The sequence below is a fragment of the Haemaphysalis longicornis genome, unplaced genomic scaffold (assembly GCF_048455015.1).
Source record: "Haemaphysalis longicornis isolate Haplotype H1 unplaced genomic scaffold, Haemaphysalis longicornis Haplotype H1 scaffold_214, whole genome shotgun sequence".
Lineage (NCBI taxonomy): Eukaryota > Metazoa > Arthropoda > Arachnida > Ixodida > Ixodidae > Haemaphysalis > Haemaphysalis longicornis.
Genome location: NW_027526300.1, coordinates 22412 through 94500, shown reverse-complemented (window position 1 = coordinate 94500; position 72089 = coordinate 22412). Strand labels below are relative to the sequence as shown.

Here is a 72089-nt window from a genome sequence, read left to right as displayed (position 1 = left end):
CTCGAATTTTTCATCGCTTTAGGAAAAACACCTGTCTCCATAGCCACATTAAATATGTGTATAAATACAGGGGCGATAGATCCTAAGACATGTTTTATTGGTGAAATTTGTAAGTTATCAATGTCGAGAGACTTACTATTGTTTAGCGATATGAATGTCCTGTTAATTTTCATTTCATCGGTTGGTGATAGAAAGAAACCTTCCGCACAACGAATCTGGTCATCTTGGAATGAAAGATCACTATATGGCACAGGAATATTAATAAAATACCTATTTAAATGGTTAGCTAGCTGTGCCCCAGAAAGACACTGGTTATCATGTACAATTTGTTCTGGTAAGAAATTTTGTTTTCTGCGGCTTAATACGTTGTTGAGGACTTTCCAAACAGCATCTGGGCGATTCAGCGTGATCCTCGAAAATCGTTGTTCGAAATAACCTTTCTTTGCTCGGCGAAGTTCAGAGCTAATTTTGTTTCGTGCAGTTTTGAATTCTTTGATCGTCTGCGTTTCACGCGTGCGTAGAAAGACGTGATAAAGCTTATTCTTTTTCTTTATCATTTTCATATGCACTGACGTGACCCAAGGTTTCCTTATTCGTTTAGATGGCTTGAATGTTTTAAAGGGAAAGTGTATGGCATATATATTCGAAAAATCTCTCGAGGAACGCTTCATAGGCTTCGTTGGCACCATTTAGTTGAAATATACAGGACCAGTCATATGGATTGATGTCATGTTTAAAGGCTTCTAGGGCTTCGTCAGACACGTGCTGGATAGTGATGGCGCCAATGGTCATATTTGCTTTCTTTTGAAGTGTACAGTAAGAAGATGGGGCAAGGATCACTAATGTCGGAGGCAATGGTTCCTGCATCGGAGGTAACAGTTTCAATGTTTGTAATGAAAAAGTCTACTGCAGAAATTGATGAAGCTGTAATGCGAGTGGGGGTTGAAATTACATTTGTGCAACCATAAGAACTGAGCACCGAAGCAAAATTACGGGCATTAGGCGTATCGTCCAAGGTGTTTATATTATAATCACCACCACAAATAAGTCGGAAACGGTTCACACGGGCATACTCAAGAAATTGTTCGTAGAAGTCAATGAAGTGCTTAAAATTGCCGTTTGGGGGTCGGTACACAACACTGACTATGTTCATGCTCTCTTTCAAGGTTAAGATCTCGTAATCGTTACAAATACAGCAAAAATCAATCACTTTTTTATAATTCTGTATTTTATTTACAAAAACGGCCCCGCCGCCCCCTTTTCAGTCACGCCGATTTAGAAAGAAGCTTGCGTAACCGTCTATACTAAGCATATAACCACCGTCCTGATACCACGTTTCTGTAAGCATCAGTGTGGTTACTTTGGAAGGAAACTGACCTAGTAAATTGATAATATCATCGTGCTAACTACATGCGGAGCGAGTATTCACGTGTAAAACGAAGTTCGACGGCGCAGACGGGGCGTGAACAGTTTGCGGCAAGATAAATTCATAATAATTCATACTGGTTGTGTTCTTTTAAGTCGGGATGATGAACCTAGCTCAGTTTATCTTTAATAGGTCATTGGCTTTAATATCTTTAATAGGTCATTATCTTTAATAGGTATTTTGGACCCTATCGAATTCTACAACGTGTTAGGTCAACTTAACTACGAGGTGATTCCCGATGGTGATTCCGGAACATCACGACGACACACGCGACCCGAAGTCGTCCACTTGGTTCGCGTGAAAACTTACTACGCACGACGACGATCTTCTTTTGCTGTTTATCCGGAGTGTTTTTAAATTTAGCTTGGGTCGATACCATCTTTTAGGGGGGTAACGCCACGAACCATCTTTTGGGGTTTGGCATATGTTTTGTTTTAGCCGACGGGCTGCGCCCGGCAATGTTATCTGTTATCGGAAATGTTAATAGCAATGTTATCCGGGCAAAGTGGGCCAAGTGAAGCGCATGTTCTATTCTTTACACCGCACGCTTTATCTCCTTGGAAGGAGAGAGTGTCGCGAACTAACTCCACCAGTCAAGAATAATCTTTTATGATCTCCAGTGTTCTGGAAGAAATTCGACTGTGCAAAAGCCCTCGCGTCTAGAGATAAATGACCGCAGAGCACACGCCACGACATTCGATTCGCCGACACCAGTCTGCGCACGTCACTTTGTTCACGGCTGTTTCGCCGCCTGTTTATTGTTTGAGTTGTTTGGGGAGCACAATTTCGCTCCAATAAACCAATTTTTTCTTGAAGACAGCCACATCGTCTATGGCTACATGACAATATGTTGTGTGATACGAGCTAATATGATATGCTCGAGCACTCTGACAGCACAGAATGTAATAAAATTGGTGCAAGGTTTTTAAGGAGATGGGCTTGCCTGGGTTTAGGATAAAAGAAATTTTTGTGGGCTTTCATTCCTTAGGTAGTTGGCACTTACACCAATAGTAATTGTAGCAGCTGTTAAATCTACAATAGATGAATAATCCAGATTGCGCTGCATATTCTTGGTAATGAAATCCGGTTCCGGCATTGAGTCAAGTCTGACGTTTTGGATAGCATTCCGAACTTCTGCCTCGGTAATGTCTTCATCTAGCGATATTCTGGGGGAGTTGTTTGCTTGCGCTGCGTAATAACATTTTACGAAACTGAGTAAGGACATTTGGCTTGGAGCCGGGAGTTTTGTGAAGGAGCTGCTGGACGTGACGAAATTGATCTGTCCTGTATTGTGGGGGATTAAGAAGGGGTCAAAGAGCTCATGTTTTATTCACAGTGGGTGCTCCTTTTAGTTTATCACACATATCATGGCACTTCTTTAACTAGTTGTTTCGTGTAGTGCTGTATCGGGATTTGTAAATCCGCAATCTTTCGGAGAAGGGTTCTGTTGTGCGTGTTTCTCCTCCACCGTTTTTACATGATGCGGTACGCTTGCCAGAGCTGCTGGAGTCGTGAATCAAACCGGCAGGATGGTATTTCTTGGTCTACTCTGTTGCTGGCGGCATGTGTGCTTGGATCATCTTTTGAGTACAAGGCTCCATGTTTAGCGTTTTGGACGCATCACCATCAGCTTGCGGCGTTCTAATTTTGGGGAATGGAGTGGTGTTTTTGGTTGCTGCGTGGTAGTAATCTTGGTCTGATTCATGAAGTTATCACTACATGGTGTGTGCTCTGTGCATACCCAGTGTGTCCTTGTGGGATCTCGGCTGCAAGAGTGAGATCCGATGTAGTGACACGCTGAACACTAGTGCCTATTGTAGTGGCCGTGAATGGGTCAGATTCAGTAGTGAGGTTGCACTTTGAATGGGTTCCCACAACAGTCTGCTATTTTTTGTAGTGAGCGGGTAGTGTACAGGCGGTATTGGGGGCTTTGAAGACACGTACTACGATTATTTCATGGCTCTTTTAGATGCAAAGCATCTCTTTCTCGGGGCAACGCCCGGCGTCCATCCGTTGTCCGCACCTCTCCCCCTAGACTATAAAAAAAAACAAATAGCTAGCGGCACCCGGTTTCGATCCCACGACTCTCTGGCCGCAACGGCAGGTACGCGGCGCTCGTCTCACTGCGCTACAAACCGAGACAGGAGCAAGTGCTACGAACGCGCCTTATGTCCTTGACTCATTCAAACTACGTCAAGATGCTACTGATGCAACGAAGGCACGCGAAGCTCAAGGTCAACGGAAACGACTAACTGAAAACTTTAGAGGAGGATGTTGAATTTCCTGTGGGAAAGCTGTGGCGTGAAGTGCCACGTGCCTTGCAGCTCAACCAGAGAAGAGGACGAAGAGATATATAGAGAGAAAAACACTTTTATTGAGCCCTGTGGTCAGCAGTGCGTGGTGGCCGCCGGTTGAAGTCTGGCGGGAATGGTGGCAGCTCTTCTGACCAGGTGTGTTTGCAAGTCCAGGTCCGAGCTGCCCAGCGCACGCTCCCAGAGGGTGGGCATCGGGGTAGGAGCGTGAGCACGCAGTAAAGAAAAACGAGGACCAGGAGGTGTTCGATCAGGTAACGCCGCTGTCGGTCTCTTAGCTGTATCTACATTTCTCTGTCTCTACATGGGGATTCACACCACGTTCCCATTCGTGCTCCGATAAATGAAACAACATAACGGCAACACAATTGAACCTACAGGGAACAAGCTACGGTTGGGAAAAAAGAGATTTTTTTAGATGCAAGGCATCTCTTAGTCGACCCTCCGTCGTCCGCCGGCGTCCGGCGTCCGCACGTCTCCCTCCCGTACCCCTCTCCACGCCAACTGTGATAACACCGCTCTCCTCCTCGCCGCTCGGCTCGTCTCGTGCCGGCTGAGGAAGACACCGGCAACACTGTCGCTTCAGGAGCCCTAACCAGCTGTGATAACGCCGCTTTCCTCCTTGCCGCTCCTCCTCGCCGCTCGGCTCGTCTCGTGCTGGCTCAGGAAGACACCGGCCACACTCTCGCTCCAGGAGCCCTTAATAGGACACTGAATGGAATTTGTCAAGCTCCCGGTTTAAATGCAGAGCATTTCAATAACTCACGATGTCACCCACGTTGTCCCGCCGTAGTCCGCACCGTCGTTGTCCGCACCCCTCCCCCTACACTATATAAAAGAAAATACTATCCGGCGCCAGGTTTCGATCCCTCGACCCTGCGGGCGGAACGCAATGTACACGGTGCTTTACCCACTGCGCCACAAAGCCGACACAGAATGGGACGCTACGAACGCGCCTTATATCATTGACTCATTCAAATTACTGCTGACGAGCGCTCTCTCGTCAGCAGTTGCCACAAGTGCAACAACATTAACGTAACGCAAACTACTTAACGTCGTGCTCCCCCGGAAACGCTTTGCATTTGATCGTGCCCCTCGCGAGGGGAATGTTTCACTGCGTCGCCATGCGAACAGTTTGCCACGCTTAAGTTTCAGTTCGTTCTTTGCTGGGGTGCCGACGAGCGGCGCCACCTCCTCGCACTTCGCCGCGGGAGGATCCGCGGCGGGGGCGAGAGATGGCGCTGGCGTCTCCGCGGCCGCGTCGGCGGCCTCCGCGGGCACCGGCGCCGGCACGGGGTCATCTTTTTTTAATAGGCGTGCTCTATTAATTCATATACTAATTGCTCCTATGCTTTATTTGCCGCTACCCATTCGCATCACGTTTAAAGAATATTTTCTTGCACTGCGTATACTGGCTCAAATTAGCACACTTTTCATCGTTTATCCGGGTGACAAATCGGTAATTATTTTACAAAGCGCGAAAGAAGAAAAACTAGCATGCGCGGTTTGCGGCGGCCGCACCAACTAAGCTGTGACGTTGGGAGGAGGGGGCACCGGGATTGGACGATGCCCAAGGTTAGCAATCAAACAAGTTTCGGTTTCGGTTTCGGTTCTGTAAAACAAAATGTTTGACATCCGATGGCGTCGTTGGATGGGCATTCTCAATATCGCAGTAATCGTATTACCGCGCTTCTGCCATGTTGTCGGCTGTAAAATGCATAAAATAAGCCTCCCAGGACGGCTTGGAATCGTAGCATTCACTAGCTGAGGCCTACGCAGTGCATGAACGGCCTCCGCGTCCCCGCAGACGCTAAAATGCATGCGCCTTTCCCCCATATGTGTAGCTTGCCTCACTCATGCCTGTATCGTAAAAAGCGTGTTCGCACCAGGCCAAGGGTCTGTTGATTCTGGCCTGTGCCCACTGCACGCAAGCAGTTGGTGCTTATGCCAACAGCACGCCCACGAGAAGTCGCTAGCGCGCCAGTGCCAGCCTGCGCGAGTTCTGTGGACTAGTTCACGGAGCAATGGACGTTGCGGCTCAAAAAAAGGTGAACTGAGTATAGAAAACATCGGCGAAAGCCAAAAATGTAGGTTCCCGCGGGATTTCGAACTTGTGACTGGCAAAACACCTCCGATGACATACCTAGCGCTCCAGACCACTAGGCTACGGGCGGGCGGTGCCGATGGTGGAAATATAAGGCATATATTGTATAACTAGTTTACACTTTTATTTAGTTTGAGTATTTAAAGCAGATTAGGTGACTATTTGTTGTTTTGCGCTCGTGCAGTAAGCGTACACCGAGTTTCCACAATAGCTCACGTCTAGCAATTGCATTTCGTAGACGGAAAAGCGTTCGCAGATGCGTAGTCATGGTGCTGACCGCTGTACTTGTTCGCCCAGCGCAAAAAAGTGCTTCCCGCACCCTAGGTTTACGCTGTACGGTAAAAATATCAGTTGATTTTATATCCTTAGTACCTATATTGATTTCGCTCACTCTTCTCCCCCTTCAAGAGGCCTTATATTTTCCTACTGGCGTACCAGTCAGCGAAGCATCGCATGTGCGCTTGTGCAGCGCTTGTGTGAGGCGACCTTGACGTGGACCTAGATACAGTGTACAAACTAACGAAGTAAAGAAAGGCTCATTCTTATATTCCCAAACGTGTTGTGGCTTAGTTTCAACTGATCGAGCGAATTGGGACGACCCGTCGGCGGCCGGCGGACTAAACGCTGGGCCGACTGACTGGGTCGCGGAAGGTCGGCGAACCGTGCAGTAGGGCAACCAATTGCCAGCTCCTCTCCTGCTGACGTCACACGAAAACGCCACAGAAAATGGGCGATAGTGCGGAGAGGAGGGCAGTATTTTTGAATTGATTTTTTTACTAAATAAATTCGCGTAAACGCGCTCAGAGTGGTCGAAACAGGGCCTAGGGATTCCGGACTACAATTGGCGCTCCTAATCCCGCATTGTTTACAAATGACTTTAGTGTCCCTTTAAAGGGGAAGCGAGCTCGTCCCGTGCCGGCCGAGTAAGACAACGGCGACACTGTCACTCCAGGAGCCTTCTCATGGTCGGGGCTATGTCCCTCCCTTGTTGTTGCGCTGTCCACACCCCCACTGGGCATGCGCGTCTCTCCTCCATTCTCCTCTCCTCCAGCTGTATAAAAGCAGGTGCGCGCGCTGCGCGGCGTTCAGTCTGCTCCGAGACAACGCCTGGGCCGGTTCTGCTCTGGTGTGGAACCTACACGGAACCCCCATGCTTTGCATCACTACATAGTTCCCTTCGGGAAAATGGTATAATTTTTTTTCCTTTTAACTGCTGCAAAAAGAAAACCCAATCTGTGATGATGAGCTCGCGGGCTGCTGTAGATATTTAGAATGAAATAACTGGGATCTGTGTCCCGGCGGGGAAATGATCTAACCAGATCGTGTGGGATCTCAAGTTCATTGAGCTGGATAAGCTCTCATGTAAGATTCCGTTGCACGAGAATGGCTGTAGGGGAATATTTAGAACCCTGAAGGCCTTTATAGGAAGGCGTTATATAGGACAATTTAACTTCTGTCCCCGCTTCTTGTATGGAAATTATGCGGGTAGCTCGCGTTCTCTTTTACGCTACACCTCGCTGGTTTCCGAACAAACACCCTTTCTCTGCCCGCCAGATGCTACCTTCCTAGAGGAGCACTCCACCAGTCCTATGACTGACAGAGCATGCTGCTTCCACAACCTTCCCCAAACACCCAACTTATATCGTCACAGATTCGTAATCCACTATCCCAAACTATTTACGCTATACATATTCATCATCATCATCACCAGCCTATCTACGCCCACTGCAGAGCAAAAGCCTCTCCCATTATTCTCCAATCACCGCGGTCCTGTGCCAACTGTGACCAATTTATCCCCTCCCCACAAACGTCTTGATCTCATCTGCCCATCTAACATTCTGCCGCCCCTTGCAACGCTTGCCTACTCTAGGGATCCATTCTGTTACCCTTAATGACCAATGGTTCTCTTACGTTCGCATTACATGCCCTGCCCACGTTCATTTCTTCTTCTCAATTTCTACTAATATGTCCTTAACACGCGTTTGTTCCCTGACCCACTCCGCTCTCTTCTTGTCCCTTAATGTTACATCTATCCTTTTCCGCTCCATTGCCCGCTGAGTCGTTTTTAATTTAAGTTGAACCCTCTAGTGAGCCTCCAAGTTTCTGCCCCGTAGGTGAGTACCGGAAAGATGCAGCTGTCATACACTTTCTTCTTCAGGGAAAACGGTAGGCTGCTACTCAAAATTTGAGACTGTCTGTCGTATGCACTCCACCCCATTTAGATCCTTCTAATTATCTCTGCCTCATGGCTGGGATCCGGGGTCGCAACTTGGCCTAAGTAGATATCTTCGCTTACCACTTCTACTGCCTCGCACCCTATCCCGAACGTCTGTGCTGTCCCGAGGTTATTGATCATTACTTTGGTGGCAGCGGTGGCGTAGAGGTAGAGCATCCGCCTCTCGTGCAGAAGGAACGTGGTTCGAATCCCGGTGCCGGACAATTCCCACCAGATTAAAAGAAACGCGTATTGATAGAATCGCAGAATGGGGCTTGGGGTGGAGCCTGACCCTGGCGACCATTGCCGGTAACACACTCCCTCACCATAGCAGAATTGTCCACCCTGGTGTAGCAACGGCCACAACCTCCGATGAATACGACAATTCTTCTTCTTCTAACATGGTTACGGACAACTGCAAACAGCCATCCCTCTCACCTCTTTGTCGTGTTATGGGCACCTAGGCACGCTAACATGGGCAGCAGCGCAACAGTAAACGCGCTTTCCCGAGATTTATGCCCGGGTTCTTGTCTGCTCTGGCCAACCTCATACCACCCTCCTTCCACTTCTTGCTCGCACGACCCATAAACTGACTTTGCTCTCCTATCGCCTCACCTGCCAAGCCTATCCTTCTTCAGACCCGCGCCTCACTCGCGCCAAAACCTGTCTTATCTTCCAGGATTATACCCGCCCCTTCCCATCTCATCACCTGCTACATCGCATACGTGAGTGCTCCAGTGCCCCAACCTTCTCTTCTTGGGGCGCATGCCCGTTATTCTACACTCCAACTGGGACTGCCACTCCCCGAACCTTCCCCCTCCCTCTGCCGCGTCACCTCATGGGACACCTGGCTGGCTCTCCTGCCAAGAAGAGACGTTCGGGCTCCCGAGGGGACTCTGCCCTCATGTGCAGATGATCTCGATGGACATTCTGGACTACTGTGAATACAGTGATGCCTCAGCCTATATCGCTTAGCTGAGCTATGCTTGGATCGGTGACTGGGAAATAAATGTTCTCTCTCCCTCAGTACTATACTTGACTTTTCTACCTCTGGCAATATCTTTTGGTGGTCTACCTGGGACCATTCTTCAGGTAGTGACCACGTTCCCATTGTACTTGAGATAGTGTGCCCCACTAGTTCCCCACGTGCTGGTATGTATCGACACATCAAGTTACACCTGATGCAAAACAAAGTAAAAGTAGCACGTCAGTCAACTCCATCCAGCAATAAGGAACGCAGGGCAGTTGAAGCTACATCCATTCTCTCCGATGCTGTTTAGACATCTCAATTCATTATCTCTTCCCAAAAAGATAGCAATAGCCCGTGGTGGAGCGAATATTGCGCGCTGTCGTGTAATCAAAGGCTGGAAGCGTGGAAGTGGGCTTCTGAGAAACCAATGGCAGTCTAACATGACCAATTCAGAATTTGCGACCGCCATATTGGAACGGACAGTGTCTAAAGCGAAAGAAGTCCACATCACCCGGAAGCTTGCTGCTCTCTCAAAGCCAAAGAATAGGCGATTGCTATATTCTTTGGATTGGCAAGAGAAAATTTCTCCTAGAAAATGGTTGCTACAAAATAGGCCAGGTAAATGCAGGCGAACTTGTACGGTGATCGCGATTTGGATCAAAAGGAGCCAGATCCTGCTGTGGCACAGATACAAATGATCCAAATCCACTTTCCCGGTGGCAGTGTGTCTTTGGTTTGAGGTCTTGTACCCAAAGTGGCAGCCTCCTTCTGATGTCCCGCCTTAGTGGTCGAACTGTCAGGCGTGATGAAATATTATTTATAATATCTGTAAATACTTAAAAAGTACCAATTAATAAATAAATAACGTTTTCTTGTGGCCATAAACGTTTCTCTTGCTGACATGCAAAAGAAAGCACATAATAGCTTTGACACCATGGTGTTTATGTTTTATAACAAAGTTTGACTGTATCCTGAAATCCGGTGCAAGGAAATTCGGCTCGTTTCAAACAAAAAAAATTTCTATTTTAGCAGCGGCTTCTTTTTCATTATCCATTTTATTGGGTGCAGTGTATTCTTCCCGGATCAGGTGCAACCCACTTTGGGAGGAAGGGCCTCGTGATCCTAAAGCCTCTTGCCCTCCTCCTGGGGTGTTAATGTCTTTTGAGTCCTCCGTAGAAAAAAAACATAAAAATAAATAAAAAATCTGGACGCGCAAGAATACAGGACGGAGCGCTTACTAACAGCTGAAAGTTTTATTCCTAAACACAACCCGCCATGGTGTATCTGTGGACATGACGTTGTGCTTCTGAGCATGAGGACGCGGGTTCGATTCCCTGCCACGGCGACCACTTTTCTGATGAAGGCGAAGAGCAAACTCGTTCGTGTGTTCTATATTTCGGCGCACCTTAAAGAACCCCAGATGTTCAAAAATATTCCGGAGTCCTCCAGTACGGCGCGCCTCATCACATACATGTGGAGCGTCGGTGCGTTAAACTCTACAATCAAAGCCATATCCGTGATCCCCCATACATACCGACATTCAATGGAAGCAAAAGTCATCCCATGCCTACATTAAAACCTACCACCAGGCAAGGTGGCTTCGTTACAACACAACACCACTGCATACAATCACACCCCACGTGTACAAACCCAGGAAAAACGACACAGCACCTTTTATTACACTTTATCCAGAAAAGCAAACTCATCCTTTTATAACATCAGGGACGGTTGGCTAACACACGTATTTTTGTCTCTCTTGATACTAAAAGCTTCAAACATCGCTTGTGTTGCCCGCTAATGGTGTTTCTAAAGAATCAGCGTGTCTTGGCACCTCCGTACGACAGGAGCACTCGTGTTAGCGTTTCGGTTTGTCAACAGTGATCGTGTGTGCAGTAATCGTGTGAACAGGGCCTGTGCACTCCTTGCAATGCATGCGTATATATGAGCACGGTAGCTGTGTGAATGAGCTCTGATGTTTGAGGGAGCAAATGTTAACGCAACAGCCATTCTGAGATATGTATATCTTTTTCACACTTGAAATATATACTCTAAATATTGCACCCCATGAATATTACACCGCGTTTTACTCCACAAACTGCAATCATGTTCGCGGAGTTTGTATACAACGCGGCGGTTCTTGTCAAATTGCTTTTGAAATGAGCGCGTGACCTGCACCTCAGTTCTTGATGGCAGTTTCTTCAGGCAATGTTCCGTACCATGTAGGTATAAATGACCGCTATTTGGTTGTCTTAAATTTTACATCTTTCCCCTTGCCCTGAGCCACGCTTCCGGCTTTCTTAATCTATTGACTCCCATTTTCACACGCCAAACAAACAAATTCGGCTGGGGTTCCGGTATTCTCTTAACCTTTGTACATTGGCGACTACACTTCACTTCGTCGAAATATCCGCAGGGTTTCTGCAACTCCGATTTTGTGCACGAAAAGGACACAGCGTTGTCCACCAGCTTCGAATGGGCCAATTCATAGGTAACCTATCCCTTTGTGGAAATACGTTGGAAGATACAGCAGATGTGGGTAGGCCGGAACCTGCATAATATATACACAAAATGTGGATCTCACGTTGCTTGCGAGTTTGGAACGTGTACTTGAGGTGAAACCTTTTTTTTCTTGAACTTATTCATAATGTCTACTAGCGTACTGCACCATTAAGTGTATCTTACTAAAACAAGATGGTGATATTTATACCTAAATGACTGCATAAAAACTTAATCGAGGTAGTCATATGCATACCTAAACAACTCTGCAAAGAAATATTCTGAAATGGCTGCAATTGTGACACAACACCCTTGAGAGTGTGCACACGAAGAGGAAAATATCGGTCACAACTTCAAAAAATAACGGAATTCTTTCTATCGTCTGGGATTGAGGTTATGCAAGTAAACAGCCCTGAGGTAGTTTTTGACAGTGTTTATGCGGTCTGTGCTGCACGTCAGTTGGAGCCACAAATATAGATAATTTACAGCTGCAAAATACAGCCTTATGAACAACAACAAATTACAGATATCAAAGAATATTTTGTTTCTGTTGTTGCAGCAAAAATGAATTTAAATATCGAGTTTAGGAAACTTATTTTGTTTCACTTACGGGCGTATGTTCCAAGTTTTAGAAACAAAATTGTTGAAAATAAATAGCAAGCTTTCACCGCGTACAGAAGACATTCCATTGAGCGGCTGCTTCACAGCAGTATATTGGTTTCATCCAACCACGTTACTTGTTCTACTCGCTAAATATAGTCGAAAAATTAGTGCCACTATGCTCTGTGAAGGAGGGCATAGGAAAATGTACACAGTTGACGCAGTGCACTGCGTGCAGATTCGTATTATGCCTAGGAAGTACGCCTCCAGCACACTTCTCAGCCAATTATTTGAATGACACTTTGAAGAACTCGTCCTTTAATACAGCAGGCAAAGAATAGGTTGTCTGGTTTCCTTCTGCGCTGTAAGCTTTTTACTCTCTGTGTATCACACCAACCCAATCAGCTCGACCACTGAGAATTCCCGATAGGTCACATTTGGCCGTTTGACGTCCACGCTTATACCTCCCGCCAGAACAATGGACATGCCATCAGTGAAGGCATCGAATGCACGCCTCCCGCATCCATTCATTACACCGCCCGCCCCCCTCCCCCCACACACACAAACCAGCCGTCGTTTATGAGCGTGTTTTCGACGTGAAAGACCCCTGACGGCAATGCGCTCTTATACCCCTCTTAGCTGAACAAGACATATTCACTCACGTCGGTGTTCCTAGCGGGTACGTTACGCGTTTATACGGAACTGATTCGTACCTACTGTAAGAGCTGGAACTCAAGGGGAAACGGCGGCTGCAGCGGCTTTTTGTTGTTTTTGTGCTAATTTGCGCTCCAAAGCTCCTTCAATTACCGCTATACTTCCTCTAGGTGAACGGCCTGCGCACGTCCCATAACAAGATAAACCTACACGGATACCAGCTTTATTTTATCGGGCAAACAGGCGGCTGTACGTTTCGCTCCCGCATCACAGGTATCTTACTCTGTAAAACAGAGGAAGGAAAGCCCGAATCTCTCACCCACGGTGAACAGCTGAAAGGACGCGTAAACCCAGTAATGAGTCAATAAATGAGAACAAAGGCTCGCAAAGAGTGGTCAATTACTTTCCGCGAGCGACCCGCAGCTTTATTACAAAGACTCGGAGTTACCCATCGTTATCAGTATTGCAGCTCGTAAAAACCACCACCAAATGACGACAAACAATTTTGAATCACATGTTTGCCGGGGAGAAGAGCGTAACGTACAGTGGAGGGGAGAAGCGTAGTCTATCAAAACCATAAAAAGGTTTGCCCGTGGTTGATATGGTCAAGATGGACGCAGTACTTTCACTCACCTTATAAAACATAAAACACGACTCCATTAAAGGGGTGATGTACAACTTCTATTGAAAGAGCCTCAATCTCGTGTCCAAGCTGCCCGTGCGTGGAGTAAAAGTGTTCGTCTCTGTTCGGCACAATTGGTGTGATGGCAGCTTGAAGAGTTGATGGTCACAGACGTTTATTCGTGAGGTCGAGTCTATTTCATTTGCAAATCGTGGTGCTTCTTCAAACACCCCCCGGATCTCTTGTCATCTAATTTATGATAAGGCCTGCCACGCTATTCTAATTCTGGTTTCATTGCCCGTATCTGATACATCGGGCAGAAACCGTTCCAGATGCAGGCTGAAGCTGACATAGCACTACGATGTCTCATTACCTTTCGTCCTCGTACTGTCTGCCCAGTAAAAGTAGGCACTTCCATGTAAAGGTGCTGTAAGGGTCACCCCAAACAACTTGACTAGATGTGACTAGCATCGCCACCCACAGCCTTTGTTTGGCGCCAGTACATTGAGGAAGAGCTGTGAAGCAACACACGTGATCACCTGCATGCTGTCATCGCACACCTTTTCCACGTGCTCACAGACCAATAATGTCGCTGTTGTCATATAAGTGAATGCAGCACTCCGGTAGTATCGTAGACGTCTATACCTAATGTTCTACCATCAGTCACATAAAACAGCTTTTCATCTTTAATCTTACATACCTCAAGATGCCAGAAACGTGGGGAGACAAAACTTTGTGCACATTGTTTATTGATTCCATCGTTGTATGGCTGATGTGCAGGAGACACACAAACATCCAATTAAAACTACTTCGCACAGCTCCAGATCACACAAAGTCGAAATAAAATGACACAGAAGAAATCTCGTACAGTGTGTACGTGAGCTTTCAGATGCAAAAGAATAAACTTGCGGTGTGAAACATGCAATAAGCAATAAAAGAGTTCCACCTGCGCCCTTGGCAAAGCCCAGCTGCGAATTGTTATCATGGTACGCAAATCTCGGCGCGTTCATCTGCCGTACCAAACCGGCTTCACCTTGATATATCCCTACCATGAGAGTGACATGGGGGATCACTATCGGCGGCTCCGATACTGGAGTCCTCCAGCGGGTTTAATCATCATGCGGACGTGGTTGTAGGAGTACCTGCTCCAATCAACCCCATCGAAAAAACCATTAAACCACTGGATACCGGTTCCTGGGTACAAATGTTCGCCGTCGAAGTTCACGCCATTCAGGTTGGGCCCTTCGCAGTTGCTGGTGAACCACCACCCTCCACGGCGTGCATACGCACAGTTCTGGCGTTCTTCGCGGTCGATGGTTTGGAACGGCCGGCCGTTTGCTGGTGTCAAAGTGTCCCAACCTGTTTGTTGGCAAAAAAAGAGAAATCAGCAAAAGGCACGTGTAGTCATCTTTCGGCAGAGCTATTTCAGAGAACGCTCTTTCAATTATTTTAGGCGTTTTGTGTGACTTTGAGTACGAAAAAAGCTTACACATGAGAAGAGTGCATAACAAACGGATGGGGATCAGCCATATGTTTATTACGCACTATTGCTGCCCAAAAAAACCTCCTCACTTGTAACCCCGGAAATCAACAAGTCAGCATCAGTTGCTCGTAACCTTTTGATTGGATGTTGCCACGTAGTTAACAAGGGCATACGATTTTTATAGTGATCAAGTTTAGTGCCGAGAACCTGTGGCCTGAAATTATTCGCCTGCGCCGAATAATTCGGCGCCTGCACTAGCGCCGAAGAAGCAGTAAAGGAAATATATGTGCACAGTCGAGCGTGAGCAAAGGAATTGAGCGTTGTGTACGCATCAATTTATCTCGTACTGCAGTTTTTGTCAGAGACAACCCAGCAACTAGAGAACAGCGTCTATAAAGAAAATTACACCATCTTCCCGTGGGGAACCCTGATGAGGATGGGAAGCATCATGGGGGTTTTATGTGGTTCCACTGTGGTGCCGTTATGTTGAGCGATTTGGTGTTTAGTAGCGCCAGAGGGAATTCCGCGTCCGGGTCAACACGGGTGACAAAGGCACGCAAATACTGTTGTGTTACGGTGAGTAGGCGATGGTTCTCGAGGTGCCGAAACTCGTCCATCATGTTATTGTCGATGTCTTCGTCTCTGTGGCCGAATCGGTAGTCTCCGTCAGCGTTGGTGAGGTAAAGGTTGCTGACGTTGGTGCACCGGCTGCGAGCAACGTACACGCCCTCCTCCTCGCAGCTTTGTCTTCTTCTCCTTTTTCTTCTTCAGCGGTTCCTCTACGGGGAGATGACGGCGGTGGTTGAACGCGAAGCTATCTCGTGATGGATTCTTTGGTTCTCCAATCCCTAGGGGCATCCTGCCACAATCATCATCAGAGGCGCTGCGGACGGGACACCGACGCGGGACATCCCCCCGAGCAAAAGATGCTTCGCAACTAAACCAATCCTGACTAGGGACGGACGGTGCCATGAGAAACCCCCCGAAGGTGTACGTGCCACCTTCCTCATCCGAAGGGGTTTGTGCAAAAACCCCCCGGAGGAGTATTTGCCACACAGAAAATAGAAAGGTATAAAATGTGCCACCATTGAAGGTAACAGGGAGACGAGAGGAAGAGTAAGAGAGAGGGCAGGTGCCTGGAAGAAAAGGAAGACGAGAAGACCAGGCTGTGCTCCTGGAAGCGACTCCAGCGTCATCGGGGCATGAAGACGCCTCAGGCCGATCGATAAAAGTTCCAGCCCATGATCCTGGAGAGAGACCTTGCGGGAACGCAACGTCGGCGGTTCCCGGCATGAGATCCAGTTGGTCTACGGGCGGCGACGCTCGCGTTCTGCACCTCATCGGTTCAAGAACGCACCCGGGCATGCGTACCCCTGACTACTGGCGGTTATAGCTGGGCTCACCGCATTGACAAGTTTCAACCATGTGGATACCTATGCAGCACCAACAGATACAACAATGACTGTTGACTGAGAGATCACTAGTTCTGTGAACTCTTTTCCGCGCGTTATAAACATAAGGACACTTTAGCTCGGTGTACTTTTAAAGGAGCCATGAAGAGAAAATGCAAGTTGGTCTTATTCGAAAGATTTCGTGTTTTATAGTGCCCCCAGCGCTTGTCCGGATACAAACGGTGCTTTATTCACTGAGAAATTAAACAATTTAGGTTAAAATTTGGATTTTCCCGCTCAATCGTGCGTTTTCGTGGTCCCAAGTGACATCACAGGAACCGACCGCTCTGCAGCCTAGAGTACCTTCATTCACGCATCCGCCGTACAGGGTAGAGACACGTAACGCTGGCGCCGCCATGTTCGGTTGCTCGCTCGCCACCGAAGCAAGTCATTGTGGCAAAACCGCGCTAAAATTATCGCCGCAACGCGGTTTACTGAAGAAGTTTGAATCATATTGTCTGTTTCGCGTTGCTAGGTCTCGTGGGAAACGAAAAGAATAACGCGTTGAGCCCGTTGGCCCAATTGCGGCGGCACGGGACCGTTCAAAAATTGTCTCCACCCTGTACAACGGTGTTGGTTTGTTCCCGCGTTTCTTTACGTTCCGTAACCTAGATGGCGCCACCATACCGTGGCAAGCGTTTGGTTTGTTTTTCCCCGCATTTAAACCTGGCTTGTTTTTGTTCTGGGAGAAAATATTCGTTCCCTGAAACAGTGCTCGCTCGACAAATGGGGTCACGTAAGACACCGTTGCTTGCGTCAATCGGCCAGTGTCGTCTGCGACAACCCCAAGCCCCGTAGTGCTGTGCAGCTAAACCAAAGCATGCTGTGCGCAGTACGAACAGCAGAACGCATCAGTACTTCTATGTTTACATGTGCTTTCGTAACTTCCACTGTTTGTCCCATCATTCTTATTGCTTTGTAAAGAATGTGCCCTAAATTTAAGCGCAAATCGCTCGTTCGTCTAGTTTGTAAGCTCTACCTAATTTGCGTCTGCTTCTGCCAGCCTCCGCCAATCGCAGAGCTTAGCACATGTGACATCACAGGTTCTGTTGCGGGAAATGAGCTGGTGGGTCGCATGACCATTCCCGTTTTTCCTAATTATGTAGCTTATTTGAGCGAAGTTTACGTTAAAAGTGGTGTCAGTATGATTCTAATGAGACAATCTTTTGAATGAACCAAACTTGTGTTTTCTCTTCATGGCTCCTTTAATTATGTCCTTCTGTAAAATTCTGTCAGCGTTCACAAAATGTTTTCCTGTGTGTCCAATCTTCTTGATAAATTGACGTGGCAAATGAGTTATACTCTTTTCTCTCTCAAATATCTCGCCGCTGGTTGCTGCAGAATGGAAAATCAAGCGCTTCGCTTGATGCACGGTATACCAAAGCACGGCATGGCCCGCGCTCCTGACGAAAATTAAAAAAAGCCCCTTAAAGGAACACGTACTGAGGTGAGTTCTCGAACGAGTTTTTGGTTGCAATGTATAGTCTCGCTAAAATACACACTCTTCTTACCTTTTACCTTATCTATAAAGTCGAATCGATCAACGAAGTATTTGCGGTGGCCGCAACAACCAACAGCAGTGACTCGCATTTCAATTGAGTTGTGATTGTACCTGCCCAACTGTGGAATTTGCAACCAGTTTTTGTTTCGGTTCTAAGAAACAACATGGTTGGAATCCCTTGGTATGGTCGGTTGAGCTTTCTCGATATCTGAGAAGTTAACATAACGCACTTCTGCACAATTGTCAGCTGTACAATGTGTGAGAGAGGCCTGTAAGCACTGCTTAGAATCGTAACGTTCACTAGGTGAGGTGTGTGCAGTGATGCAAAACCCTCCGCATCATCGAAAAGGGTCAGGCTTGTCCTTCTGTCGTAAGAGGCGTGTTTGCACCAGGCCGCATGTCGGCTACTACGTCACCGTGCCCGCAAGAGGTTCGTCTGATGTCAACACCATGCCCAGAATTCGCCATTGCGTCAGTCAGTGTGCGCACAGTCTGGCAACTCGCTCATAGAGCAATCAGGGTTGCAGCGCATGATGGTGAATTTGGCACATAAAACATTACCTAATTTCAAAAGTCAACTAAAAAAAGCCAATCAAAGTTTTGAAGTTACAAATTGCGAGACACTGGCTGCACCTAGTGCTTCAAACCTTTCGGACAAAGCCACCCCGATATGACGCATGCAACTATGAATTATATGTCGTATATCTCTTCGATTTCTATGTACCTTTCTATGTACACATACATACATATAAATACATATATATATATATATATATATATATATATATATAACAGAAAATAAGGGTTAGCAGTCAAGAAAACCTCGGAAAGCAAAGGGGAGGTTGTGGTGGGTCATAGAAAGAGATGAATTTTTTGAGTCGAAAAGAAAGTGGTGAAAAAATGCCCGCCGGGTGGGATCCGAACCCACGACCTCCAGAATACCGGTCTGGTGCGATAACCACTACGCTACCGACGGGGCTGTTTCCCCAGCACTTTCTCGGGTATTTATGTTAAGTAATTTTTGTTTCCTGCACTTGGGGGTGGTAGCCAGCGCCACTCGGACCACTCGAGTGGTCCGAGTTCGGATCCTGTGCTTGGGGGTGGTAGCCAGGAAACAAACATAGACAGGAAACAAACATACCTAACATAAATACCCCAGAAAGTGAATGGGAAAATCGCCCCGCCGGTAGCGTAGTGGTTATCGCACCAGACCGGTATTCTGGAGGTCGTGGGTTCGGATCCCACCTGGCGGGCATTTTTTCTTCACTTTCTTTCTTTCTTTCCAAATTCTTAATCTGTTTCATGATCTACCACATCCTCCCCTTTGCTTTCCGAGGTTTTCTCGACTGCCAACCCTTATTTCTGTGTTATTTTCAACGAGCCCCTCATTTCCTATTCTGATTCGCTACATGCATAGCGAGGGCCTCGGTTCTGGCAGTCTTGTTGCCAAAGGGAGCTTAAGAGGGTTCAAAGCTGGTCGACCACTCTGGACATGTCGTAGACACTCGAGTCACGACCCGGGGGTTAAAAAGAAGGTCCCCTTCACCCCGATTAGTCCGAATGGCGCTGGCTACCACCCCCAAGCACAGGAAACAAACATACCTAACATAAATACCCCAGAAAGTGAATGGGAAAATCACCCCGCCGGTAGCGTAGTGGTTATCGCACCAGACCGGTATTCTGTAGGTCGTGGGTTCGGATCCCACCTGGCGGGCATTTTTTCTTCACTTTCTTTCTTTCTTTCCAAATTCTTAATCTGTTTCATGATCTACCACATCCTCCCCTTTGCTTTCCGAGGTTTTCTCGACTGCCAACCCTTATTTCTGTGTTATTTTCAACGAGCCCCTCATTTCCTATTCTGATTCGCTACATGCATAGCGAGGGCCTCGGTTCTGGCAGTCTTGTTGCCAAAGGGAGCTTAAGAGGGTTCAAAGCTGGTCGACCACTCTGGACATGTCGTAGACACTCGAGTCACGACCCGGGGGTTAAAAAGAAGGTCCCCTTCACCCCGATTAGTCCGAATGGCGCTGGCTACCACCCCCAAGCACAGGAAACAAACATACCTAACATAAATACCCCAGAAAGTGAATGGGAAAATCGCCCCGCCGGTAGCGTAGTGGTTATCGCACCAGACCGGTATTCTGGAGGTCGTGGGTTCGGATCCCACCTGGCGGGCATTTTTTCTTCACTTTCTTTCTTTCTTTCCAAATTCTTAATCTGTTTCATGATCTACCACATCCTCCCCTTTGCTTTCCGAGGTTTTCTCGACTGCCAACCCTTATTTCTGTGTTATTTTCAACGAGCCCCTCATTTCCTATTCTGATTCGCTACATGCATAGCGAGGGCCTCGGTTCTGGCAGTCTTGTTGCCAAAGGGAGCTTAAGAGGGTTCAAAGCTGGTCGACCACTCTGGACATGTCGTAGACACTCGAGTCACGACCCGGGGGTTAAAAAGAAGGTCCCCTTCACCCCGATTAGTCCGAATGGCGCTGGCTACCACCCCCAAGCACAGGAAACAAACATACCTAACATAAATACCCCAGAAAGTGAATGGGAAAATCGCCCCGCCGGTAGCGTAGTGGTTATCGCACCAGACCGGTATTCTGGAGGTCGTGGGTTCGGATCCCACCTGGCGGGCATTTTTTCTTCACTTTCTTTCTTTCTTTCCAAATTCTTAATCTGTTTCATGATCTACCACATCCTCCCCTTTGCTTTCCGAGGTTTTCTCGACTGCCAACCCTTATTTCTGTGTTATTTTCAACGAGCCCCTCATTTCCTATATATATATATATATATATATATATATATATATATATATATATATATATATATATATATATTTATATATATACATAGAAATAAAGTTTTGCAGTCAAGAAAACCTCGGAAAGCAGAAGGGGAGGATATGTCAGGTCATTGAAACAGATAAAGGTTTTGGAAATAAAGAAAGTGGAGAAAAATGCCGGCCAGGTGGGATCCGAAACCCCGACCATCCAGAATACCGGTCTGGTGCGATAACCACTACGCTACCCGCGGGGCTGTTTCCCCAGCACTTTCTCGGGTATTTATGTTAAGGTATTTTTGTTTCCTGAACTTGGGGGTGGTAGCCAGCGCCACTCGGACTACTCGTGGTGAAGGGGACCTTCTTTTTACCCCCGGGCCGTGATTCGAGTGTCTACGACATGTCGAGAGTGGTCGACCAGCGTTGAACCCTCTTAAGCTTCCTACGGCACCAAGACTGCCAGAACAGAGGCCCTCGCTACGCATGTAGTGAATCAGAATAGGAAATGAGGGCTAGTTGAAAATAAGACAGAAATAAAGTTTGGCAGTCACGAAAACCTCGGAAAGCAATGGGGAGGATATGGTAGGTGATTGAAACAGATAAAGAATGTGGAAAGAAAGAAAGTGGAGAAAAAATGCCCGCCAGGTGGGAACCGACCTCACAGCCCCCAGAATACCCACAGCCTCCAGAATATATATATATATATATATATATATATATATATATATATATATACATAAACTGCCGCTTGTAATTCTCATCTTTTTATATGTATCATCATGTGGTCTTTTTTCGAAAGGTTCGGAGTGGATGGCCTTACAAACGAGGTCTCCCTGACCCTGGCTGTCGCATTATATTGTGTAAGCAAGCGCTGAAGCCGAGGAGTGACTTGAACGCTGTAGCATTTCAGGTACCCTTAGTTTAAGAAATTTCTTTTATTTCCTTTTATCCGCGTTTGAACGGTAGTTTTCCCGCAGCAAATATTTTGCGATGTGATTAACGACCGTACTGCTTTTTTCACCGTTCGGATGTGACAATAACTTCACTAACCCTACACTCTACTCCTAGAACTACAGCCAAAAATGGACTACCAGTACGGAAACATATGAACTGCAAATGTAAGCGAAATAATGCTTGGAGCGCTGTTGTGTGCTTCAGAAGTACGCACCCTCTGGTCCCTTGTAGTCGCCGACACTGATTCTGAAATGATCATCTTCTGAGGATACCTTGAAACGTCCGTAGTCAATGGTGACGTTATTTGTGATGTTGGACAGCTCCACGCGGAGGGTCATCGGTTCTTCACCGGATGTCAGTGCGTGGATTGCGCGATTTCCTGCAGAAAAGTGGAAAAGAAAATTTACTAACCTTTCAGAGTGTATTTAACATGTAGTTACGGCTACTGTCTATGGGTCTACTCCACGCAGGGAATGGGATTGCTTTGCATGCTCCTAAGTAACATGAACCTGAGAGGTCAGTGGTAAGCCCAAGAAATTTAGAGTAGTCTTCAATGGTTCCTGTGTTGATGCAAAGGATGTACTAAATTCGTCATGTCATGAGACGGCTACACTTCTCAAAAAACGAATCTGTTTAATATGACGAGTGCAAGTTTACTACCACCAGTCCCACTCTACTTCCATGTGTTAACAAAGAACTTCTGGCGTACGGGTAATTTAAAGAACTACCATTCTTGCACCATATTTCTTTGCATGAATAATCGGGAGCTATGGAGGATGTACGGAATGAAGGCTCCATTCCACCAAAATTATTTGCATCCTGCGTGTCAGGAAGAGTAATTAGGAAGCTTTATAAAGAACAGTAAAGACATTGAGCAAACGAACCACACTGGTGCCTTGTGAGAAAGGCGGATTACACGGTGGTGTTCATTAACTTAGGAGATCCTCGGCAAAGGATGCTGCAAGAATAGTGGTCTGAAACCTGGCACGTTAAGTGAAAGCAAACATGTAGACACCGAGATAAATGATAAAGAAATGTCGAAAAAGCCTTCCCTTTCGATAAGAAATGCGACGTCGTGAAGAAGGTGTGTGAATATACCATGCTCCTATACATTTGCCAAACTAATCGCAGCAACTTGACAGATATACGGCGTTAAATTTCTGTCTCGCAGGGGGAGGGGGATTAATTCGGCAAGCACTCCAAATTAGCGATTAGCGAAATACCTGTGCCCTTCTACATATTTATAAATAGGTGTTCATTCATGGCCCGTAGTCCCACTGCTAGACAGAAAGACATTGCCCGTAGACTTTGCTAGACAACGTTGGCACCTTACAGAGAACCTTTAAATAAGTCTCAGTTCAGCATAACCAGCCGTGAATGCGTCTGAGAAGAGCCTAATGGCATTCATTCAAAGCCTTTTGAAGATGTTTTGAGACCAGAGAAAGAAGGTTTATTTTGAAATTTTAATTTTAGGATTGTTGTATACATCTACATATAACACAACAAAAGAAGCCTGCCACGGGTTAAACCCGCATACTGTGGGCCTCATTTAGTGATAGAAAATAAAGTGAAGTAATATAGACTGGTGTCATATGCACTCTGACCATTTATTATCCGCAAAATTATCAGATATTGTTCTTCACTAAGATTTATTATCCGTGAAATAGTTAAACATGGGTTTGAACTAAAACTTAGAACCATATGATAAAAAGAGCGAAAAGTGCGTTGGACGTCGATTTTTTTATGATACCGTGTTTTCAATGTCCAACAATTTCTCTGAAGGACTGACAGGGACCCCAAAATCAATGAGAGTGTGCTATATTTGTATCTGAATGAAGGTAGAAGTCCGCATATATGCCTGGCAATTAGCAAGCAGCAGAAATATCTGCATAAACTCTACAGCATTAAGACGGAGCAGAGCGAATAGTAAAATACACGGCTACTGACTAACAACTGCTTATTATATGAAAGAAGGACTACGTATTGCAGAGAAATAAAGGCACGGTTATCTGCGAGCATGACCACAGCGACACGCATGAGAAGAGACTAAAATAACATAGCGCAAGCACATAAAACTAACCTGTACAACTTCTTGACTTGCAATGTGGGGTCATTTTATCCAGAAAAATATTCAAATTCTTTTGTACAAGGCACTGAACGGCTTTGGTCATGACGGATGATCGTATGCTGTGCAAGAAAAGCGTCTCGCAAATCTTATGCCGGCGTTGGTCTGTGTATCTCTTCAAGATACTGCAGGCTTCGAAATTGAACCTGTGCTTGCAGCGGTTCATATAGCAGATAATCGTGCTGCCTAAGCACCCAATCCTTTCCCTTACTGGAAAAAGGAACGGAATATTTCATAAGATAGGTCAAGCCCGCGTTCTAAGTGTAGATTGTGTATATGTTTCTTTTTTCTGCAGGCTTTCTTAGCTTTGCTTGTTCTGTTTTCACGAAAGCGGCACTACCCATGCGTACAGGCGTCCACTCCTTTTTATCTTACATAAAACCAGTCTCTCTCTCAAAATAATAAACTGTTATTTGTCGTTCGCCACGTTTGTGTACTTTATATGCTGCTTTAGCGCGGTTGAAAATATAAAATCTACCGACCCGCCGAGCTGCCAACTGTCCACCATAGATTAGCGCTACTTCTGTGGAAAATGTATGGACCAGGAGGCGTTCTACTTGGTGTTTGTTTCGACGCAATTAATTATCTCTGCCCTCGTCCATGTGTAGCTGGCAGCGGTCATGCAGCTTCCATTCACGTGAGGTTTCAGATTTTCATACGGAGTTTCGGTTCGTGTATGCTATTTGCTTCGCTCCTGAAGGCGGAATTATTGCCCGAAATGCCACAATGAAGAGAATCTCAGCATACCATGGCAGCGTCTTTATGTAAAATATAAGGTTGGTTTTCGGGGAGGTTTGAGAAATGCCAGTTTCAATCATCAGGGATCCGTTATACAAAAATCAAATCATTCTCTGGCGGTTGTAAACTCAGAAGGGACACTTCTCACCTCCCTCACAACTCTCTCGACATCAACCACCAATGCCGAATAAATTGTCACAGCCATCCCCGCTACAAGATAACAGATTTCCAGCAAGCCTGCTGTAACATTCCACCTGGACGCATCTCACTTCCCGCATTACGCATACTCGCATCGAGCAATCCCCTTCCAGAGTTGTGGATCGTCTGGAACCCTGGCCACTCGTCCCTCGAGGGAAATGAGTGGCTCACGCCGCTGCCCGCGCCCTTCCAAACAGGGCCTTTCTCCCAGGAACAGAACCCACGGTCCAGCCTTCTCCACCTACCGCTGTTCCATCACGCTACCACGACATCCTGCACCATTATCGCATCCTGCATCCTCTACTAACCCAGGAGGAAACAATCATCTGGCGTCGAAGGAGCGGCATCCCTTAGTCTGTGAGGGGATTAGCGACGACTCCCTCATTGTCCCGGCGCGCGCGCAGACCAGGGCCAAGGCGAGGACGCGGGAAGAGGTTAGCCACGCGAAGACGCTCTAAGCCTTCAGCTTGGCTTTTGAGCAGATGCCGCCCGTTCAACGAAATGGTGTGCCCACTCCGCGCGGTCAGTGACTTTAGGTTGTACTTGCTGGTCGGTTGCAAAAACGTGCGCGGGAAACGTACTATGAGTGCATGAGAGAGAGTGTTGTGTGACGTGAGCGCGGGTGGGGAAATGTCTGGGATTTGTTGGCTGTTGCGGCCAATCACTGCTTCATATTAATTCTTTTGAAAGGGGTTTTCGCTCTTTCTTGAACGCCCCCTTTGGAGGCGTGGTTTTTGGATCAAAACCGGAGGGTTGGGTTTTGTCGGGGGCCGGTCGAAAGAGGTCGAGTTCAGTATAGATCTTGGCCGAACAGGCTGCTGCGGGCAGAGGGACATTGTAACCGTCACTCTGTCTTGATGTAGATACTTGGAGTAATGTAAATAATGTAAATAAACCTAATATACAGCAAGAAGGGCAGTCCTCCTCCCTCGCCCGCTTCAAGCATTGGACGTCGGTCATCGGAGCGAGTCGAGATCGTCCTCTCGGCTCGAGCATCAAAAGAACCTCATTATATTGTCTTCATCAGTCACCGAGCAGATGGAGAGGCGAAATCTAACTAAACGGCTTTAATTTTTTTCATTATACCGTTACACTGAGTTTTGTGAAACGCCGGAAACAACGAATATCTAAACAGCTTCGCTGTTAAAATGTCCATTTCGCATACTTTTCACTAGTGACGTAGGTGCACGTGCGAGGGCTCTGACCAACGGCGTGCGGAGATACCGACGCCTCGCATTGCTTGTGCTACGTCACACCTCACCGTCTGCTTTCAGCCAATGGAGACTTTTTTGAAACAGTCACTTTGAAACAGGCATGAAAATGACAAAACCTAGAATTCCGCCCCAAGTGTTGCCTAGCTGCACTGTTATTTTTTTCCGGAATCTCCTCAAAGGCGCAAGCCCGCGCGCGAGCATAGACGGCGCCGAGAACTTCTGAGAAGTCGCACGCTTACAGGAGCTCGTTTTTTCTCCTGGAAACATTGTCCAAATGCAACCGGACAATGCTCTTGCCTAAACAGCTCTGCTGGTAAAAAGTGTGACGGTAGAACAAAAAGCGTAATGGACTACTGACAACCAAGCTATGCGGCAAGACGTAGACGTGCTGGGCAAGATTCGGGGCAGTGATCACACAATGGTTAGGTGCAAATTAAGTCACGGATCTTAAAAGAAAAAGACGGAAACTCGTGAAAGGTAAGCAAGCAGCATGGAGTCAGGGACAGCACGGGAGCCAAAGTTTATAAAGACCCCTCAAAACAAATTCTTCCTCGCCAAGCACAAGAACGACGATAGTGTATACAAGATAAAGGACAACCTAAGAGCAGCAATCACAGAATCAGCATCAGCTGTGGGAAAAGTAGCATGTAGACAACAAATTGAAAAACTAAGAAAACGAAGGAATAATTCCGAAACGTAGGAACACGAAAGTAACAAATATGGCCGATCGAGTTTAATTAGCCGAGTAATTGAAATTGCCACCACAAGCAAAAACAAACGCCATTTGGATATATAACGTGACCATGATCACAGAAACGCTGCAAATATGAAGAAGTGTAAAAAAAACTAAGAGGAGGCAAAACATGGGCGCAAGCAGAATGTGCGCAGTGAACGAACGAGGTAACATTACACACAGCATGGACGAGGTAGTGAGGGTAGCAAAAGAATGCTTACCCTTACTACATTGTTAGACCTGGGGAAACTACTCAGCGTACAGGATTAGCTTGCGATGTTGCCATAGTAACTTAAGGAGAAGTGCGAAACGCTGTAAAGTTCCTGAAAACTAGAAAAGCTCCAGTGGCGACGGCATAACAGTGAACTCCTGAAGAAGAAAGCGATTTTGTGCTAGACAAGCTGCTGCACTATTTGTTGAATACGTATGCACCCAAAAAGCGCCTATATCTCGGAAAAACCATAACATTTTGCTGATCGCTAACAAGGCAGACAACAGAGACCTTAAAAAATACAGAACCACGAGGCTACTTTCAGTCGTTTACAAGCTGTGGACCAAAGTGATACTTAGTCCTATAAATGACAGCCTATATACCGAACAACCCCGAGAGCATGCTCGGTTTAGGAGAAAGGTACTCAAGCGTATCTTACATCCATGCCGTCAACCAAGTTGTAAAAATTCCGCATAGTACGCTAAACTTCTTTTCATGGCAGATGTAAACTATTAACTGTCCCCAACCTTGCCGCGTTTGAGTATTATTAGAATTAATTTCTATTCTTTCGGGATCAGCTCCCATGTACCCTAAGGCAGGCGTGAATTGTCACCAACTAGCCCGCGTTTTAGATTTATCGCAATTTATTTATAAGAAAGCATTTAACTCAGTACACACCACAGCCGTACTAGAAGGTTTGAGAGACCGAAGAATAGAGGATAAATACCTTATTCCTAGATGACATACATAACGGCTGTACTGGTAAGGTAATCTTTCACAGGCACGGCGACCAATTTCTGATCCGAAGGAAGTAAGACAGGGAGATACCATCTCGCTAAATCAGTTCACAGCATGTCTGGAGGGGGTATTCCGAAAGCATTTCTGGCTAAACGCGGGAATAATGATAAACTGGGAATACTCGAGCCATTACAGGTTTGCAGACGATATACTCTTTGTAAGTGAGACTGCTGACAACCTGCAAAAAATGCCTGAGGAACTAAAATAGAAAGCACGGCCATGTGTCAAAACATCAATGTGAATAATTTTGAAGTATTGTAGAAAAATCATGCCGAAAGCTCCCTCTTCATACTAGCAAATACAACGCCAGAAGGAGCACAACAATATAACTACCTCCGAAAGATGGTTATTTCTCACCATAACAACGAAATATAAATCCGGGGCACAATAGGTATGCGCTGGGCTGCACTCCGCAAGCGATCCAGAATAATTCAAAGTACTCTAATTGTACCACAGCAAAAAAATATATATAAACGATGCATCCCGCTGGTGATGACTTCCCAGCGACGCTTAGCTCCTCATGGAACCCCGGGAAAGCAAACTAAGGTCGGCTCAATGGGCCATGGAAGGAATATTGCTAACACTAATTCTGAGGGCCAAGAAATGGGCTTCCCGGATGAGAGGAAAACACCAGTGTATGATACATTGTTCAGGTAGAGAACAATAAATGGACTTGAGTTGGCCATGTGATGAGAAGATCTGACCACCAGTGCACCACTGGCGTAACAGGGTGGATAGCAAGAGACGTGACGACAACGGGTAGTCCAATAGCACGGTGGAGGGATGCAATAAGAAAACTCGGGGGCAGAGAGTGCACTCCAACTGTTCCGGACAGGTGCTGCCCATGGTTCATTGGAGCTGCAATCGCCCTTCAGTAAATCTAAAGCGGTTGTTTGTGATGGTGATGATTATTGTGATGATTTTGTATGACCAATGTGAGTGGATCCAGGAGTTTGGAATGGTTTTGCCTACATCAACTCTTTTCAACTCTTTTCTTTTTACTCGTAGCACGAGAGCTGAATTGACGTACAGACACACAGGACAAACTTTTCGGGTTTAATTAGCCCAAGAAAGTTTACCGTATAAAAGTGGCCAGAGAAGGTGGTGTACGGAGTGTCTAGTTTGTAACTCCGTGGTACACATCTAGCAGTGTATTGTAGATTCACGCTGACTTCGTACACTCGGTAAGGCAACGGATGCCTGTCGAAGATTACCCGTACATAAGTAATTTTAATTATATAAAATTTTATAGCATCCTAGAGCTTAGCGAATTTATTAACCACAAATCAAATACTCGAAAATCTTTTAGGTCTTTTCCATCAATAGTCACGCAAAAAAATGTTGGCTGTATATTTACGCGACGTCTTTTAGAAAGGGCGTGGTTTCGCCCTCCTCTCGTGGTGCGCCGAGCAATTTAAAGCTCTTTTACGGCCAGTCTCTTGATTTCGCTTTAGTCTTCTTCTTATTCTAGAAACATTGTTCTAATTCTGTGGTTGCAAAAAGGCAAAATGTTTTTTTACCGATCCAGTATTCATTGTGGGGATGAGCGATGCCAGAAGCATACTCGGTCCAGTTTTTGTAGAAGAGGAACCTTTGGGTTGGAATCAAGAGCCGCCGCTGGATCACCTGGGTATTTATAATAAAAAAAATAGAAAAGTTCCCAAAATGGCAATAATATATTTCATATATTTTGTTCAGAGTTCGCTTGAGAGATTCGTATAAAAATCCATCTTGCACTAGGGTTATAGGAATTCCTTTTTCTTTTTCAAACTCTTATGCTTCCGTATCAAGATTAGCGAGAGAGAGAATAAACGTTTATTTAAATCAACAGGGGGGATTGTACTGAAGCTTGAAGGAGGCCTCCTCAGTCCTGGAAGCCTTGAGCGTGGGCAGCATCGACAGCTTTTTGAGCCAGATGAAGCTGGTCGTCCAGGCCGGTACTGGCCAAGGTGCTCTCCCAAAGCTCGGCAGTAAGCCGTATGATATAAAGCCAACCTATGCCAATGGAGAATATTCCGTCCTTCTTAATGACGTAAACACTACAGCTAGTGCACGCAAGCATTATCTCCCTCGCGAAACAGAAGGCCTGTGATTGGAATAGCCGCACAGGCACCCAATACAAACACTTGCCGTCGCCTCCTTTCATTCTAGAAAAAACATTTTTTATTGATTCTCGTGGGGCACGCGGAAGTTTGCTGTCAAAGTGGGTGGCCCCAACAGAAGTACGGGCCCTTCAAGATTACCGTCAGACCCACTGAGGGGAAGTCATGTGGAGAGCTCTACGTGCTTCACGAATACGCAACAACTTTGGTCATCAACAGATTCGCCAACGTTCCCAGTGATCCGCTATGTTCACTGCGGCTCCCATTCCTCTCCTGCCCATTAGTACAATACCTAGTTATACGGTAGCAGTGGACATAATTTTCTGCGCCGGCTTCAAAAACCATAAAAAATCAAGAAATCCCGACCCGACCATTGTAAACAAGTATATTCAATATATGCAGTTGGGATGCACTTAGTTCTTCCCGCCTAATGCACTTTTGAGCGGAAATTGTGCCATCTTACAACGTACGTGCGTACTTTGCAAGATGGCACAACGTACGTTGTAAGTGTTACGTACAACTGACACCACTGGCTCGGATACATAACTCGGCTATACAACCCCTGCCTCCCATGAGCTGTGGGATGCACTGTTGGCCATCTGCCGACTCGAGGACAATACTTTCCCGGACACCCAGGCAATGAAATAAACATTCACTAAAAAGAGCGAGCTATGGTTTGACTTCCCGTTTTGATCTCATTTAAATGTGTTCTCTCTCTGTCTCTGCATGCACGCCAAGTTTTGGTGGCTGTGGTGAGGCAGTGGTTGAGAGGTAAGGCCGCTCTGTGCACTGCAACGCCGACGCAAGCAGGGACTCAGAGTTGAGGTGGCGGTTAGTTACGGACGTCCCTTGCTATGCTTAGACCCGCCTGGGTAGTCAACACCTGGCGAACAAAGCAGAATTTAACGTGAACCTGTAGAAAACGTCGCTCTCAAAATTGGGCCATACGGAATCTCCAACTGGCATCACAGAGATTTTATTCATGTTAAAAGATGTCAGTTGTATCCGCCGTGCTTCTGTGAAGGGCGGGACAGACCACAGTCTTATTTACATTGCATGCACCAATTTTCTCTTACCTCGCTGCAGTTCCACACGCGGCCTGTTGCTGACGCTCGGCGAAATGCGTTTTTTTGCAGCGGGCATATTGATTTTTTCATAATTAATAGGGTACACATTCTGGATGTAAAATTTATCTTTTCAGTAAAGATTAGGGCTTACTTAACAATTACTGAAAGACAGCGGTACCTTTAATGTTACGTTAGCCGACCCATCTGCTTTCGAAGCACCCCATGAACAAAGTAATTCGTAATTTCCGTTTGAGCATGCAGCATTGAGCTGTCCCACACCATACGCGCGCTAAGGTGAGCGCCGCAAGATTTCAGCTGGTATTTGTAATTTTTGCATCGCTGCTAATAAGGCAGATTTCAACCGGAAGAAATCAGTACTTGTACGAGTGAACTCAAGCAAACTCTGTTTGCCGCAAACAAGACCGGAAATTTACACTATAATCTTATGGCGGGGTAGGAAACATTGACAGATTGGAAGTGATAGTCACCTATGCCGAGACACTAATAGGAAAGAACATCGCACGCACACGAGGTACTTTCTTTGTCTTTGCCTAAACCCTAATTGGGTCGGCTGACAATGGGCCAAACAGAAATGCTTACGAGGTAATCGTTGGGTGTCTGCATATCAAGCCCGACGCCATTACATTTATTGTCATCATCATCGCGATTCTATCTACGCCCACTGCAGGGGAGATACTCTCCCATTAATCTCCATTTATTCTGGTCCTGGGATAACTGCGACCAACTTATCCCCGCGAACTATGTTTATTACAGTTGGCCGTTATTTGATAACTTAAAATTGTACTCGTGCTTTGGTGAGTCTGGCCTTGACTACCCCATGTATCTTGATTGATTGTAGGGTTTAACGCGCCGACGCAACGCAGGCGATGAGGCGCGCCGTAGTGGAGGGCTGCGGATTAATTTTGACCACCTGGGGATCTTTAACGTGCGCCGAAATCTCGCACACACGGGCGTTTTTGTTTTTCGCCTCCATCAGAAAAGTGGCCGCCGCGGCCGGGAATCGAACCCGCAACCTCGTGCTCAGCAGCGCAACGCCTTAGCCACTGAGCCACCGCAGCGGGTTCCCCCATGTATCTAATTGTGGTCTGAAAAAGCGATGGAACAAAGGAACTTGTGCTGAGGCAGCCAAATAATTGGGTACATAACGTCGATGCTGGATTTAGTTGATTGTTTATTGGGTTAACACGCCTGAGCTAAATATGGCCAATAAGGCGCGCCGTAGTGGAGCACTACGGAATCTTATTGCCCACGTCAGCATCTTCAACGTCGGGCAAAATCTCGACACACAGCCGTTTTCGCTTTTGCATACATCTCAAATAGAACGGACAATTGGGCTAGTTGGTAGCCGTTCATCTTGAAGGTGGAAGCGCTCACAAAACAGGGACGAAAGTAGAAAAAACATAGACGACACGGCGCTAACTCGAAACTATTTGTTTATTGAAAAGAAACACATATACTTTCAACTTCTCACGTGGTGCGTTCATCTCGCCACAGAGAAAACCACGAAATTCACTTCTTAACAGTATTAAATACTTACGGGTGTACACGCGACAAACAAAGGGAAAGGGCATTCAAACAGCGAAGCCATAACAATCCAAGAAACTGCTACGATCGCAATGAGTTGCACAGATTAAAGTATTCTTTGTCAGTTATAAAAATTGATGGGGTACTAACACATCGATCTCCTGACCTTTTGATGTGAAATGCTTCAATCAGCTCTCGAGTGGTTTAATCTCGATGCCGTGACAAAACTCTGGTATCGCAGAATACGGGCTAACAGCCGTGCGTGGTGCAGTGCTCCCATAGTTGAGAGCCCTGCTTTGATTTTTCACCGTTTTGTTTAAACATCGCCCAGTTTGTCCTACATAACTGTGGCCACCCGTCATCGGTATAAAATAGACAACACACATTGCACAACGCGCAAAGGGGGAGTATGTTTCACTTGGCATGCTTGTCTTCTTTGCGGCTTCTAACTGGGTGATAACATTCTGTCTATTTTGCCGCATAACCTGGCCACTTTGTTTGGGGCCGAGAAAACCACCTCGACGTCATACCGGTTAGTAACCTTTTTTAACCCGTGCGACATCTTGTGCATATACGGAATGACTACAGGTATTTTACCCGTGTTTTCTTTTTCTTGTTCCCCCAGTCTGATTTAGCACCGTTAATTAACTGAAAGACTATCTTGCGAATGATAGATTGCGAAAAACCAGCCTTATTTAGTCTTTCTAACTGGCTTGTGAAACTACTAGAAATTGTTTGTGTGTAGGATTTTGTGAGGGATGCTCGCAGACAGGAAACACCGATCCCCATTTTTACGATCTTTGAGTGGCCAGAACTGAAGTTTAGTATGGGCTTCTCTGAACGCGGGCAGTAGAACCAGCATACATGTTTTTCTTCTCGATACAGCCTCAGATCCAAGAACAGTAATTCATGTTCCTTTGGTAACTCAACTGTGAAGCTCAGTCCACAGCCGTACCGTTTAAAAAAGTTTCAAAACCTGAGTCACCATTTCGTCGTGCTATCAGGCTTTGCAAATACAAGAAAATCATCGACGTATCTGACAATTTTACTGGCCATCCCTCCCAAGTTATTCTCAATTTTTCTGTCTTATTAGCAACAGCAAATTAGCAACATATTTCTAGGAAGGAGTGACAGAAAAAGTGACAATAACTTGGGAGGGATGGCCAGTAAAATTGTCAGATACGTCGATGATTTTCTTGTATTTGCAAAGCCTGATAGCACGACGAAATGGTGACTCAGGTTTTGAACCTTTTTTAAACAGTACGGCTGTGGACTCAGCTTCACAGTTGAGTGACCAAAGGAACATGAATTACTGTTCTTGGATCTGAGGCTGTATCGAGAAGAAAAACATGTATGCTGGTCGTACAGCCCGCGTTCAAAGAAGCCCATGTTTAAACACACGTCTGTTTAAACACATGGCGATGTTTAAACACACGTCTGCAAGAACACAAAAACGGTGAAAAATCAAAGCAGGGCTCTCAACTATGGAAACACTGTACCACGCACGGCTGTTCGCCGATATTCTGCGATACCAGAGTTTTGTCACGGAATCGAGATAAAACCACTTGAGAGCTGATTGAAGCATTTCATATTAAAAGGTCAGGAGATAGATGTGTTAGTACTTCATCAACTTTTATAACTGACAAAGAATACTTTTATCTGTGCAACTCATTGCGATCGCAGTGGTTTCTTGGATTGTTATGGCTTCGCTGTGTTATTGCCCTTACCCTTTGCTTGTCACGTGTACACCCGTATGTATTTAATCCTGTTAAGAAGTGAATTTCATCGTTTTATCTTGGGCGAGATGAACGCACCACGTGAGATGTTGAAAGTATGTATTTGTGTTTCTTTTCAATAAACAAATAGTTTCGAGTTAGCGCCGTGTCGTCTATGTTCTTTCTACTTTCGTCCCTGTTTTGTGAGCGCTTCCACCTTCAAGATATACATCTGAAAAGCAGCCACCGCTGCAAAAATGATACCACACCCTAACGCTGGAATTGAGTTCAGGTAATAGTCCGCCTACACACACAAAAAAAACCTTCAACATGCGAAATTGCGGGAGGTCAAGCGCTGCAGATGTATATTGAACGACCTTGGCAGCTCAGGGGATGTTGTTTTAGCTGCCGAATGATTGCTGTTGGTCGTCCCGTATCTAATAGCGTTCAGCTTAGGTTATGTCTGCTGCCTTGAGGGGAACCCGTTTTAAGGAATTCGTCGTACTAGCGAACCTTATTAGAGGGACAGCGCTAAAGAGAACACGTAACGCACGCTAGAATTTAAACTCAGTTTATGCCACAAAAACAAGAAAACATCAAGAAATACAGGATATCTGAAGGGGTTATTATAAAAACGCAGCGAATACAAAAAAAAACAGTGTCCCTCTTATTACAGGCCCCCTTGCAGCGCCGGGCCATATCCCATGGCTCAAATTAAACCCACACGTGCGAACAGCCGTCATCCATCGCGAATGCGCAAACACCTTCCTCTGTTCCCAAAATTGAATTTTTTTGAGAACAGCGCCAAGGACGGTGCCCTGATGAACCTTTCTTGATTTCTGCCTATCAAGAAAGGGATAGGATGCCACGTGGGTGGTAGTGGGAGAGCGGAGCGGTGTAGTAGTCACGTGAAAAACACCATAGGAGTCTAGCGTTACATTAACTGGGCCCCATACGTTGTCTGACGAGGAGAGTGGCTTTGTTGTCATGACAAAAGACCTGTTCAAGGAATAGGCTGACAACGCTCTAAAAAGAATTTTGTGTTCACTCCAGCTAATCATGTTAAGCTTAAAAGAGAAGCGCTACGCCACCGAGAATATCTTAACCTACTTAACCTAAGAAAAGAGATTCCGGGTGGAAAAACGGATGCCCTCGATGTTGTTTACACTGCAAAAACATGCAAAGATTTCGTACGTTTTCATGCGATTGTGACGAAAAAATGATCTTGGCCAGGTGCGGTGTCCAAGTCTCTACAAAGGGAGTTGAATGGCTTAAAGCTTGGGGACCCGTTTCTGGTACCTAACTCGGAAGAAGTTATTAGCTTTTTGTCGGAGTGCAAAACGACGTGGGGGCCAGCCTCTTTGCCGTTTCCCTTGATGCAGCGGAAGAGCTGTTTTACTCCATTCCAAAACGTGGAAGGCTAAGCGCTGTTCAGGAAAGCATTGACGTGAGTGGTGTTGTATCCTTCCGAAATTCCGTGGGAATGTCGGCTAGTAGCTTCATAGCTTTGTTAGACTTTTATCTGTTATTCACTTTGATCAGGTTTGAAGATAGCTGGTGGTGTAAAAAGGGAGTGTTTGCATAGGTTCGTATATCACCCCCGTCCGGAGCAACTTGTTTTCGGCCAAGTGTGACCGGCAGACTGCTCGTCGCCTTGAGGGCAGCTTGATTGTGAAGATTTGCCAGTATGTCGATGGTTACCATGTGGTGTTGGATCAAGTTGTGCCCAGGGGTAGAAATAACAATGTTGCCCATGTGCTACGCATTTTGATTGAGTGTGCACGCGTTTTGAAGTTAACAAATGAGTTGCCTGAGATAGGTGTTTTGCAGTTTTTGGATTTGTGCCTACTCCTGGGGGGTGCAGGCAGTCTTGTTGGCCGTATGCTCCGCCCAATAAAAAGGGAATCCTACCCTACCAAACAGCCGATTCAGAGCTTTTGAAGCGAGGCATGGCAAAGAACATTCTAAGAACAGTGCTGACCAGGTCTTGCCAGCAGATAATGCGGGATAGCTTGCTTGCAAAAGCGGAAAGACTGAACGGGGTGGGTTTTCTAGCTGAAATGGCGGCTTCTGTGACCGAGAGCCTTGCGGTGGATGTCAAAACAGACCCCGTGCCCGGTTCGGAGTGCGAAAGACAGAAAGTTCCTGTGGCAGCTTTGTCTTACGTACACCAAGTGTCCCACCGCCTGAAAAAGGTTGGTGGAAAGTGTGGTGTGCCGGTGGTGTTCTCGGCACCTGACAGGCAGTCAAAGATGGTGCGTACGGCGAAGAACCCCTGAACCAAGCCCAGCATATCGGCAAAGTTCAAGAGGTGGTTTGTGGATCCTGTCATGGGGGTGCTCTACAGGGTCCTCCTGTCGTGCAAAAAGTGCTACATTGGCATAGAGCACCATGCGGCTGTGAATGGGCAGATGGGAGCTGACCACCTCGCTGATCATTTCCGTAGGTGCGTCGGTTGCACTTCATATTTCTGCCAGACACGCATCGTGTACAGGTTGTCCTCCCAAACAGACCGAGAAATTGTTGAAGCTTTCTTGATAGGCAGAGAAGGGGAAAGGTGCGTCAGTAAACCGTCCTTGCTGCTGTCCGTAAAGGAATTGAGTTTGCTGCAGACGGAAAGGTGGTTGCGCATGTGCGATGAATGAAGGCTGTTCTGACGTGTGGGTTTAATTTACACCATGTGATATTTGCACGCGCTGTAATGCGGCATGTGATATTAGCGATACTGTTCTGTTTGTTTCCGCTGCGTTTATATGATAACCCGTTAAAATATCACATACTACTTCGTGTTTCACTGCTTATGTGGCATAAACTGAGTGGAGGTTCTAGCGTGCGTTTCGTCTCCTCTATAGCTCTGTCCCTGTAATAATGCTAGCTAGTACAAAAAATTCCTTGGTAACCAACTGGCCCAACTTAACGCTCTAGAACCCGTTCTGATGATAGGCCATTTGCGATGAAGTGTGAAATGCAGGTGTGGGTCGCAAAAGTCCCCTGAGCGTACAATGCATGTTACTGCTAAGGACTGGCAAAGACGTTCTGGTGTTTCTGGGACATAACCAACCCTCCTTTTTCCAACTTGCTTAGACCTGATAGCTCTAAAGGTTTGACTGCGTCATGCACACCCAGAATAGCCCCCCAATACCAGTACCTTCAGGTTATTGCTCCATTAGCTCATTTCCTTTTATGCAATCAGTCATCGTGTGTCGAATTCAGCGGTTTATACATATAGGTGTTTAGCGTGGTAGTTCAGACAATATTGCCGCGAACCATACATTGGGTTTGTTTATTTGTGTTTTGCTTTTACCGCCCGACTGCGCCGGTCTGTGTTATCTCTGCGCCAAGGGAAGCGCGTGTTCCATTCTTTCTTTCTGTGCCGCATGTGTTATCTGTTGTGATAGGGAGAGCATTCCGATCTAACGTGAACAGCCCAGAATAATCTTCTTGGATCTACTATGTTCTCGATGCGAATCGACGTTTCGAGAACCACGCGCGCCAAAAGATAAAAAGCCTGCAGAGCAGACGCCGGGGCATTCGATTCGACGCCACTCACCTGTGCAAGTCACTTTGTTGACCGCTGCTTCGCCGCCTCTGTATTCTTTTGAGTTGTTAGGGGAGCACAAGTTCGCTCCAATAAACTTGTTTCTCCTGCAAGACAACTGCGTCGTCCTTGTCTTCGTGACATCTGGTGGAGGTGCGGGGTACGCACCCTTCATGCCCACTACAACCTCTGGAAGCCGCCAAGCCAGTCCAACAAGAGCCAGCCTCCGCGTGCAAGATTTACCACCCGAGGTCGGTCTACTACCGGAGAAAGCGAAGAAGAAAGACGTCGCAACCAGCACCATGCCCAACCAAGCCAATCCTCCCGTCGTTCTGCAGCAGCCACGGGAACCGCCATCATTCCGAGGAGCCCCCGCAGAAGACCCAGAAGAATGGTTGGAGAAACTGGAGCGCGTCCGGAAATTCAACAGGTGGGACGACGCAGAAACGTTCCGGCATGTTTTCTTTTACTTGGAAGATTCGGCTCGCACTTGGTTCGAGAACCACGAGAGCTCCTTGACAAACTGGGCTCAGTTCAAAAGCGAATTCACTAAGACCTTTACTACCGTCGTGCGGAAAGAAAGAGCCGCCCTTTTGTTGGAAACGCGCACGCAACACCCCAATGAAGGAGTCATGATCTTCGTTGAGGAGATGAAGCAGCTATTTCGCCGCGCGGACCCCGAAATGATGGAAGAAAAGAAGTTGCGCTTCTTAATGCGCGGAGTGAAGGAGGAACTGTTTGCTGGACTTGTCCGAAATCCGCCCAAAACCGTCGCCGAATTCGTGACCGAAGCCAGCACCATTGAGAAAGCCCTCGAAATGCGTGCTAAGCAGTATGACCGCAACTTTGTTGGCGCGGCCAATGCGAACGACTTTGGCAGCACGCGGATCCCGGCCGACAGCCTACGCGAGACTATCCGCGCAATAGTGAGAGAGGAGCTGCGGAAACTTCTCCCAACGCCGCCGCAGCCCCAAGTCGCTTCCCTCACCGACGTGATTAGAGAAGAAGTGCAACAAGCGTTGGGAACTTCTACGCCATCCGAGGTACCCCGAGAGCCACAAGCTATGACATACTCTGCGGCTGTTCGTCGACCCCGCCCTGCTCCAACACGCCGTCAAGAGGCCCCACCGTACCGCCGCCCACTGTCACCCGCCCGACCCCCGGTAGCCCGAAACCAGACGCCGAGGAAGACGGACGTATGGCGAACTCCCGATAACCGTCCTCTGTGCTACCACTGCGGAGAGGCCGACCACATTTACCGTCGCTGCCCATACAAAAGACTCGGACTGCGTGGTTTCTCCGTCGACGCACCTCGCCCTCTCCCTGGCCAACGACCACGTGAGATCGACGAGTATCTATCTGAAACCAGCCGTGGCCCAGCGAGTTTCAACCGTTCGCCGTCGCCCTACCCCTACCAATCGCCGAACCGCCGTGGCAACGCTGACTTCGCCCGTGGAAGGCCCCCAGCCCACGCGGGGGAAACTAAAGGCGGCAACTTCTGGAGGTGAAGTTGCTCTACGGCGAAAAACTAGAAACCCTCCAACGACGCAAGGACGCGCTGAAGACAGTGACTCACGATATGCCCTCATCCCGACGACCCCACCTAACCCTGACGAGACTCCCGAACACGACGACAGCTACACGGCGCGACGCGTACCCGACCTGACCGAGACGTCCGTTGAGAAGACGACGACAACGACAATGCACAGTGCCCGACCATCAACACGTACAAGCAGAGATACGACGCCCCGACGAACCCAGAACTCGAGGACGACTGCATCTGACGTCAAGGTGTCCATCGACGGCTTTGACGTAGTCGCCCTCGTAGACACGGGAGCTGACTATTCGGTAATGAGCGGACCATTTGCGTCTAAACTGAAGAAAGTTATGACCAGATGGGACGGTCCGCACATACGCACAGCAGGAGGCCACCTCGTGACGCCAAGTGGAACGTGCACATCGCGCGTCACCATAGACGGCACAACGTACCCTGCGGCGTTCGTCGTTCTGCCTAACTGCTCCCGCGACGTGATTCTCGGAATGGACTTTTTGACGGACAACGGCGCAATAATTGATCTGCAGACCAAGTCGATAACATTTTCCTCCAATCACTCCACGACGCCGCAGCCGAACCCCGATCACCGTGCTGCTGTCAGGATCGCCGACGATCACATCACCCTGCCACCCCGCGCAAGCTTGATGATCGCCGTCTACTGTGAGGATGCTGCTTCTGACATCGACGCTATCGTAGAGAGTGATCGAAGGTTGCTTCTCGACCGCGGTGTCTCCGTCGCAAGAGGCATTGCGCACTTTAAGCAACGCCAATCTCACGTTTTGGTCACTAATTTCACCGAAGAGTACCAGCATTTAAACAAGGGAGCTGCAATTGCGTTCCTCGAAGAAACGCAAGAAGCAAGTGATGTGATCGCAGTCGCCGACTTTGAACGCACACCCGTAGAAACATTCAAGCTCCCGCAGCCATTCGACGTGAATCCGGCGCTACCGCAAGAACAACGGAAAAAATTATTTGCTTTGCTGCGTCGCTATAGCGAATGTTTTTCGTCGAGCGCAAAACTACGTCAGACCCCTCTAGCGAAGCACCGAATAATAATCGAAGATGGAGCCCGACCTACCCGACAGTCACCGTACCGCGTCTCTTCACACGAACGGGAAGCCATCCGGACTCAAGTCGACGACATGCTCAGCGACGACATAATACAGCCATCGAAAAGCCCCTGGGCTGCGCCCGTCGTACTCGTAAAGAAAAAAGACGGCACATTAAGGTTTTGTGTTGACTACCGGCGACTGAACAAAATCACGAAAAAGGACGTGTACCCCCTCCCCCGAATCGACGACGCCCTCGACCACCTCTGCCACGCGAAGTACTTCTCATCGATGGACCTGAAGACCGGCTACTGGCAAATTGAAGTGGACGAGAGAGACCGAGAGAAGACTGCATTTATAACCCCAGACGGCCTATACGAGTTCAAGGTGATGCCGTTTGGGCTTTGCACAGCACCAGCGACGTTTCAAAGAGTCATGGACACTGTGCTAGCTGGCCTTAAGTGGCACACCTGCCTCGTATACCTCGACGACGTAGTGGTATTCGCCCGGACTTTCGACGAACACCTTGCAAGGTTGGAGTCTGTACTCGAGGCCATTCGTACGTCGGGGTTGACGCTGAAGCCTGAAAAGTGCCGTTTCGCATACGGGGAACTCAAGTTCTTGGGCCACGTCGTCAACGCCGCGGGAGTCCTACCTGACCCGGCAAAAACTTCAGCCATTGCGAACTTCCCAAGGCCAAAAGACAAGAAGGGCGTGCGGAGATTTCTCGGGCTGTGCGCATACTACCGGCGCTTCGTCGCAAACTTCGCACGCATTGCAGAGCCACTCACGCGCTTGACGAAAGATAGCACCCCTTTCAGCTGGGAAAACGACCAAGAAAAAGCATTCGGCGAGCTGCAAAAACGCCTGCAAAGCCCGCCCGTGCTCGCTCATTTCGACGGAAATGCCGAGACGGAAATGCATACGGACGCCAGTGATATAGGCTTGGGTGCCGTCCTTGTCCAAAAGCAAAGCGGCTGCGAAAGGGTAATCGCCTATGCTAGCCGTGGTCTGTCGAAGGAGGAGAAAAACTATTCTGCCTCTGAGAAAGAGTGCCTGGCTATTATATGGGAGATTTCAAAATTTCGCCCATACGTGTATGGAAGGCCATTCAAGGTTGTAACAGACCACCATGCGCTGTGTTGGCTCGCCAATTTGAAGGACCCGTCTGGCCGTCTTGGGCGGTGGAGCTTGCGCCTGCATGAGTTCGACGTTACAGTCGTTTATAAATCCGGCAGGAAACACTCCGACGCCGACTGCCTGTCCCGCGCCCCCGTCGACCCACCACCACAAGACTCTGATGAAGACAGCCCGTTCTTCGGGATCGTGACGGAGAGCGACCTAGCCGCCCAGCAGCGTGCCGACCCCGACTTACGCGTCATAATCGAGTACCTCAAGGGATGCAACGTTGCCGTTCCTAGGACCCTCAAACGCAGCTTACCAGCATTCAGCCTGAGAAACTCCGTCCTTGTGAAGAAGAATTTCAGCCCCGGAACAAGAGCGAATTACCTTCTCGTCATCCCCGCGGACCTTCGTGGCGAAATTTTGGAAGCGTGCCACGACGACCCGTCTTCCGGACATCTGGGCAGAGCCCGCACTATTGGAAAAATCAAGGCGAGGTACTACTGGCCCGGCCTTACCTCTGACGTCACCCACTACCTCCGGAGCTGCCGTGACTGCCAGCGACGAAAAACGCCGCCGACAAGACCCGCCGGACTTCTGCAACCGATCGCCGTCCCATCGAGACCATTTCAAGAGATTGGAATGGACCTTTTAGGCCCGTTCCCTACGTCACGATCACAGAACAAGTGGATTGTCGTAGCGACAGACTACATGACGCGCTACGCAGAGACCGCCGCTCTTCCGAGGGGGACTGCACAAGAAGTGGCGAAGTTCTTTATAAGCCAAGTTGTGCTGCGACATGGAGCCCCGGAAGTCCTAATCACAGACCGCGGAACGGCATTTACTGCGGAGCTGATGCAAGGAGTATTACGCTACAGCAACACGGATCACCGAAGAACGACGGCGTACCACCCCCAAACGAACGGACTAACAGAACGTCTGAACAAGACAATCGCAGATATGCTGTCAATGTACGTCGACGTTGAACATAAGACTTGGGACGAAGTGCTCCCGTATGTCACGTTTGCGTACAACACGGCTATCCAGGAGACGACACAGGTGACGCCGTTCGAGCTTGTCTACGGTAGAAGGCCGACTACGATGCTCGACGCCATGCTTCCGCACGTAGAAGACGACGACCTCAACGCCGACGTCCACGGATATCTTCAACGTGCGGAGGAGGCCCGCCAGCTCGCTCGAGTTCGTATAACGGACCAGCAGCTGGTGGATGCGGGCCGCTACAACCTCCGACGCCGAGACGCCGAGTACCAACCAGGGGATCGTGTGTGGGTTTGGACTCCCATCCGACGACGCGGACTCAGTGAGAAGCTCCTGCGACGGTATTTCGGACCCTACCAGATTCTACGACGTGTTGGCCAACTTACCTACGAAGTGATCCCCGATGGTGACTCCGGCACATCACGACGACGCACGCGGCCTGAAGTCGTCCACGTGGTTCGCTTAAAACCTTTCTACGGACGATGACGAACTTTTATTCGGACTGTCGCTTATGCTAGCATCGGGTCGATGCACTCTTAGAGGGGGGGTAATGCCGCGAACCATACATTGGGTTTGTTTATTTGTGTTTTGCTTTTACCGCCCGACTGCGCCGGTCTGTGTTATCTCTGCGCCAAGGGAAGCGCGTGTTCCATTCTTTCTTTCTGTGCCGCATGTGTTATCTGTTGTGATAGGGAGAGCATTCCGATCTAACGTGAACAGCCCAGAATAATCTTCTTGCATCTACTATGTTCTCGATGCGAATCGACGTTTCGAGAACCACGCGCGCCAAAAGATAAAAAGTCTGCAGTGCGGACGCCGGGGCATTCGATTCGACGCCACTCGCCTGTGCAAGTCACTTTGGTGACCGCTGCTTCGCCGCCTCTGTATTCTTTTGAGTTGTTAGGGGAGCACAAGTTCGCTCCAATAAACTTGTTTCTCCTGCAAGACAACTGCGTCGTCCTTGTCTTCGTGACAATATAGTGGACCACAATAATCACAAATTTACGGGGGTCCCAAATTACTGTGATTGTTTCACAAAACGCAGCAGCCGTGCTCCAATTGTGCTAGCAAGAATGTATAAGCAGGTTACAGTATGGGACTTGGCAGGGGATATTTGGTGATAGCTCATCTGCAGCCTCATCTTGTACACACCATTCCGCTCAGTTTGGGGTCGTACCGACACGCACGATGAGATCAAGCAGTCGAATTCCATCCGGCACAAATCTCGATTGAACCTTCCGCATAACGGAAGCACGGGAACACAAAATGGTGAATGTGGGCTTCATCAACCTCGGATAGTGTGATGTACGAACTGTTTGAATACGGTTGTTTGCCTTGTGGTTCACCACTCGGATTGGGCTACCAACGCAAGGCTGCTTTCAACGTAAACTATACAGATACAGAGTACTTAGGAAATAATGTACTCTTGCAGGACGTCCGAAACATAGTATACTTGGTGAACGAAATGACCGCCGCAAAAACGGACGTGTTATCATTGACAGTTATCTCGCTCTCCCCCCCCCATATGTTCCACTTGGTGGTTCCAACCAGAATGCGATTGCTCCTTTAGTTTTGACGGAGACATTATAAGTCATAAAGAAACATCGGAGTGTGTCTTAGGTTGATGCTTGCTGCTGACCTTTATTTCAGCCTCGCAAAATTTGTGGTGTCCTCCTCGGTACACGCTCGTACCTTTTTCCATCCTCAGTACACAAATTATGGCATCATACTTACACAATACGTTGTAGCGCAGCACAACTCTTTTCAGATACTGCTCCCAAAAGTTACAAACGAGAGGAGGAATTTGAGAAGTAAGAAAAAATTAAGTTGGTGATGCTCAAATATTCCCTTGCGACATCGTTTAAGTCATACTAGGCATTGAGTCATATACCATAGGCAAATTCAGGCGGAGAAATGTCAAAGCCTCGTGGTCTTCTGGTTGAGACAGCAACTGCAAATGTGCCGTTTTTTTGGCCAATAACATACGGTACAGACAGAAACTTGGAGGCTCACTAAAAGGGTTCAACTTGCATTCAGGATGACCCAGCAGGCAATGAAACGGAAGATGATAGGTGTAACGTTGAGGGACAAGAAGAGAGCAGAGTGGGTGAGGGAACAAACGCGTGTGAAGGAAATATAAGTAGAAGTTAAGATGAAGAAATGGGTGTGGGCAGGGTATGTAATGCGAAGGCAAGATAAACGTTGCTAAGCAAGGGTAACAGAGTGGATTCCTAAAGAAGGCAAGCGTAGCAGGGGGCGGCAGAACGCTAGGTGGGCAGATGATATATTTTCATGACACCTTCACCTCCATTTGCTGTAGCTAGTCGGGCACCTAGCCTAGCTTACCTCACTTGCATATCAAAGATGTTTCTTTCTCTCTATGTCTCTATACAGCATTCTTGTTTTCTGAATAAGCTGCCTACTTCTGTCATACAGTTTGAGTAAAACACGTTGTTCGCGGAGTAGGATTTATTGTTGCCACAAATGGTGCCTTGCAATCTTTTGATTCGTGCTTAACCGGAGGCAAGCGAGGAGCCTGAATGTTGCCATCCACTGATTGCGGCCAGGTGTCGCCAAAGATTGTGAATTGGTATTTCTCGCAGAACTTGTCTCTATCTGCACAGCTCTTGCGTAAACACCCAAAAGCCATGAGAACCGTGGTCGATGAGCTAGATGATGCAAAACGTCCCACCATCGTCACACAGGCTGCATTGAAACATAAGAGCGCCATCTGCACGGATACTGGCATGCCCGCTTCAGCTGACTCCCACATCCTGCACGCCGCGGCCTGTTGGACTTCCCGGACTTCCAGGTTGTCGTTACCACGTTTTTGAGACCCCTGCCTACAGCTCACAGGCTCAAATGCAGGTCATCTCCGCATATTTTGAATCGGGTGTCAAGGAAAGCCTAGTGAGCTGATTGATTGTGGGATTTAACGCCCCGACGCTACGCAGGTGTTGAGGCGGGCTGTAGTGGAGGGCTCCGGGTTAATTTTGTCTACATGGAGATCTTTCACGTGCGCCGAAAACTCGGACACACGGGCGTTTTCGGTTTTCGTCTCTATCAAAAAAGTGGCAGCCGCAGCCGGATATGGAACCCACGTTCTTGGGCTCAGCAGCACAACGTCTTCGCCATTGAGCCACCACGGTTGGAACCTGGTGAGCTCCCAGTGCATTACTAACTGTACACGGAATCTGAAGCAGCGTATGGCGCATGTGCCCATGTGCAGTTTACCATTCGCGCCACCAGAGCCATTCGCCGCAAAGCTGTGGAGCTCAGGAAACCAGATCACGACTTCATGCTTCCCTGGGTGCCTGCGTAGAGCAGCATCCTCGGAAATGAGGGGTGTACCGACCAGGACGCCGGCATTTACTTTCCGTGACTGCTCAGAACCGCTCGGTAGTAATGACGACGGCGTCTTTCCCTGTCCCTCAGAAGACCTTAAAGCGATCAAATCCCACTGCAAATTTGTGCAGTCCGTTCCCGTGAGTTCGAGAAGTGGGAAACGGTCACCACAAGACGAATTCAGACGGGTACGCTCCCCAACTTTCACTTTTTGTTGCCGTGGGGCACCTGCCAGTTTCACTACCCCATGTAGCACTAGACCTACTAGTGTTAACCTGCATCATGTAGTGTTGGGGTGCTCCTTCATAAGTATTTCTCAATACCGCGCTTTCACAAACTTGCAATTACGACCATGGCCCACATGTCTCCTGTCGTGGTCCTGCCCGCTGCCTAAAGCAACTCCTGTGCACTGTATTAGCTAATGGCATGCACTTCTGCTTTTCCTCTACGACAAAGCAGAACCAATCAGAAGGGACCTGCTTCAAGAGAATGCAGACGAGTCGACAACGACTGTGACTCCCATTGACGGAAAACTTGCCTCCAGGCCGCTGGTACAGTCTCTTGATGCAAAGTTATCCTTCGTACTTTCCTCCTCCCTAAAATCTTCCTATTAACCCTGCGCTCTTTCACACCACCGTTCAAGTGCAACAAAATTACTAAACCTCTTCTTATTCACTCACTCCGCATAAGAAGGTCATTGCATTAGTAAGCGAAATCACCATCACCGGGCGGTTTCTGTCACTGGAAGAATGAAGACCTCATCAATAATACCTCCATTAAGATGTAAACCCAATTCCCTGTTCCAAATTTTTCTTTGTTCCCGTCCAAATCGAGCCTTCCGTGTTCCTCTACAGACTGTTTACATTACGCAGTCCTGAGAGCGGCCTATATTTGGACGGCGTAAGACTGATTGGCATGGGTGGCCTTGTGGAACGCGTTTCTTGACGTGGCCTTTACCCGTGGCCGTGCGCGTAGTCGAAAGCTCTGGCTCAGGTGACTGGGCAAATTGGAGAAGTTTTTCCGAGGGTTGCGAATAAGTAATTAGCGTCCGGCTAAGTAATGTGTGAACGTTCAGGTACAGTTTATCGACGAAAAATGAGCTCTATCGGTATGTTACGCGGTGCTTGCATCTATGTGGGTGGCCTGTTTTTGTTTTCACGTGATTTAACACCAGAAAACTGTCCGACTGCTTTAGGTTTTTCAGGAGCGAAGCCCCTTAGGGGCTCGGGCTGTCGGGGTCTTATGTCGTCGTCATCTTCTCATGTCATCCTTGATGTAGTCACGGCACTAAAACCCCCGGACACTCGTTTGCGCCTCGCGCTAGAACGTAAGGTGGTCTAAAAGAACACCCTGGGACAATCGTTTTCCAACACCTCGTGCTACAAAGCTTTGTGCTTCGAGCGAAGCTGTATCCCGCTCCCCGCTCCCCCTCCTCCCCCCTACCCCTCACCCAAACGGTTCCATCACCATGGGCTAAAACGCCAAGGCGCGAAAAATACACTTATACACTGCATGCCTGACCCCTCCACAGGTTTGACGCTAGTGGAGACGGCCCGGGATTTCTTCTGTTTATACGCAATATCTTCAGCTGCGGAGCCTAACGGCTGTAACAATGTAAAAATCCTTCGCAATTTCGCATGCAATAATGATGCGCTGGAGCTTGCTTCGCTGGTTCGTTTTTCCAGACCGGGCTAAAACGGTTATTGTAAAAATAGGCACTCCAGAGCTGTAGAACTTCATTTTTCTGATTGACGGCCCTTTATGTTTTGATAAGCGACGGAATCGATGTAACAAGAAGCGTTAGTTGCAGCTAATTTAAAACTGAGACAGTCAGGCTTGTATACATATCCCCCCTTTGCAAATGTTGCTACACGGTATCGGCTAACTTGCGGCTGTATAAACACTTGTGTTTAATCCGCCATATGGCACGTAGAGTGGATGGAAAAATAACACATGCGTGACGATTCACGTGAAGTGCTCTGATACACATGTTGCGAAAAATTATTTAGCGCGTGCAGTGAGTTCTTGAACGCTCTAATAAACTCACCGAGATTCATTAGTACATTGAATTCTGTTTCCTGCGCTGGCAGATGTGGATGTTTACGGAATCATTTTTGGCGTTTTATTTGAGGGAGCTAGTTTGGCAGCCAATGTGACAAGACAGTTTTCGGCCGTGGTTAATTTGTATTTTCACTGATCTAGTCGTGTAATAATTTCTCGTAGATTTCCTTTGGTACGTTTAATTTATTCCGGGTTTCGTTTATTAACGGCGATCATGCTGCATTCCGCCATTTGCAACTGCATATGTGATTTATTAGATATTTGAGCATTCCGTATGCTCCAAATCTTCTGTGCTTACCGTGTTGACTGGGATCCTACTGCGCCTGTGCACACGGGCATGGCCAGCAGGACACATCCCACCGCAACGAATGCTTGGGCATGGCGAGGGCAGGCCCTATTTACTGAGAGTTTAAGTGACGAGCTTCCCTTTTGTAACAGCCTTTTAGCTGTGGCCCTGTGTCAGAGTACGCTGAAAATGTCCCATTCGCAAAACCTGCTTAAACATTACAATATTTGTTTAACCAAATTTAACGCTTAAGATCTTACAAATACCGGTGTCCTCGCGATGAAGAAAGGTACGTGTTACCTGCAGAGGCAGAAAACGGAGCGTAGATTCCGTGTCACAGCTGTAATCATATTGGAAAATATATGTTTTTTATTTTGTCACTCTCACTTATCTACTTGTCTTAGGAAGCGCGATACGCTTGAAGCAATGGGGTGGCGTGGCCTTCTAAGTGTTCTATATGCTAGAGCGGTCCCGCGTACGTTCTGCTCCATTCAGCGACGACCCCTATAAGATCAGATTTCGTTGCGGGTACTGATTTATCAGCGTTCTGCGTGCTTAACGAATTTTCTAAACAATGTCTTCGGTGTGTCCAATGCGGTCTACGAGGGAAAACGAAACTGCTCGAAATTCCTCCAAACGTATTTGTGCTTGGCCTTTGAAATGAACTGATTTGTTACCTGTCGTCAACACCTTAGTTTTTTTAATGGCCGCATAGAGGTGCGCAAGATATGAGCCTGTGTAAAGTATTACTCTCGTCGAAATTCGCGAATATCCACCAGAAAGTTCTGCAGCATAGTGTAGAGTATGGTACGGCTTTAAAAGCAATTTGCAACTCCCTAACGCAGGGTGCGTACTCCAGTAGTGCCTGTGCCTTTACAGCGTTGTAATCTGCTAAAGTACGCTGTCTTGGTTTATTTTTTTAGAGACTTTAAGTTCTAAACAGAACCTCAAAAGTTGCCATATTTTTATCAGGATATTGGGTAAGTTGAACTGACAGAAACGGTAGTAATGTTGGTAAACGCTAAAAGGCCTTACCGTCCAGCCTACATCGTCCGAATCCATTACGCACTGTACAGGTTGTCCGTATTTGCCTGCCACCTTGTGGTGTATGGTATACCGGCTACTTGATTTTTGACCTGCTTGACGCAAGTCGCCGCAGTGTCTTGGTTGTACGGCATCTAAAAAAGCGAAAAAAAAAACAAACCAACCAGCTGTATGCTTGAAAATCGGGCAATACCCGCAGCAGTTATTGATGACAGCTTCTTCCACTGCGACACCATTAACATTGTTACAAACATTATTTGTTATGCTCGTTGTGGGGAGAATAAAAAAAAACAGTATACATGTGGCATTTGTTCACGAAATAAGACATATCTCTAGTGCCGCGGTTTTAAAACTTAGCCAGGATTACTAAATATTCTAAGCAGTTTCATTTTGCAAAGTCCTCGCATGCTAAAATTCAATTTAGACGACAAAGTTGCTTACATTTAAGTCGACCCAGGAGACCCAGAACATCCTGCGTTCCCTTTGCCATTGTGGGGGGAAGCGCCACAATCGCTAGTGAAACGGCACATAATAGCATGGCAACGAAGCGACCCATGGCAGACTTCTTTTCAATGGTGGCAAGGGCTTGACGTCTGAAATAAATAAAAAAACATTACGAAATATGAGCTGTTTTTTGTCTACTTTTGTGCCGTCGTGGCAGGCATCATTTATCAAATGAGACAGGTCGCACTCGAAAACCACCGCACAATACCGTTACCAAAAGGAATACGTGAAATTATAATAAAGCTGTATTTAACACATGTATTTACAGTGTAGCGAGAACAACGCTCATCATAGCACCAACATCCTCTCCCTCTGCTTCTAACAGCCCCTCGGATCCCCAACCGTGCCTAGCGTCTTCTTTTTTTTAGCTGAGCCCTACCATATGCCCACAGGGTTAACTCCACATTCTTCAGCTGCTCACACAAGCTGTGGCATTACTGAAAGTTTAGCAAAGACCGTTTTTAACAACTTGGAGCATCAAATAAACTACAAGTGTTACGACAAAAAATGAACTACGAGCCAATGGCACATTCCTAGATGAAGGCGTCCACATTCAAACTAAATCATCAAACGTGCGTTATCTTTTTTTTCCAATATCAGCGCGTGCTTTATTGTGTACTTTTCATTAAAGCTATGGCTTTAGTTAACTCGGTAGGCTGGCAATCCGGCGTTCATAGGACACACCCAGCGCACAGAACAGCCGCCGGTTCTAGAATATAAACAGTATAATTTATTTGAGAAGCATTATGTTGGACGATCAAATTGCGATAGAATTAAGCAACCCCAATAGGCTAGTGTATTTTTGTGCGGCTGATTCACTGCGCCTGACGCGCGTATAGACTCATGTATCCCTGACATCTCACTGGTTCAACATAAACCGTTGTGTAAAAACGTTGCAGTGACAGCTACGTTTCGGTACTAAAATGTACAACGTTATAGCGTTCGTTCGCCACAAAGGAACGTTTTTGAGTAAACTTCCAGCGTTGGCAAAAAATAAGATTAAGGATAAACAGGGAATATTTGAGCAATTTGAGGTTTGCTGACGGCATTGTCATGCTGGCTAATACTGCTGAACACATGCAAACGATGCTTGAGGAACTACAATCTCACAGCACGGCCGTGGAAGTAAAAATAAATCTGAATAAATCTCAAGCAATGAGGAATAGGTTTTCCAAAAACGTCCTCTTCAGTTTAGTGAACGAAACACTAGGACCAGCAAAAGAATAAAACTACGCTTAAAATTTACTCGACACTAAAACCGGGACGAAGAAGAAACACGTACACACAACACAGTGCCGAACTTCCAACTATTTTTATTGCAAAAAAGCCGCCACTTATATACACAAAAAACTAAACTACCAAAAGCACTGGAACGTAAAAGTGCATCACATTTTTAAAAAGGGTACTCTTTTAACTGACAGCGACATGGACGGAGTACTGACACGGTTATCCGCTGCCTGTCTAATAAAGGAGCTTCAAGAATTTAGCCCTTAACCTTTCCTCTTGCTCTTCTCAAAAACGTCGTGCATTCAAGCAGGGGCCTGCAACTTGCCTCTTTTGGAGGGCTCAGAAAGGTGGCCAACGGCATTATTTGAAATTGTCCAGTTGTGCTCCTTCCCCCTATCATTGAAGTACGTTACAGTTTGCGCTATGTACACTTTTTTTTCAGCTGAGCGGAATTTCGTACACTACACCCACGCTGCTGTCTGCGTAGAGAAAAGCGTGGTTTTTCGCACAGGGTTCTGGTTTTTTCTTTTCATTCTTACTTATTTGAGGGCATACTTTGTTATGTTTTCCGGGGAACTGAAAGCGACATTTACACCGTACCTTTGCGCCACTTTCTTTACATTATGGGACATTTTGTGTAGATACTTCATGACGTGCACCTTTTTCTTTTTCGGCCTTTCTGGTTCGCCAGGGCTATCTTTGCCTCTCATCTTCTGGAGAAGAGCTTCACACAGGCTCGAAATAAAAAAAACAAAAGAAAACCGGGCCTGCATTAGCATCCAAATCTGGTCATGAAAACTAGCATCCAATTTTTGAATGCAATATTTTTTCAACGCTTCCTGAATACACGTCATCGCTACGCCCTTTTTTGCTAGTTTTAAGTGCGCACTATTGAAGGGAAGAAGCTGTTTTGTGCACTCGGAATGTACAGCCAACAAATATGCGCGCCTCCAGCGTACGAAAGCTGGAAATCCAGGAAGCTGGATTTCATTATTACTTGGCAACTCCCACGTAAATTTGAGAGCTTTTGTAGCGTGACGGAAGGTGTCTATCACATTTTTTACTATCAAATCATTGAAAGGTCGAGCGTATTATCTAGGGACAAGCTCACACGCTTATTGAAGGCAGTCAGAACACGTCGGAGGAAGTGGGGGCAAGGGTGGAACCATTGTAAATTTTACTACGTTGAGCATACTATTTGTCCTCAGAACTAACCAGAATAGAATGCAGGTAAACGGTAAAAAATTTCAGGAAATTATCGTCGTTTAAGACTGCCAGAACAGAGACCCTCGCTATGCATGTAGCGAATCAGAAGAGGAAAGGAGGGGCTCGTTAATATAACAGAGAAATAAGGATTGGCAGCCGAGAATGGCAAGGAAAGCAACGGGGAGGATGCGGTAGGTCATTGCAAAAGATAACAAATTTTTGGAAGAAAGAAAGAAAGTTGAGTTCGGATCCAACCCGGTGGGCAATTTTTCTCCACTTTCTTTCTTTCTTGTAGCTCAGCGCAATGGTGCCCAGGGCACCTTCGCGGTGAGCCACATATTATTTATGGCCTTCGAGACTGGCAAGGCCTCGTGCATCTGCAACGTAGAGGCCTTGGGTGACCAACGAGGGAACAGGCAACAGCGCCGCGTCATCACTTGAAGAGGCAGCGCAAACGGCAAGGGCACCGGGATGGCGATCGCTCCAGAGCCAGCGACTCCACAAGTGAGCCAGAACTATTTTGAGTGGGACTTTCTCATGGGACATTTACTCTATTGACACATTAGTCTGTGTTCGTAACTTGTGTACTTGTTTATGTCCTTTTCTCGACAACAGAGTCCGTGTCTGAAGTAATATGGAGCGCTTCCTGTCCGCTACTTCGCAATTACCTGCTCATCATAAAAAAGAACCTGCTTAACACCAAGCAATAGGCAAGCACAAACGCATAAGTGGCCATAAAAAGAAGTAAAATGACCAATGACTCAGCCGATTAACCGAAACAACGAAATCAACCAAGTGGCAGATAAAGCAAGCCAAATAAACAATGATAAGACAGCTTTTTCGTGCGCGGGCACACGGGGCGAGACAAAACATTATCGATGGTGTCAAGAATAATGACGTATAGACAGAAATATGTGCTTATACATGCACACGTGTACACGGACAACACCTAAAGAACATAGTGTCTATATATAATTACAATGAGCAGATTTTTCACATCACCACCACCTAGAGACTCTTGCGCTGTATGTACCAGGAAAAAAAGCTGCAGATGTGTGCGCTACGGGGACAAAAACGAAAACTTGCCCGCTTGTTCATTTATTCCACCTGAAACTGTGTCGAATTTGTAGATTAAAAATCATTAAAACATCTCTCTTTTGTGGTGTGTTCTAAACTTTGATTTTAGCAAGGTCACCGTTAATTTGTCAAATGAGTGACCCAGGCAGGTGACTTGTTTGAGACAGGGAGATGAGGAAGTGTTTTGGTGTAGTATCGTTGGTTATTAATTCGTACTCGCAGTGGTGTTTCGGACTGACCTATGGTCTGTGCGCTGCATACGGTGCACTGAAGAAGGTACACAACATTAGCACGGTCACAATCGAGGTTCCGCGTATTCGAAAGGAGAAGCTAGAGGCAGTGAGTGCTTTGAGCAACAAGCGTTTTTGGGTCATGGGGCAAAGCTTACAGCGGGCTTTGTTGCAGGGCGCAGAACCTGGAAATCCGGAAGCTTCAGATTTTGACGAACTTATGTCTTTCAGGATTTTTCCCCGTTTACATACAACGCGCTTTGTTTGAGGGAGGACACGTCGCAATCGAGCACTTCTAGAAGGATGTTGTGATGTTTTCGCAAGGTTGTTATTACGTTCGGAGTGGAGGCCGAATATATTAGAATGAAGTTGGTTCGAGGTTTATCAGTTTTAACCTTGCTGCTGCTGTTGATTAGTTCGTGTCTGTCCACTGTTTTCGGTTTTTCGATGGCATCGTTTATCACGGGAAGAGGATAATGTTGGCGGGTGAAATCTTTACGTAGTTGGTCACAGTGGGCGGCAAAGTCTTGAGGGTTGGAACATATTCTTTTGAATATATACTGATATATTTTTACAACGAGAAATTCCGGTTATTTTCTGTCCATGATGTTGACCTTACTTTTTTTATGAGACACTGCCAATAATATTCTGCCCTCTTTTTAGTGAGGTGACACAATGTTGGGGCCGGTATTACTCACGAACAGGCAGCCTCATCAGTGTTATGTCGTTTGATAACTCGAATGGTAGCGGTGTGCGCACTTTTATTTGCCTAAATAGCCTAGAACAAATTTCACAGCGCAGACGCCGCTACTGTGGAATTCACGTACCTTTTCTTTCACCTCACCCGTGCTGTCATTGTCCTTCTTTGAACATACCCGTTGGTGCTGTGCGTATTTCAAATTCAGGCTACACTTTGTATCTCCCTTCCTCTATTGTAGCTCTCTATCGGCGGCGATGTATTTCCGTGGACGATTGATTAGCCCGGTTGATAGACGATGGGTAAGAACCACGGAAAAGGGAAAAAAATGAGCCTAATGACGCTATCGAACCAATAGGCGAGGTTCTTATTTTTGGCTGCTGCCAGGACTGACGCTGAAATTTATTTTTCGGCTATCACTCAGTTATAGCGGTGGGCACAGCTACCGCATGGTGTAAGAAGTTGGATGATCCACCCACTTTTAAGCCCAATCAAAATTAGGACCTAGATGTGGTCATAAAAAAAAGCTTCAATGGCAACTGCATCACAGGCAAGCCTTGAGCAGCAACCACTGCTGCACCACGGAACTACATCGGAGTTGCCAAAGCGGATACAGCACTCCATACGCTATCTCTATGCGTCGGATCTCAATGAGCACTCCTAGTAGGAGGAGCAAGTGCAGACACTGCATTACACGATAGGCCGACTAACAATAGACATCTTCGCCACCTTCGAAGAAACTGAGCTCGACAAAAACGTAAACGTTTACTTCATTAACGAGAGACACGTTGACTACGCTTGCTTTTCCAAGTATCAACACAAGCCTGGCGAGTCAATTCACCATTTTATGACACCTTACATGTCTTGCCGAAAATGCGTTTTTCGGGAATTTTATCAGCGACTGACCAGTGACCGTTTCAAGTAATAGGGGTTACAGCCTAAACCTTCCGGCGAAAATGTTAATTCAGGCGGATATATTTTGGAAAAGACAAACTTTTCGCAAAATATGTCGTCACTTCTTCGCGCCATTTCGCATGGGTTCGCTGGCTCTCGAAGCGTCAGGATTTACCACGTTCATTGACGCTGCGGCTAACTTAAAAAACTTACTGCGATGTTTCGGGCCCTCACGTTTTAAACAACAAAGGCGCTATGACCGGTAGTAAACTATAAGGTACAAACCAGAATTTTTTTCATTTGCAATATGCACAATTTTTGTACCACTTCAGAGGCCTGTAAATGTGAACTTTAAACATTCAACAAAGGCGCGTCATTCGTTCGGTCAAAGGGCCAACTGACTGGCGTGCGGGAATTGTGTCCGTACAAAAGCTCTCGGGTTGCGTAACGCTTTCTGTCGACTTTACGCAATTGAACATTTTTGTGTTAATAAAAATGTTATCGTTTCCCAATGTCGACAAAGGACTGGGCTCTATTGCTGGTGCAGTGGTTTGCCGAATTGGGCGGAAATTTTCGCTTTCATCAGGTGCGACCTGGCAAGGACCTAGAAGAGGTGACCATTTTCATTGCGCTGTTGGGCGGTACTTTATCAGTAAGTTGCCTTTTGTAACACTTCAGCTGCAGAGTGCTATCGCAGAAGATTGTCTGAAATCCTGGCAGGTGATCCAGGCGTCCTTAACTTAATGGACGATATTCTTCTATTTGGCAACAGCAAGGAGTATCATGACTCGTTGCTATCGTACATGTTGTATATAGCATAGCCCAGTATAACGTGACGCTAAGCGAAGCAAAGTGTGTATTTGGCGTCTGAAGAAGGATCTTTCTGGAGAACATTTAAGTGGAGAAGGCTTACTGCGTACCCGTACAAACTCAGTGCCAATGCAGAGCTGTAGCCGCCTTCCGACATATCGCAATTACTCAGTGATCTCGGCATGGCCAATCACTCAGGACGTTTTTTCCAGACCTGTGCGTGAACTAAAGCTCAGGAAGGATGCTTTCACAGAAATAAACCGAATGTGTTTTGGGGTTCTGAGGGGAACACGGCTTTTCAAAAGCTTGGAATCACGTATCTGAGCAGTGAAATTCTTTGCTATGAACTACCCACGCCTTTCCAGGATTTTTAAACGTACTTTTCGTCTTTTGGATTCAGTGTCATCTTTCCCGAGAAATATTACAATTGGGAGTGCCGCCCTATTGCATTTGCTTCATTGTCATTGATCAAAAGCGAGAAGCGCTCTTCCGAAGGGGAAAATGATGCACTAGCCTTATCATAGGCTGCCGAAGAGATTACATAATTCGCAAGACGTGTCGATCTGACAATTGAAAGAGACTATGAACCTGTTGTTTGGTTGCTGGCTGAAATGTCTACCGATTTGTTACCAGCAAAGATCGAACGCTTAAAAATGCGGCAGATGCGGTATCAATAACAAAGTGTGTACTGTCTCTACAAAAACCAACAAGCGAAACAATAAAATAGATGTACGAACATAAATACTCATGGGAAAAGTAGGAACATTAATGGAAAGAGGAAAAATATTTGCTCCAGAAATGTCTGACATCCACAAAGACAACGAAATAACACGGACACTTGGGCGGGAGAATAAAGAAGGAAACGTAGCAGCTAATTATGATGTGAATGCACAATCTGTGCTCCTTGCGACCCCGATTACTACACCCCCCTTCTCGAAAAACATCAAGACTTCTCGTGTTGTGTGTATAGGATCGCGATCCTTCATGGGCCACAACGGGGCACGAAAGCCAAAGAAGCTTAAACACTGCGCGGAATACAAACGAATGACGATATTCACAAATCTAGATAAGCGAAGATGTTTGTTAAGAAACATCCGACGCTAACCTACGGCTACGTACAATTCGGAAGAACTTGTAAAGCCCATTTCGCTCAACCTAGCAATGCTCCAGATTGTGCTCAGGGGAGAACAACTCAAGTATTACATATTACACATCAATTGAGAAATGAGAGGCAGATTTGACGTCCTCAGCACATCGATTGATTTTGATTTGATTGTAGGGTTTAACGCGCCGACGCAGCACAGGCGATTAGGCGCGCCGTAGTGGAGGGCTCCGGATTAATTTTGACCACCTGGGGATCTTTAACGTGCGCCGAAATCTCGAACACACGGGCGTTTTTGCTTTTCGCCTCCATCAGAAAAGCGGCCGCCGCGGCCGGGAATCGAACCCGCGACCTCGTGCTCAGCAGTCCTCAGCACATCAAGATCAGCGTAAGCCTACTGTGAAGGTATAGATCGGGGTGAAAAGCTGTGTTAATTGGGGCTTGTTGGTACATACTTAGTTTGATAACAGCGCTAGGACAGGACACAGAGAAGGCGACACGACACCAGCGTTGTTATTCAGCGCCCAGTCTCGTGTCGCCTTCTCTGTGTCCTGTCCTAGCGCTGTTATCAAACTAAGATCGGAGTGCTCCATCTGTTGCTCTCAACATCCCGTCCCTGTATTTCAGAACTCCCACTATTTCTTAGTGGTCAATTTTTGTTTGTTCTTTCTCTCTAGCAGCAAAAAATAAAACATTAAGAACGGTCATGACATTAGGGAATTTGCGTTTCAAAACATACACACTGTCGCCTTCTAGGTAAAACTGACCAACACCGGGCAGCCGCAACATTTCCCGGCCTCATCTTACGACACAAAATTTCTGAGTGCTTATGTCTTTCCTTCGCCAGCGCGATTCAAAACTGTTGAGGCTAATCTCACCCTCTTCCGTGACTTTGAGCGCTAGCAATTGGAAATGCAGCAACTGTGCCGCGAAACCCTTCCGCAGTGTCGAAGTAACAGCGTCGCATCATTCATTTTCAGATATAAATGTGGATGTCTGCTGAAGCTTTTTTTCTGTTATCGCTTTGGAGCTTTTTCCGAGAATATACCTTCTCCAATGGGTAGTAAACTGGTTGTTAGGCAGCGCCCCGTCGTGTCGCACATTCTGTCATTGTTCAAATGCATTTTTTAAACTCAGTATGCAGAAACAAGCCTGCAAAGATAAGCTATTTTACTATTCGTTATGTGCACACAGGGAGCTACTATTGTGACTATTGTTACTGCTACTACTATTGTTACTACTGTGACCCTGTATGTTACCACGTCTATAATTCGAGCATAAACAGCTCAACATAAACAAGATGCGGATGAATGTGTGGCATAATTCGACTTATTAGAAACAGCGACATAATACTCCGCGAAATGCATTTGGAGGCCGCTCTGCTCAATAGCGGCCGAAAAGAAGGAGGAAGATAAAAACTAGAATGCAAAAAGTGCAAACCTTAGCGACGAAAACACGTCAGCACGCTGTCGGCAGTCCGTCAGTGGCTTTAACAGAGAAAAAGATAAATTAATTGATAGAATGAAGTAGAATACAACTTGATACAGTGTAGAGACTGAAATATGTCATTGAGTCCACTTTTTATTTTGAGGTTGTAATGTTTTTGGATTTGTTTCGTTTTGTAGGTAAAGAACCGTATTTACGAACTCCAATACATATGACGCGTTTAGTGCCTGTCTGTGACTGAAGCAGCTGCCCTAAATGAAGCAGTTGACTAAAGCACGAAGGAAGATAAAAATCTAGAAACAAAATGCCGAATCCAGTTGGTGCAAACGGTAAAATTAGTTGCCGAAGCGGGAACGTCGATATTCCGACGCAAAACGTGCAAGTATTCCAGCGGGATCATCTATACGAGGTAACTTGAAGGAAACAACGAAGAAATTGTCTAGTGCCACATGCATAGCGTAGCCTGAAGAAGCGGGTTGCTCACGCATTTGTAACGATCCAGCAATCCATCATACTGGAAATATTGTTCTTTCTGAGAAAGCTTCCCGACATTGACGGTGCGATTCGCCTGTAAATGTGCCAACATAATGCTAATTTCTAAAAAGCCAGTGAAAATAGGGGAATTTAGAGTTATGGGCCTGCCAGCTTACCCTCTGCCGCGCACTAATTGCTTACGAATACTCTACTTACCCTGAAAGGAGATGTCCTTTGTACATCTCGAACTACCCAGGAAACAGGCGGAACTTTGAAAAGGCCACTTATCAGTGTGCAGCATTCATGCCATAAAACGGCAAATACAGGAACCCGCGGTATATTATAAGCCAGTTTACTTCACTTCTTTCTAGATTGCGAAGGAGCGTTTGAATCAGCGGAATGCCATGCTGTACTAGAAGTATTGAGAGACCCCGAATGGACGGGGACTTTAACAGAGGTCGTGAAAGACAGACACAAGACGAATATGAGCATGACGCCGTTTTGTATGAAGAGTTTCAATTTCCTCTTAGAAGGGCCTTAGGCAAGGGGACACCATTGCACCGAAAGTGTTTACAGCGCATGTGGAGGTGGTGCATAGAACGATTGAGTGGTATAGTGAGGTTTGAGAGTAAACAGACAATACTCGAGCAATTTGAGATTTGCAGGTGCCATCGTCGTGCGCAAATACTGCTTCTCGCCGTGCACAAATATTGTGACGTCACAAACCTTAGTACCCGAAAGCGTGCCGGTCGTCGGTACACCCTTTGACGTTTCTGGCATTTTATGGTTTATAAAATCTGCGAGTTGCGAAAATGGTGAATTGCGATTCCTGGCTCCTTAATCTGTCGATGCAGGGAAACTAGCAAGGAGCCTGGCACCATAATCAATCGATGAAGGCCAACCCTTTATGATCCCGTTAAAAAGATTTGCAAAGAATGGATTTACGTGCGTGCGTGGGTGGGTCGTGTATGTGTGCGCGTGTGTGTGTGTGTGTGTGTGCGTGTGCGTGCGTGCGCGTGTGTGTGTGTGTGTGCGAACGTGCGTGCGTGCGTGCGTGTGTGCGTGTGTGCGTGCGCGTGTGTGTGTGTGTGCGTGCGCGTGTGTGTGCGTGCGTGCATGCGCGCCTGCGCGGGCGTGTGTTTGTGGGTGTGTATTGCTGCTGATCACAAGCGTTACGACGCGAGGTATCAAGGACTTTTTGTTGTTCTTGTTATTGCGGTGCACTCAAACCGAAAGGTATCTTGAGGCATGCTTTTCCCCACACACCCAGACTACCAGACATTGGGCGTTAGAGCACACCTAGTATCTGGGTACTAATCGCAGCTGGAAATAGAAACAAGAGAAGCAATATTGTGAGCTCACCTGCAAGCGACTGATGAGCTTGGTTGCCGGAGGTAGCGAAACGTTGGCTTTTGGTGTAACCTGCTCAAATTGTAAAATTTGATTTTACGCAAGAAATGAAATTTATGCCCGCTCTTGCTGTAAGGAATGGCTACTTTGAGCTTTTATAGCTGACAGGGAGAGAACTGAGCTACTCGTCATCGCTTGTGATCTTTGACTTCAGCGTGGTATCTGCGTCCACAGAGATAAACATGTCAGCGCCGTATTATTCAGGGACACCAAGTGTTTCAGGGCGCCCTGAGTGTCTGCTGACAGAAACAATGACCGTTGAAGTCCCAAAAGAGGAAGTTACAGTGGCGTACTTCGATAGGACGGCACCCATGGACCGTATCTTTTCACGTCCCTCGTGATGACAATCGGTGAAGGAGAGTGTTACTAAGATTCATATTAAAATATTTTAGCCTAATATGCATATGTATTTTCTCATGTTCTAAAAAAAGCCACGGGGCCGTTTTAAGCAAGCGATCAGTCAATTATAATAGATTGTTCCCTGAAGTAGTGAATAGCTAATATGGTAAACCCCTGCACGCTACCTACCCACAGCGCAAGTTCACAACGTTACAAAAAAGTGGAAAAATATGGCTTGGCCACAACCTCTTCCTTCCTCTCCACACAAAATGGGCGCAGCTTATAAAATATGTTATACAAACACAAGAGAACAACAGGATAGACGTGCAAAAAGCTTTTGCCGTTTTTTACTGCCCCACCATAGAATGTTTTCCGTACTTCCACATATGCTCCCTCATCACACAAATGTTGTTGGGGCTAACAGTGCGGCTAATGGTGCCTTAAAACGTGGTTTTCCCAATGCTTGTTGTGTCCTCATCCGACGTCATTGCACCATGTTATGTCAGCCCTGGGGATCGCCGTGAACACTTTGTAAGCAGAAACGCGCTTTTTGAGATTTACACAATTCATTTAAACAGGGGAAATTTGCACATTAGTGTGAAAACGTAAATTAAAAAAAAACTACACTAAGGCCTTTAAAAAACAATAGCCGCAATATATTTCCCTCGATTAAGAAAACGTCTCGGTAACGTCATCAAAATTTGTTTTTTTTTAAATTGTTTTTCCTCACTCAACGCACGAAGATCACAGTCTGTCCGGCTAGTTGAGACGAGCGAGTATCAATTTCACCTGTCTGAAAGATCCCTCACTGTCAGTGATGTAGAGCCGACCAAAGATAAGATAATTTCAAGTCACTTAATTCCAACTTTTATTGATGTTGAAGTTATAAGCTCATCCGCAACATTTACATGAAATTGAATGGTAGAAATTTTTAGGTAATTGGAAGATTACGTTCGGACGGTTAAACAGTTCCTTGGAAGTTATTTAGTATAAAACATTGAGGTGACTGTCCTTTCCCACAAAAAAATCAAGGATTTAAAGCACAAAAGTCACGCAAACCACCTTGAAGCGACGACACTGGTTGACGTGCAGCTTTCTCGTAACGGATTCTTTGGTGGTCGTCTAAGTCTCCGAAATCACTTCGACCATGGCGAAATGAAGCAATCGGATACACGCCGTCCTCATAATTTTGGCGACCCAGGTTCAGTTCCAGCAACGGGAAGGTTTTTTGTTTCACTTCAGCGCTTTCGTGTTACAGACGCCATCAGTGGTAACACTAAAGGTTCCTTTCAAAAACCGTGCGTTATCTCTACTGGGGCGCTATTCTCGACTGCACAAATTCCCGGGAAATTCGCCAGGTTTTTTGAGTAAGCATAATGTAAGCAATGAGTCACGTGATACACGTATAGCGCTTACGACATTCCGTGTAATTTGACGCTTCACTCATAAAGATCACACCCAAGGTATCAGATATTGCGTATAAAAGATATAAAACACTTTACATGTACTTTAAAAATTAATGTGGTAGCCGAGGCAGGAAAGAAAAACACATTTCTGCGGGTAAAATTGGCGTCAACACCACAAGGCGATTGAGTAACGTTCATCCAGAAGCGAGCGAAAGGCGGATGTCGAGCTAAAGAATATCACACATGTTTTTCACCGTATCTTTTTATTTATTTCAATCGCTTTTAGTAACATAGTTTGGCTCTCTGCTTCAATGCAAGCTTTGTTGCGTTATCACCTTCCCGGCCGCCACCGCCGCCACGTCATCGTCTGCTGCTATGTTGCAAGTTCATGGCGTGATCAGAGAAAAAGACGGCCACGACCATTGCTTGTATGACACATAAGAGCAGCGAAGCGCTACGCTTGATAACCGCGGAGCGTAGCGATGTCGCCGATTCACTCATTCGTCAAGCGCGACTGCAATCAGCGCTGTAATAAACAAAAGAGTCACTTTTAGATGCGACGCTGAGAGGAGCATCTCTTGCCGGCTGCCCTGTCCTTCCTGCGTCGTTGTCGTCCGCGTCCGCACAGCTGCATCTCTCCTCCGCTCACCCCTATCCTCTCGCCGTGATAGCGCGCCCTCTCCCCCAACATCTGTGGCGCGCGCGGTACGGCGCGCTCTCTCACTGCGCCGGTGGGCGGCGCTGTGCGCATGTGCAGCGCCCTCTCTCTCCACGGTCTCCTCTCCTTCGCGCGCGCTGCGCATACAAGCGGAGGGCCGCGCTCCGGCCGGTCTCTCAGTCGACGGTCGTCCGCGCTACGCATTGCTCTCTCTCTCTCTCTCTCTCTCTCTCTCTCTCTCGCATTACCCGACGATTGCTCACGCAATTCGAGTAATCGACCCAACGGAAACGCACAATGGAACCCCCTTCAGCGTCGCATCACACCAGGGTTCCCGCGAGGGGAGGTGGGCGAAATTTTTTCTTTGTTATTTTTCTCTTGAGTTCGATCATGTTACCCAGCAGCTTACTAGGACGAGTGTGGACAAATGCCATGCATTGGGTTCTCTTCGGCATGGAGAGACTTGTACTACCCTCTTGTGTTGGGGTTACGCCAAACAAATAATTTTTATTTTATTGCCAAACATAAAAGCAATATACTGCACGCTTATGTATGCTCCGTGATGGCTGACTTGGAATAAGTTGAGTCTATAATTTGTTTCGGTAGAAAACATGCTCTCAACCACGTGCATGCGAAACTGCGCCTGCTGCGAATTCGCGAACATTTCGCGGCACCGAGGGTCGGGGAAATATTTTTGCCCTCTTTCGCGGCAAAAGCAGCCGACATTTTCAGCTGTTACGTAACATTACGTCACTTTTACGCAGGCTTAAGTAGCCAAAGCGGGACGTGTCGGTACCGCCAACTGTTTAACTTACGTCACACTTTCTCAGCCAATCACAGAGAGGACGAGTATTACAAGCCAATATTGTTTTTGAATCACAAAGACAGGCTTACGTTGCCATGTCCGGTGTAGTTAGTCTAGTTTTTCATTGCAGGCCAAAAATTGTGCACTTCACGTAGGGAGAAATAAGGCAAGCTGTAGAACTGTTGGCAGTAAATGTCATGAAACGTCAAAGGGACGACAGCACTCGCAACCGCTTTATCAACCGGAAGCACGTGACCAAAATTGAAAGCCAATCAGAAAGGACTTGTGGCAAATTCCCAGATTTCCTGGGAATTTTTGCAATCGAGAATAGGGCCCCTGATGTCGGCGCCACACCGATTGAGGTAGCGCATGAATGATAAAGCGGCATGCCACTTTAGACGTGCGCTAGCATATACATCTGCCTTTGAGGTTCTCAACATAATTTTAATGCGTGGCATTCTTTGTCGGTTACCCCCGCAGCCAGTACCACGTACCGCAGCCAGTACCGCAGCCAGTACCACCTTGGGATCTTTAACGTGCTCCGAAATCTCGAACCACGGGCATTTTTTTTTCTTATTTGGCCGGAAATCGAACTGGCGACCTGTGCTCAGCAGCACAACGCCTTAACCACTGAGCCACTGCGGCGGGTCAAGAAATAAGAAAAATATAACTAATAGCAAGAATGGCGAACAGTGTAAGGCCCTCCATTTTCAAAAAAGGCAAATTTCCCCGAAGTAACACCTATAATCGTTTTGATAGCGTGAATTGATATATTTGGTCGACGGGTATTTAAGAAAAACACGAGAAGATTAAAAACATAAAAATACCGAAAGTTAAGAACCGTGGAATCCCCTGCATTTTCACAAAAAATGCAGATTTGCTGGAGTGTCACGCCCACGAATATTATAGATGCCTAAATGCCTATTACTGGCAGAGTAGAATTTTCAGAAACCCCGAAAATGGGAAAAAAAAGGAAAAGTGGCGAATCGTGAATATCCTGGAGATTGGGCGGAAGTAACACCTGTGACCTGTGACAGGTCTGCTAAGTAGCTGCGCAAAAGTGTCAGAGGTGGCCCACAAATTCCTAATAATTCCAATTTAGAAAAAACAATTTTATGAATATTGGTATCGAAAGCTTTAGGGAAATCAATAAACACCGCTCCAGCCGAGTTCCCTTTGTCAAAGAGCTGTTTAATGTTATCTGTAAATTCTATAGGCGCAAATTCTGTTGAAAGATTATGTCGAAAACCAAACTGGCAGTTGGTTAGAAGGTTGAATTTAGCGAAATATGCCATTAGACGATCTGAAATATGCTTCTCGGTTAATTTACTAAAGAACGGAAGAATAGGTTTAGGGCGGTCATTAGCTAAAATATTACGCTGTCCTTTTTTGAAGACTGGAACAATTTTGCCACGTTTAAGTTCAGACAGAAAAAACGTCAGTCGTAAATATGTTATTGATTATGCCATCAAGTACACCGGAAACGTTATGACAAACTAGCTTTATTTTAAAAGGGTGAATTCAATCTAACCCGGGGCCAGTGTTTTTTAAATTTGTAACTTAAATGTGCATTTTTTATTTGCGTCTCCAAATGTCAAGAAAAAGTATTTTTCGTTACATGAACACTGAAAACAACACTCATGTTTGGCTGCTTTGCACCAGGGTTTCCTAATGTTTTCTTTTTGCAAATAAGGTGGGGTAGTATGACGAGTGGTGCATATGCAGTGGTTGGAAAACACTTTTTCTATACAAACCTTTTACTCAAAAATTCGTTGTGTCTCTAGGCTAGGTGGCTGAATCAACTGAAAAACAGACACACAGAGACACGAAAATTCAGCATTTAAGTAAAAAGAGGAAGACCACTCTCTTTATTAGTGGACCTGATGCTGTAATAGGGGCTGACTGTCGTGGCAAAATTAATTGTCTCGTATCTTGTTCTGCCCGGTTGATGGCGACCGCACTGTTCCTGCTGGACACACGGCACTTCGTGTTTCGCGCCAGTACTGCAGCTAAGTATTGGGCGGACGCTGATAATGCCACTATGACTAATCTTTGTTGAAAGCTTAGCCGAGCTGTCGGGCTCTGTTTTCCATTCTTTGTGATTACAATGTTGTCGCGAAGCACGCGATATGTTTGCTGTTTCCCACTTTGCGAGGAAGGGCACAGTGGAACGTTATTGACAAGTTGGGGCTCCTGTATGGGCGAAGGAGCCCCTCGCTCCTAAACTCGGCGGAGATGGCGACGAAGAAGATAAGACAAGAAGGCGACGATGACAAAACGAGAACAAAGAATATTGTATTTGCATTATTTGCACAAAACGTATTTGTAGAAAGAAAATGACATCATTGCTGTATTAGCGTTCGCTGACTGGTTGCACCCTCGAGCTTCGAGCCTAGGAAGTTTCCCCTATCCTCTGTTCTCCGACAGTAAGGTCAGTCGCCTTCTGTATCATGAAGATGGCCAACAACAAAGGCTTGAAAGCCACAAAAACAGCTCTTTTTCAAGTACCGCATGAGACTAGCTCGCTGCTGGTTATCGAGTTAGGTATACAGAAAATTTAGCTGCTGATCAAAGGTCGCTCGCAAACCAGTAAATGATGAAGGTAGAAGTCCCGCACTTCAAACCACGCAAAACTATGTCCTTGAACCGCCGGTCGTGAAAAAGAGTGAATGGCATAACACAGATTTAAAGGAAGCGTGCAGAAGTCACGACAGCTGTTTTTTTGCGCTGCTTGCGTGATGACGTGCCAACACATGTAGCTTATACCCAAGGATGAAAATAAAGGCGCCGTTTGCAGGCAGGCAATCAAATAGACTGTCTATTCAAGTCAGTGGTATGTGTCTTTCTTAGGTACAGAATTGAAGAGTGCATTTATCATCGCGAAACATTTTTGAACCATCCTTTAATGTGACACAGATGAACTGCGCAGCCCTTGGACTAGATGACTTTTGTAACACTCCTATATATAGCATTTCTTTACCCTGATCAACTATTAGCGTGCCTTCATGTGGGGTGACTTGTGGTGGCTTTTTTTCTACTGGGATGTGTCGACGCAGTTTCTGTCTTGCAAGGCCGAGACCATGTGAAAACATGGTACGGTACGGGTATTGGTAACGTGTCCTGCAAAGTCAAATGCCGAGGCAAGGTGGCATAGGAGGTCCACTAGCATGGCACAATCAGCTGACGAAGGTGGTTGATCAGCCACGCCCAAGAACTTTAAATCGGGCACGAAAAAAGGACGTGGTGCCTCACACCACTATGACAGACCCACACGTGAGACACACACGTGAAGCATATTTTGTGGGAGAACAATCTCCCACACAATATGCTTCTAGGCCGATACGCGGAACAAAAAAAAGCTGAAGAAATTGAAAGGATTGTGTGATAATGCGTATCATTCTTATATAACATGTCTAGATACCAGTTCTTTGGAGCCACATGTCTAGGTTTTTGTAAATTCTGTCCGACCAATTGTCTACATTTACGCTACTGTAACGATTACCGATGTCACTTCTGCGCAATCTGGATTTTACGGCAATCCAGGGAGTTGAACGGTTCGCCACTTTCGCTATTTTTTTTAATTTTTCCTATTTTGGGCATTATCACACGTATGTTCTGCGAATAATCTCATTTTACGCTATTAGTCTAACGTTTATGGGTGTGACTTCTACCAAATGTGTATTTTTGTGGAAACGCAGGGCATTTCTAAGTTCGCCATTTCTATTATTTTGCCTTTTTTATTTTGAGAAATTTTATTCTACCAATTATGTATCTACATTTGCGCATGTGGGGATTGACCATCAGGCCCAAGGCGGTAGAAGGCGACGATGGTGACTGGGAGATTTGCATGATTTTCTGTGCTTAAATTATGCTTGATTTTTTATGAAAAAGAACGGTAACCTCGATTTATTTGTACCAAATAACTTCTACTTAACTGCTTAACCATGCTACTTTTAGTTTCCACTTCAAGAGCAATTTCTGCCATTAGAATACATGTATAATGTTTGTGATGAGCCCTTAACTTCAATTTAAGGAACAGTTCGAATTAAGTGACTTCGAATTACCGGGGGTCGACTCTAAATCACAAACAGTGAAGGGTCTTTCAGACAGCTCAAATTGATACTTTCCTTGTTGCGGGTCTCAACTAGCCGGAGAGACTGCGATCTTCCTGTGCAAAGCGCAGAAAAAGAATTTCAAATAACGAACTTTGATAACGTTACCGAGAAGTGTCCTTAGTCGAGAGACACTTAGTCGAGTGAGAGGTGCAGCTATAGTTTTTTTGAAGGAACCTAATATAGATTTTCATTCAAATTGATGTTTTTTATATTGATGCACAAATTCCGTGTGGCGTAAAGGAAGCATTTAAATCACAAAAAGCGAGTTTTTGGTAGACATATTTACGACAGTCTGCAGAGCTCTTTTCACAAGGTGCGATGACCTTTGATGAGAGGACAACAAGCATTGGCAAAACGACCTTTAAAGCTATTAGCGCCAAGAATATTTTTGGGCAGAGTGGGCTTATGTGAAGTACGCAACAAATTCCATGGGTCTGCAGTAAAAAACTTCAAAAACTCTTTGCACACCTACCCTGCTCTCGTTATTGTTCGAACGTAATTTATAAGCCATGCCTATTTTGTGTCAAGAGAAAAGAGGAGAGATTGCGGGCAAAGCAATATTTTTAATATTTTTTGTAAGTTTCTGAACTCCTCGTAGGGATAGCTTGGATGCGTTTGCTGGAATGATAATTGACCACTGAAGTGAACAATCAATGAGTATTGGCTGATTCGCTTCTCCAAAACTGCCCCGTGGCTTTCTTCTACGTCACAAAATAGGCGAATACTTATTGTTATTACGGAAAAATACTTTAATATGAATATTACTACAATATTCTTCAGCGATTGTCATCACGAGGGGCGTGAAAAAATATTGTCCATGGGCGCCGTCCTAGCTCAATGCGCCACTGTAACTTCCGCTTTCGGCACTTGAACGGCCATTGTTTCTGAAAGCAAACACTCAGTTCACCCTGAAGCGCTTGGCGTCTCTGAATCATACGGAGCTGACATGTTTATCTCTGTGGACGCCGATATCACGATGAACTCCATGATGACAAACAACGACGAGTTGCTTGGTTCTCTTCCTTTCAGCTATAAAAGCTCAGAGCAGCCATTACTCACAGCAGGAGTGGGCATGAATTTAGTTCCTTGCTTAGAATAAAATTTTCTAATTTGACCAGGTTACACCAAAAGGCAACGTTTTGCTACCTCCAGCAACCAAGCTCATTGGCAATTTGAAGGTGAGCTCACAGTATTGTTTGTTTTTTCCAATTCCTCCTGCGTCTAGTATTCAGCTACTGGGTGTGGTCAAACGCTCTCCGACCGGCAGTCTGGGTGCGTGGGAAAAAGCACACCTGAAGATAAAACCTCTCGGTTTGAGTGCATCGCCTGTACAACAAAACTTCCCTGGTCTCCCACGTCATAACGATTGTTAACAGCAGCAACACACACGCACAAACACACGCACAAACGCACATCTACACTCAGACGCACAGGCGGGAACATCAGAAATACATTCTTTGCCAGCATTTTATTATCTTGTTATTGAATCGCTTTTCTACTGCGTCTAGCGAGACCGTCACGTAGAAAGTATGTTACCTACTGGTACTATGCTTGACAGTTTGCTGCAGTGCTGGCCTGCCAACCCTACGTTTCTCTTTTGATGAGATCTAGGATATCGTCCACCAAATGTTTTAAACACAGGGCGATCGCTTGTTACTTTCAAGCGCCACTCAAGTAACAAATGGCCTATAGGCTAACCTCCGGAAGCGAAACGCCTATAGACGCCATGATTGCATACCACCAATTGAGTGACTCCACATAAAATGTTCCCCCTATCAAAATCATAGGATAGAAACCCATAGAAATGTAGGCGACATGGCAGAATAAAGTTGTTTAGAGAAAGCTACAAAAACTACAAACTACAAAATTAAACTAAACAAAACTAAAACTACAAACTACAAAAGCTACAAAAACATCGCAGTTGGCGGCTTTGGCGATCTTTGTCACTGCATGATCTTTGTAACCAAAGCAATGGCTCAATCGGACATTGGAGCGATGCTTTGGGCAGACCAACTCGCCAAGCAATAAAACAGAGCCACAAACTTGCACACTCTTATTTGAGCTGTAGAAAACCATTATTGACGTATTAACCAGACGATTGCAAACTTTTCTAACGTCCCCATTGGAAATGAAATTGCGCGGGGGCAGACACATGAGTATGAAAAGGAACGAGGCTCCTGACCAAGGAACGCGTGTATTCATACAGCTTGCTTCTTGTGAGCGCGATTACTACGCTGCCATTTCCTTAAATCATAGAGTGCGTTTTATTTTTGTGCATAGAAACACGATCCCTCATGTGTTACGAGAGGGCCTCAACGTAAAACAAACGCAAACTTTGGGTGGAATACAAAGAAATGCATGTAATCGCAAATCTCGATGGGCGCTGATGCTCGGCACGAAACGTTAGATGTTGACTTAGCATTGTGTGAAATGCGGGGGAACTTCGTCAACCTCTTCCAGGGAACCTAGCGATGCCCTAAAGTATGCTCAGCGGAGAACGACTAAAGCCTCCTGCATTACTTTCTAGTTTGAGACGGGAGGCTGCTATGACTACCTCGACATATCGAGATAAAGTTTGTCATAGAACATTGAACGAGCTGCTGAATATTTGGGTCAGTAATTTGGGTGTCTCTCTTTCCAAAGTTCACCTATTTCTTACTCATCAAAATTCTCTCTCGATCTCTCGCTCGGAAACCACCACAAAGTTGACACTGGGCACCATATTAGGGAATAACCGCTTCGAACCGCATACTGTCGCCTTCTAGCTCAAACTGATCAACACGAAACAGCCACTACATTTCAGGTACACATCTTACAGCACATTATCGTAGACGGCATCTGCGTTTTCTTTGCAACAGCGAAATGAAGAGTTTCGGGCTAGTCTCACTCCCTTCTGAGACTTAAACCTGTAAGAAAGCAGAAATTTTAAACTCAGCAGCTCTGTTTTTCAGCGCTTCCGCAGTGTTTATGTAACGTTCTTAAGATATAAACATAGATATCTACCGTAACTTTTAAAGGCGGTAGTCTTTTTGGGCTACTTGAACGCAAAAATTGTGGTCCGTCTGTCTGTCTGTCTGTCATGCTCGAAACGATGAATTTATTATAAACAAATAACGGTATCAATGATACAGCGTAACCAGAAACAAACAAGTGCAGTGCCTTTTTATACAAAACTAACGCAGCCCCAAGACTGCCAGTTACAGACACATACAGAAACACACAGACAATTTCAAATTGATTATAGACAAAAGATTAACATACAAACAATTTAAAATTCCTCACATTCAAATATATACCATGCTAGGGAAACATGGATTCAAAAATGTTCGCTTCAAGATTGATGCAATATATGGAACAAGGTTAGTGTAAATGTCACAACGACTACTTTAGCGCCATAACACCAACTCTAACACCAAAATCTATTGTAACACGGAAAATCCCTAAGGAGACAGGCCTGGAAAGGTGCAATTAATAATAGCCCTTTCGTTCAAAACCTCAATAAACCGGGTAGACCGATGTCGCAGAAACGTTCTCACCCAACAGGGCCAACTCGCCTTTGAGAAAGGTCACGAGGTGTTGTCTGAAAAAGGAAAGCAAAGGCGACTCCATACGTAGTCCGCGATACTGTGCAACAGTCCTGGATCGATTACGCCATAGTACATAATCTCCAATAACTACGAATGGTTTGCCTAGGGGAGCGCCAGGGCACTGTTCTCTCAGTTGATACTGCGAAAGCCCCAATGTTGGAGCTGTATGGTGTATGATGCACCAAAAGCAACGCGCAACACTGAAGCTTGAGAAAGTGTGTACCGTGGATTCGGGTTTACCGCAGTTGGAACAGGAAGAGTTCTGTGTTGCTCCCCAGCGAAACAATCTGTCTGTTGTGGAAAGAATTAGCCAAGCTTTTGGCCACTGGATATTATGGGCGTCCTCTGGAAGCCTCACAGGTTGTTCTTTCAGAAAATCAAGATCAGCATCCAGTGCACAAATTTCCTTACCTAAAGTAATTGACGGTGTTGAAGAGTCTCGAAGGGATAGCTGCACTGGGGTGTAGGTCGGTGGACATTGTCGGGCAAAGAACTCGTCAAGAGGGGCGAGAAAGTAGAAATTCAAAAGCCTGCCGGAACTCCTAGGTTACTGAGAAGTAAAGAGACGACTCTAAGTGCCAACAACTGGCTCATGAGGTGACTGAAAGGAAGACCATAACCCACAGAGCGGCGTAGAAGGGGCCGGGCATCTCTCGCTAAACACTCTGTGATTCCATCCCGAAACAAAGAAAAAATGTCGCGGTACACTTTGTGCGCAACAGAATGGGGAGGCAGCATAATCCTGGAGACAAAAAAGAATTTCGGAAGAAAAACGCATTTAATCAGATACGATTTTTCCAAAAAAAAGAAGTTGAAAGCCCTATCCCGGGCAACATTCCTTTGATTATCATTAAGGAGCTCGGGTCACATAATATTATGTACGAGCTCTGGTCACATGTCTGGTGAAACATCATCTTCGGTAAATTTTACGCTTAGAGTCTTCTGGTTTCTAACTATTTAGTGTTATGATTGGGGGCGCTCGTAGCATTTTCCGGAGCGAGGACAGTACTTTTTGTGGCTAACTCGGCACCTGAAAGTCGGGCATAAGACTCCAAGTACACTAAAACAGCCGTGAGGCTATCTGCGTC

General features: G+C 46.3%; 1 protein-coding gene across 2 annotated transcripts; it reads right to left on the bottom strand.

Moving 5' to 3' along the window:
* Positions 1-14139: 14139 nt before the first annotated feature.
* On the bottom strand, positions 14140-60270 carry LOC144172459 (techylectin-5A-like). 2 transcript variants are annotated; one of them, XM_077701161.1, is made up of 7 exons: positions 60044-60270; positions 58202-58248; positions 49456-49607; positions 49006-49148; positions 29107-29212; positions 21784-21948; positions 14140-14758 (listed from the first exon to the last, which is right to left on the bottom strand). In XM_077701161.1, exons 3-7 carry the CDS (start codon positions 49568-49570, stop codon positions 14472-14474), a joined length of 816 nt encoding a protein of 271 aa, XP_077557287.1. In that variant the 5' UTR covers positions 49571-49607; positions 58202-58248; positions 60044-60270; the 3' UTR covers positions 14140-14471. The 2 variants fall into 2 exon arrangements, with proteins under 2 accessions (XP_077557287.1, XP_077557288.1); XM_077701162.1 differs by lacking the exon at positions 58202-58248.
* Between the last annotated feature and the right edge of the window lie 11819 nt (positions 60271-72089).

What these genes read in the sequence shown, in the direction of transcription:
- LOC144172459 (XM_077701161.1), bottom strand. Translation starts at nt 49,570, where the DNA reads ATGGGTCGCTTCGTTGCCATGCTATTATGTGCCGTTTCACTAGCGATT. An exon ending in TCTCCTGGGTCGACTTAAAT is followed by an intron (nt 49,149 to 49,455) that starts GTAAGCAACTTT and finishes TCGCTTTTTTAG; the next exon opens with ATGCCGTACAACCAAGACAC. An exon ending in CGACTACAAGGGACCAGAGG is followed by an intron (nt 14,759 to 21,783) that starts GTGCGTACTTCT and finishes GCCAACAAACAG; the next exon opens with GTTGGGACACTTTGACACCA.